The sequence below is a fragment of the Pezoporus wallicus genome, unplaced genomic scaffold, assembly GCF_028554395.1.
Source record: "Pezoporus wallicus isolate ANWC-B61680 ecotype Strahan unplaced genomic scaffold, APGP_CSIRO_Pwel_v1 contig_3486, whole genome shotgun sequence".
In the NCBI taxonomy this organism is placed as follows: Eukaryota; Metazoa; Chordata; class Aves; order Psittaciformes; family Psittacidae; genus Pezoporus; species Pezoporus wallicus.
The window spans coordinates 4924953-4995792 of record NW_026642292.1 but is presented as its reverse complement, the minus strand read 5'-3'; the positions used below and the strand labels follow the sequence as shown (position 1 = coordinate 4995792).

General features: G+C 41.8%; 5 protein-coding genes across 5 annotated transcripts in view; 2 read left to right on the top strand and 3 right to left on the bottom strand.

The window, feature by feature from the left end:
* Positions 1 to 1456, bottom strand: part of FAM161B (FAM161 centrosomal protein B) — a 7779-nt gene extending 6323 nt beyond the window's left edge. The window contains exons 1-2 of the mRNA XM_057428606.1: positions 1297 to 1456; positions 1 to 183 (exon numbers count right to left, since the gene is read on the bottom strand). The exon at positions 1 to 183 is cut by the window's left edge and continues 380 nt beyond it. Coding sequence (XP_057284589.1) covers positions 1 to 183; positions 1297 to 1445 — 332 coding nt within the window. The 5' untranslated portion in view covers positions 1446 to 1456. The remainder of the gene's footprint in view (positions 184 to 1296) is intronic.
* A 427-nt stretch (positions 1457 to 1883) lies between these two features.
* COQ6 (coenzyme Q6, monooxygenase) lies at positions 1884 to 11097 on the top strand. The gene is made up of 12 exons (XM_057428622.1): positions 1884 to 2055; positions 3656 to 3790; positions 4473 to 4531; positions 5689 to 5812; positions 6256 to 6386; positions 6729 to 6836; positions 6951 to 7013; positions 7353 to 7460; positions 7853 to 8055; positions 9165 to 9280; positions 9692 to 9858; positions 10965 to 11097. The coding sequence occupies exons 1-12, from the start codon at positions 1884 to 1886 to the stop codon at positions 10992 to 10994; spliced, it is 1416 nt and encodes a 471-aa protein (XP_057284605.1). The 3' UTR covers positions 10995 to 11097.
* A 3126-nt stretch (positions 11098 to 14223) lies between these two features.
* Positions 14224 to 31587, bottom strand: ENTPD5 (ectonucleoside triphosphate diphosphohydrolase 5 (inactive)). Its single transcript, XM_057428621.1, is given in 16 exon segments — positions 14224 to 15233; positions 15426 to 15541; positions 17011 to 17067; positions 17419 to 17559; positions 18360 to 18461; positions 19866 to 19927; positions 21453 to 21532; positions 24244 to 24332; positions 25115 to 25150; positions 26714 to 26789; positions 27173 to 27316; positions 29331 to 29410; positions 30552 to 30785; positions 30788 to 30828; positions 31318 to 31381; positions 31384 to 31587. Coding segments are annotated over 16 exon segments (1455 nt in total). The 5' UTR covers positions 31430 to 31587; the 3' UTR covers positions 14224 to 15146.
* A 5093-nt stretch (positions 31588 to 36680) lies between these two features.
* BBOF1 (basal body orientation factor 1) lies at positions 36681 to 46447 on the top strand. The gene is given in 7 exon segments (XM_057428629.1): positions 36681 to 36737; positions 37846 to 37934; positions 39392 to 39539; positions 41606 to 41797; positions 42152 to 42666; positions 45013 to 45117; positions 46375 to 46447. Coding segments are annotated over 7 exon segments (1164 nt in total). The 5' UTR covers positions 36681 to 36695.
* Positions 46448 to 49231: 2784 nt separating this feature from the next.
* ALDH6A1 (aldehyde dehydrogenase 6 family member A1) lies at positions 49232 to 60915 on the bottom strand. Its single transcript, XM_057428534.1, has 12 exons — positions 60889 to 60915; positions 60596 to 60661; positions 58263 to 58337; positions 56745 to 56906; positions 56087 to 56165; positions 55226 to 55528; positions 54394 to 54515; positions 53962 to 54151; positions 53079 to 53260; positions 51424 to 51603; positions 51128 to 51226; positions 49232 to 50736 (listed from the first exon to the last, which is right to left on the bottom strand). The coding sequence occupies exons 4-12, from the start codon at positions 56856 to 56858 to the stop codon at positions 50632 to 50634; spliced, it is 1374 nt and encodes a 457-aa protein (XP_057284517.1). The 5' UTR covers positions 56859 to 56906; positions 58263 to 58337; positions 60596 to 60661; positions 60889 to 60915; the 3' UTR covers positions 49232 to 50631.
* Between the last annotated feature and the right edge of the window lie 9925 nt (positions 60916 to 70840).

Sequence of the window (70840 nt, the reverse complement as noted above, 5' to 3'; positions counted from 1 at the left end):
TGAGCTTCCCGCAGAGTCATTTTGAAAGGCTGAGGGATGGTGATGGAAGGAATCCAGGGAGAGGAAGCACTTTTTGGCCTCAAGCGGGATTTACGAATCAAGGGAGGCTTTTGCTGATCCCAGGTACTGTCCAAGGTGAGGTCAGTCAAAGAACTGGGCTGCCTTTTGTTACCAGATGTACGACTAAGACAAAGACATCATGAAGGGGAAATAAGTGAAATTATTTAAAAAAATAGATATATTTTATAGGAGACACTGTTGATTAGAAGAAAGACACTGCAGGTGATCTGGTAGTTAAGACAAGCTTAAGGTTTATCATTTTTAGGCTCTATATTTTGCTTTGCTACCAAAGGTGGTGAGCAGAGCTTTGCCTGCTTCTGTTTTCCATGTATGAAATGGTGGTTATGCCTACTTAGCTTTGTAATGCAGTTTACTTTGCTGCTAGCACTTCATTGCCAGAAAAAACTACAAGTAATCCCTAAAATTGGAACTTTCTGGTTATCTGGCTGATAGCTACTTAACATTAAAGACAAACTTAGGCAATAAATTAGGCACACAAATCCTAACAAAGTGCACCAAACACTAGCATTCCCAAGATTCTCATGAAAGAGCCATTGCAATGAACTGTGTTAGTGCAACTCTTAAGAGGTTCAGCTGGAAACTTTGTAACTAGGATGACCATATAATTGATTGCAAGAGAAAAAACAAACCAGGACTGTCCTGGGTCTCATTGAAATAGCAAACTTCTATGGGCATGTTTGAGAGTGATTATGAAACAGAATAAACCAAGGTATTTAGGGAAGGAATAAATGCAGGTAAAATGAAGGATTGAGATGGATAAGGGTGGGATAAGTACAGGAAAAGGGGGGAAGCAGAAGGTGCCAATCATGTATAAATGTGCTCCTGGTCCATACACTTGACTGGCGATTGCTGCACGCTGTTCTTCATACATTATTTCCTTTGTAAGAGTGTGTGTGACCTGCTAGTGAACTTCACTGAGAAAGACAAGAAGTCTGAAAACTCCGTGTTGGAGACACTACAGCTCTGAATGGTGGATGCTGTGAAATGTGTGTGAACTGCTAGCAAATTTTAAGCATGATTAGGTGATGAGCAGGAACAGGATTTGTGCTGTTCACATTTTATGTGAACGCTGCTTATCTGGGCACCTATTGGCCCCATCCTCTCGTGTGTGAATATGCTTGTGGTTAGTGTTTTGGTACTATATATGTGCATCTTGGGACTTCATGCTCCACTTCAGCAGCAGTAGGAATCCCACATGCCATTCTGCCATCCTACCTTAGAGCCTCCCGCAACTTGTCACGCAGGACTGCTGTCTCCTGCCTGAAACCCTCCAACTCCTCATCCTCTTCGAATACCCCGAGATCATTCCATAACTTTGCCTGGTGCAGTAAGCCCGGCTCTAGCGGTGACTGCTGGCCCCCCATCCCGACAGGCCGTTCCCGGCTCCTCACCGGTGGCAGGAGGCACAGCAGTCGGTCCGTTACAGCCTGAGGGGATACCGTGTCACCTGCAAGGAAAATAACGAACTGGAGACATACCCGTTTCGAGGGCGCAACCCCAACCTCCGCCCTCCCGGCGCTACCTGAACCCCACCACCAAGATCGAGCCTCATCCGCAGGTCACCGCCTCAGTCCTCCAACAGCACTTATTCCGCTTCTCACCAATCAGCGAAGCCGGCAGCGCCCTAGGCCCGCCTTTTTGGCCTCAGCAGCCAATCAGACTCCAAGATGGAAAGCACACTCTGATCGCTCATTGGCCCTCGGGAAGAGGTGTTTTGTGTGGCTCTGGTCCCTAGGTATGTTGCGTTGTCATGGTTTCCCGGAGCTACTTCCGTTCAACGTTGTGTGGTCACTTCCGGAGCCATGGCGGTTGTGTGCGGGTGGGGGCTGATGGCTCCTCTCGGTGGGCGGTTGCTGGCCGGCCAGCGGGCTCCCTTATTGTCCCGGTCTGTTGCTGCTGCTGCTGCCGCGCCGCTCTACGATGTGGTGGTGTCTGGTGGGGGCATGGTCGGGAGCGCCATGGCCGCCGTGCTCGGTAAGCAGGTGACCTTTTCGCCCTCCGCGGTCGGTGTTGTCTGTGCTATCGGCCCGGCCCGGTGCCGGCCCCGCGGGGCTGCAATCGCGGCCGCGTCTCCTCCCGCCCCTGCTGCAGAGGTCGCGGAGGTGTTCGGATCTCCTGCACCGCGCTGTGAGAGTTCAGCGAGTCGTGGGGTTTGTGTGCGAAACTTCAAACTGGGGCTTTTCCAAAACCCACACGGCTGCTTTTATAATTCGACCTTAATTAATGTGTTGATGGTAGTGTAACTATGTAGTTATCACTTAGGATCTTAATGTTCAAGATCCTTTTGTAGAGTTTCGTTATTCCTGCATCTTTTTGTGACATCACTCTAAAGAAGACTTGGAGCTGTTTGGTTAGCTGATCGTTGTGATGAGCCATGTCTTATTTATACGTGTGTGTATGTATTTATACGTTAATGCAGCCATTACTTTAAATTCTGTATGCTACTTGTGATTCTGTCAAACACAGTCACCCCTAAATTGCTAATGCGTAATTTCAGACATTGCTGAAAATATTTTTCTGATCCTAGGTTTGATTCGGAGAAATCAATTATTCTCTAACTCTGTAATTTAGACACTGGAATACTGCATTCAGTGGATTTGTGTTTGCTCTGTATCACTAAAGATCCTGAGAGTAGTGTCAGTTTATTTGTAACATTGTTTCAGAAGGTGTAATAGTGACAGAAACTTAAAGAAAAGAGTGCAAAGTAGAGGGGGAGCAAAGGTCTTGAGCAGTAAGTGCTTTGGAAGCGTAAGGGTTTGCCTTGCACACTTACTGTGCTTGTGTTGTTGACCACAGTGGAAATGAAACAGCATAAGGATTTCCCACCCCCAGCAGCGATTCCTGAGGCTAACATGCAGGTTTGAGACCTTTGAAGAGTTGAGGTTATGTTATGCATAATCTGGGAAACGCTCAGGATACTGCCATTATTAGGCTGCAGTAGCAGCAAACTCTGCATGTTCTAAGGACACCGCTCTGTTGCCATAGCAGTCAGATGCAGTAAGAATGGCTCAGTCAGGTAGTGTGATTTACTCTACTTGAGTCATCTCTTTATTCTTTTTCAATTCTCTTTAACTGAAAGTAAAAGTCTAAACTGCTAGTACTATCCCACTATCAGCATATAAGGATAAAGAAAACATTAATGTAGTTGCTAAGGAGCGCAGAAGTTTTATTTTGATCTCCTGTTCTAAGTGGTGAGTTTATGTTTAAGCTCTGAAAAATGTGTTCTGAGTATGGAGTTGCATTGCAGACTTTGCCTATTAATACTTAAATAACGAACTTGCATAAGAAGCTAGGCACAAATTTGTAAAAAAATGTGAACTTTGTACAAAAAGAAAACTTTTAATCTGTGCTTTAACTACAAAAGGTTTGTCTGTCTCAGTGACAGGATTGTAGTCAGGAAGTTTTAAAATACGGAAGTTTACTTGCCTGGTCAAAACCTGTATCATAAATGCATTTCTTTATTGAGTTTTGCAACTACTCTTGTGTTATTACAGAAACATATAGCTGTTACAGGAATAAGGAATGAGATTTTTGGCAGGAATGTTGTAGCAAAGCATGTATTTGCTTATTTTAGGGCACGATATCCACTTCCATGATAAGAAGATCGCTTTGCTGGAGGCTGGTCCTCGGAAAGAATACAACTATGTGCCAGACACCTACAGTAACAGGGTCAGTTCTATCTCCCCAGGATCAGCAACCCTTCTAAGCAGTAAGTATGTTTGCTACTGTTTGTGTTTTTAACAGTATGTTTGAGCTGCTTTCAATTTGACAAACCCCCTTTGAACATGTGCTGCCGTCATCCTAAACTCAACAGAATTGTGTGCCTTTGTCTTTCAGTATTCTGTATGCCGAGTTGTGGTGATTAATTAAATTAAATTGGTAACAGGGATCTGTTTTCTGGTATCGTAGTCTGATCTGTTATATAATTATTTGTGACGCTAGCCCAGCAAGATGATGTGAGGTGCTATCTACAGCATCTGGAATGCTGTGTTCACAAAAGATGCACATACTTAGTGCTCTGTAGTCTGGTAACTCACTTCTGACTAATTTTCATTTTAAAGATTTGAGCCTTGATTCCTTATGGAGAAAGAAATGTTTTAAACAATGATGGCCATGCATTTTGTGTGTGTTTTATTACTCAGTGATGGGGCAGAAAGAGTTGACTATTAAATCACATTGTCCATGGAAAGCACTTGATTCTTTTCTGCTGGCCTGTGTTAACAGTAAAACAATGTGATGCTGGAGCTGTGACAGTATTGAGGCAGACCTGGCCCTGTCTAGGGATGGCGCAGGCAGAGTCTGGGCATTGATAGACAGGGAGGGAGAAGTTTTGTTTGGGTCTCAGTGTCAGATGTGAACCTGTATTTCCATGCATTTGTGTCCTTTTTCAGGTTTTGGTGCCTGGGATCACGTCTGCAGCCTGAGATTGAAACCATTCCAGCGAATGCAGGTGCCTTCCTTAGGGCTGCAAATACACTATGTCTGTCTCTTGTAACTTCTTAGAAGTACTTACATTAATGATCCAAAGTGTTTTTTTTTTACTTTGGCAAAGGGCAGGTTATGCTTATGATGATTCTTGTTACTTTTTTTGGGGGTAGCAGTCTAATTGCAAGTTCCCATCCTCAGAGTCTTGATGTTACAAGATGAAACATTTATTCTTAATGGAAGCTGTAGATATTGAGGCAGAGGTACTTGCCAGGAAATAAAAGTAAAGGTGTGTGTTGCTTTTGGTCGGGATAGAGTTAATTATTTTCATATCAGCTTGTACGGTGCTATGTTTTGGGTTTGTGATGAAAACTGTTGATATCACAGGCAATTGCTGAGCAGTGCTGACATAGAGTCAAGGCCTTTTCTGGCTCTCCCACCACCTCACCAGTGAGCAGGCTGGGGGTGCTCAAGTAGTTGGGAGGGGACACAGCAGGGACAGCTGATCCCAACTGACCAGAGGGATACCCCACACCACATGGCATCATGCTCAGCAATAAAAGCTGGTGAAAGGAAGAAAGGACACAGACACACAAACACATGCACACACACATACATACATACATTTGAAGTAATGGCATTTGTCCTCTCAAGTAACTGTTATGTGTGATGGAGCCCTGCTTTCCTGGAGATGGCTGAGCACCTGCCCGACAATGGGAAGTAGTGAATGAATTCCTTGTTTTGCTTTGCTTCCACATACAACTTTGGCTTTACCTATTAAATCGTCTTTATTTTAACCCACGAGTTACCTCACTTTTCAATTCCTTTGCCCATCCCACTGTGGGGGAGTGAGAGAGGCGCTGCATGAGGCTGAGCTGTGTGCTGGGGTATCCCACAGCAAGGTGGTAGGGGAGCTTTATGTACTAATTATGTAGAAAAAAAGTAGCGATAAAAAACTTTTGTTGCAATTAGTTTTTGAGATGCAGCTAGACCATTGTATGAAAAGAATTCTGTGAGGTACTTCAGTTGCTGGGAACAGACAGTAATCCTGGATGTTTCCTCTAGTTCTGTATTTCTAGATTGCCATGTTCCTTTCCGGTTAAGATGGATACGTTCATAGTCCCTGAAAGGAGAAACACTTCTTCATCGTGTAGCTTCGTGTAATGTATTTTTCCTTTGTAGGTGTGGGATGCTTGTTCAGAAGCCATGATCGTTTTTGAGAAAGATGACTTAGATGACATGGGTTATATAGTGGAGAACGATGTCATTATGTCTGCTCTCACAAAACAGTTAGATGTAGTAGCAGGTACTGGTCAACTTCTTTAATATTTTATTTTCTGCAGAGAGCTTTCAGTTACTTGTCTTCCGTTATGTGCCCTAAGTTAGAGGAGTGAAAAATCTAATGAGTAGCCCTGATAACTCTGAGACATAAGCAGTTTCTTGAATTAAGGGGGGAGGGAGGAATCTGTATTCCAAAGGCTACACAGCACAAAGGGAGTTTCATACGTAGTTCTCCAGAACACAGTCTCTCCAAAAATAGATTTAATTAAAAGATTGTAGCTTTCTATCCAGAGCAGGCCTTGCAGTGACAAAGGGTTGGCCAGGTTTGGTCTTTTAGGGTGCCTTGAGAATTGTAGCGCCAGGTCTTACAATGCCAGTAAGGCACACGTGGCCTTTGCTTTTGTAGTTATGTTTCCTTTTTTCATACCTGTATCATGCTATGACTGTGGTACTTTGTGTTCCCATCAGACCGGGTGGAGGTTTTCTACGGGAGCAGAGCAGTGGGGTATACGTGGCCCCTCCCCTCTCACAGCTGTGGCACAAGCCCTTGGGTCCAAATTGAGTTAGCTGATGGACGCAGACTTCAGGCCAAACTGCTGGTAACTAAGCTTTTCATTTCTGTTGATCAGGCGTCATCTCTCTCCCAAGTCCTTTCCCCTGGATTTGGTTCTGATTCCATGTGTGCCACTCCACCCAAGTGGAGGGCTTGAATGAGGTGAGTGGCTAATGCTGTCAGAGATGCTATGGGACACGGTGCCTGAAGCAAGAAGTCTGTGATGAATTGGACAAAAGCAGAAGGGGCCACCTCTTCTGTTTTTTGGGGTAACCTTTTTTTCTGAATAAACATAAAATAACTTTGTGCAGGCTGAGGTTTATAGACTGGAATATTGGCTTTCTTAGGACTTGCTGAAGAAGTTGCTTTTTATCTCTTTGTTTTGTAGATCGGTGCAGATGGTCATAACTCTGTAGTCCGGAAGGAAGCTGAAATTAAGAACATTGAGCATCAGTATGACCAGTCAGCTGTGGTGGCAACTCTTCATTTGTCTGAGGTGAAATTCTGCTAATTGACTCTTCCATAAGCAGGTGAACACCTTAAGCAGGTGATCCAGGTCTCTAATTGATGAGTGTCCGCTTGGGTTTTTTCTTTTTTTTTTCCATTTTAGGCCACAAACAATAACGTAGCATGGCAGAGGTTCCTTCCTACAGGGCCAATAGCACTTCTTCCGGTAAGATGACTTCTGGTCTCTGTATTTATTTATTACTTTTTAATTTTTATGTTTAGTCTGTTCTTTTCTAGTAATTCTGTTCCTGTCTGGGCCTTTCTGTGGTATTGCTGTCTCTTAAGAATTTATCCCCCTACACTTTACTTTTCAGTTACAGCATTTTTTTTTCCTTGCTGCCCTCTCAGTTTATCCTTAGTATTTCCCACTTGCAGCAAGTTGGACTGGGGGAGTATATGCAGAGGGACTGGTGTGGGGCAGGGCAGTGGGAGATCTCTGCACTGATAATTTATTTTTGCTTCTTTTTTTCTTAATACTTACTCTTGACATTCTCTGGAACTCTAGTTGTCTGACACTGCCAGCTCTCTGGTCTGGTCTACGTCTCATGAACACGCATCAGAACTTCTTGCTATGGATGAGGAAAGTTTTGTGGATAGCATCAACTCTGCCTTTGTGAGTATCAGCCTTGTGGCATGTATGAGGCTTTGTTGTAATCATGAGAAATATAATGGAACCCTACAGCTTAAGGGATAGTAATGGGAGAGGTGGATTCTTAAGTTCCTTCCCCTGGTGAGGATGATACTCAAAGGCACTTAGCAAAGAAGGAATGAACCCCTGGGACAGAGTTAGGTTAGTTGAACTAAATTTCCAGAAGGTGGGAAAGGTAAACTCATCCTAGTTGGAAGCCTCTGTTCTAAAATTATGAAGATAGTTTCTTTTACTGTATAGTTTTGTCCAGGTTGTTAAAATTCAGTATTTGGAGCTCATCTAGATTTTTTTTCAATTGGATTCTTTTGTATTTCTGGTTTGGATTAACATGTAAAGGTTGGTGTGTTTTTTTTCAGTGGAGCAATGTAAACCACTCTGACTTCATTGACACTGCTGGGGCCATGTTCCGATCTGCTCTTTCATTCTTGAGGCCCTCAGGGAGTGCAGTCCGTCAGCTACCCCCAAGCATTGCTAAAGTGGATCCAGAGAGCCGAGCCATGTTCCCTCTTGGAATGGGGCATGCAACAGAGTATGTCCAGCACCGCGTGGCCCTGATTGGGTAAGGTCCTGAGCAGCAGCCCTCATGTGAGTCAGGTGAATGCGATTAGAAATGATGTGAGTGCAGCATCAACAAATTAGATAGTTAGAAATAATCTGTGGTTTAAGTTTGACACTATTGAGGCTCATGTGCTCCTGTGCCAACAAAGTCCTTTTGTGTGAGAAGCAGTCTGTCCATTGTGTGAGCTTTCGATGTAAGTTGCAAGATAATTATTTCCCTTTCCTGGTTTGAGTAGTCCAGTAAAACAATCCAGTATCTTGTGCTGACCCTGTACTTGCCCAAACATTTTAGCATCCATTCTGTGTACCAGTTTGAGATTTTAAACTTGCCTTTTTTGAAACAAATTACAAAACTTACAAATTATTCCAGATGGGATGTCATAGGCTTTTGTACAGTGGCCTATAGAAACATGAGAATATCTCATCTTCTGCATTCTGAGGTTACATTTACTTCTTCTCTGCCACAGCTGCAATACACTGGTCGCTTACAGTAGTTCTAGGATGCTGGATTATACTTTGGATGCTTTTCATCTTTCCAACTTGTGAGCCACTTTGTGACTGGGAGCACACTGTGCTTTATAGCTTGTTAAATGATATTAAATTTCATACCCAAACTTTATTTCATTTCTCTAAGACTCCCTTATCAATATGTCTGGCTTTGTCCTTTATAAGTAAGTCTGATCATAAAAGGACTTTGATTTTGTTTCTATTCGATGATATCCCACTTCTGTGTGTTCATGATGTCCCTCTACTCTGTGAAATGTGGCAACGATATAATATACCTCCTGTTGTGCTCAGGTCACTTACAAAACCACCAAGGCCTGTTCCACACATAGGCTGAGAGGACTTTGGCTAGTCACCTCTTTATATAAAATTTTTCCTTTCAGAACTGCCTTTTTTTTATCTTTCTTTTGTTTTGCTTCTTACAACTGGAGAGGCAGTCAGGTTGTTCAGCGTAGCATGCAGAGAGGTACTGGATAAATCATGTGTGCTGCTGTAAGGTGTTCATTGTGAGGAGGTGAGGAGTGCTACACTGACCCTTCTGGGGTTTGTCTGCCATTATGGCTTTCTTCAAGAAGGGATATAAATTTCTGCCTTCTCTTGCTCCAGGGATGCAGCACACAGAGTCCACCCACTTGCAGGACAAGGTGTAAACCTGGGCTTTGGTGATATTGCATGTTTAGCTCATCACCTCAGTGCCGCAGCCTTCAATGGGAACGATCTGGGTAAGGACCCAAGACACTGATAGGGCAGTGAGATGATTGGTCTTACAGGCCTTTGCTGCTAACACCAGGACAAGCATTACCTCTACTGCAGGTTAAGCATGCTGCTGTCTTGTGTTTGAAAGGCACGAGCATCTTAGAAGCAAAACTGTTCTGATGTCCATTGGCTGTGGAGCAGTTAGAGAGTCTTGGATGCACTTTTCATCCCACAAACCTCAAATCTGCTTTAAAAAAAATCTGCAGGATGATAGCTAAAGAAGTGGTGATGAAGAGCACTGGCTGATAGAAGGAGGCCTTTATTAAGATGGACCGTTTCTCTGCTCTCTGTGTTTTCAGTTGCCAGTGAAGACTGCTATAAGACTGTAGATAAGACCCACAATTGTTTAAATAGGAGCATTCGATTCTCTCTTCCAGGGTCCTTAAAACATCTCTTAAAGTTTGAGACAGAGCGTCAGAGGCACAATGTCTCCTTGATAGCTGCTACTGATGTCCTAAAGAGGCTTTACTCCACGAAGCTGGCTCCCTTGGTATTGCTGAGGACGTGGGGATTGCAAGCAACAAATGCCCTGCCTCCTGTCAAAGTAAGAACCTCCCTTTTGTGAAGGCTGTAGGAAGAGTCTAGAATATTCATGAAACATATGGAAGCTGTAAAGATTTTTTTGTTTGTTTCATTTTTCTTTTAAATGAAGCATTTTTGGTGGGAAAATGAATCACGCTCAAACTGAGGTTGTGTGTCCCAGTTGAACCAGAGGAGTTCCTAAATAACCAATGGCTCAGTTGCAACTGTTTGCTCTTGCAGCACAAGAGAAGATAAGGGATCTAAGTGTCTATACTCTGTATCAGTAGTTAGGGGTTAGAAGTCATTCATAGTCTTTGGCTTTATTTTGCTATGGCATGAAAATGTGGAACTTGAGCTGCATTCCAGAAATGCCCTATGAAACCCAGTGCTATGAAGACTCATCTTCACTAAGAATATCAGGTCACTTGACAGATGTGGTGTGCAGCTCAAATGAGTTACCCATTTCTGTGCTGTTTTGTGCCTTGTGAAATTGTTCCCACATGGCAGAAGTGCAAGTCTCTCTAATGGAAATTACCTGAGGAAGGCAGTGGTGAGGAGGTTCAGTCTTAAACACAGACCCTCTATTTGCAGCCTGTCTGCCTAAGTTCTGATTTCCTTCACTGAATTTTCATGAGGTTCAAACCCTCATTTCTGGGTTTGAATGTTTTATTCCACAAATCAAGTCATCTTCTTCGTATTAAATACAGGTGGCCTGTTTCCTTTGTGTTACAGTCACTGTTGAACCATGATAGTGCTCTTAGAGGAGCAAATCCTAAGGTGTAGCAGCTGCCACTGGCAAGATGTCTTTAGTAGTTGCACTGAAAGGCTATGCTGCTGCTTCAGTGCTCAGAGGTGGTTTTTTTTTGTTACTCTGTTTAAAGCAGAAAACTAAATGAAGACCTCTTCCCTGAGCACAGAACCTGTGGTAACACCTCTGTTTTCTGCTGCTTCAAAAGGAATGTTGCAACTTCCTTAATTTGGTAGCATATAGGAAGAGTGCTTTGCACTTGTCTGGAAAGGCTGACAAAACTTGCCTATATACGTAAAAGGGAAAGAGACTGTAGCTGGTTTCTAGAATGTCTGTTTCTTACTAGTTTACAAATGAGTTATATTTTTCTTCTCTTTTAGGAGCAAATCATGGCTATTGCCAGCAAGTGACATGCTGTCAGTTTGGAACAGCATCTTACCTGTGAACACGTTGCCCTTACAAGGCGAATGACTGACTCGAATCCTTGAATTGTGTTATTTTAATTTGACAATAAAACTGTTATCCATGGGTTTATGCAAAAGTTGTGTCTCATCTGCTCTCCTCAAGAGGATTTAGGGTCTCTTCCTGTAGTACCATGATGTCTTCAGCCCAGAACAATCTGTACAATGTGCTTTCAATTTGGGCCTCTTGGGTTGAAGACTGAGGTGGAAACAGTTGCAAACCCAGTGCTGAACTGTGCCAGCTACAATTTTTACTGCTTAATTACTTTTGGTTTTCTCTGACTTGATTTCTAGAGCTGCACCATCACTCCAGGGCTCTTAGCACTGCCTGGACTCAGAAAGGAGGGGTAGTGTTTAGCACAGGGAGACAACTCATGGTGGCAGATGTTTAAAGCTTTAATCTGTCTCTCACCTTTTTCCCTGCTCTTCTCTTAGTGTATTATTTAATAATGAGGTTTCTTGTTGAACAGCCTTAAGGGCTGCATGGAAAAGAGATGCAAACTAACAATAATATCTAGGAAAGAAAAGTGTACCACAACATGTTGAATATTGTTAAAAATGCTTTAATTACTAAAATAGACTTTCAAAATATTCTGTTTTAGGTTCTAAACACCAGCCTCCTGGATTAGGCATTTGACACTCATAAAATTAAGTGAGTACTGCCCATGGGCAAGATTTTCGCATCTGGTTGACCAGTATCAGGAATTAACAGCAGAAAGAATGAAACTTATGTTTTGAACTGAAAGCCATTACTTGTGCTTGCTCAGTCACTCATATTAGGCAGTTCCTGTTAGTAACTGGCTAAAAGGCATTATGAAGGAGGAGAGAAAAAACAGGGCTGAAAGTATAACTCTTCTCTTAAAAGGCTGCTTAAGTCTTTAGTTAAGCTAATAAATAATCTCATTGCACAACGGTGTGAGGAACTGACTGGCTTCTATAGTTCCCCCACCCACATTGAGTAGTTCAGATGTAAACAGCAGGGGCTCAATGCTGCCATTTCTGGCAAGAAAAATCTTTGAGCAGAGCTCCTGTTTCTCTCATGACTGCAAGATCAGGCCCCTGATAGAAAGCAGCAGTTTTGTTTCTGTTAATGAATAGTGCCACTGACAAAGGAAGGCCCTGAGCATTCAGATTTAATGCAACTTTGGTACTGGGAAGCTGATGCTCCCACCTAGCATCTGTAGTAGCAAAGTCTGAGGCAAAGAACACAGAAAAGAAACTTGGTACCTGTCCTGTTCTAGACCATCCTCCCTTCAGACAAAATCAAACCCATAAGTACGCCTCAGGGCTAATGTCTCTTCAGTTGGCGGAAATGCTGCTGCTGCTTGTCCCTTTCCCTTCCTGTTTCAAATACAGACTCACTGCTTACAGCTTTTAGCCCCAGGATGTAGTAAGAGTGTGTCATAGTACTGGCTCAGACGGGAAGAAGACTCTGTGATTATTAAATTAGCTAGTTCTCAGGAGTAATGCATCCCTGCTGGCAACCACTGCATCCTGTTTTGTGTTCTGTGAGAATACAAAAGTGAACACAGTTGTTCACTGAAGACAAAATGAATGCACCTGCAGTCACCTTGTGCAGACCAGATGATAAACTAAGTTTTGCTGAGCAGTAGGAAGGGGCTTAAGAAATGTTTGTGGTTGAGAAGAGGACACAACTACTTTCTTCAAACAGAACCTCCCAGTGAGGAAGTAATAGAAGATTGGTGTGACACTGAGGAATTTCCCACCATGGATTTCAAAACACATTCTGGTAAGGGGGAGTACAGGTAGGATGAGCATTTCGTGTTTCAAAGAAACAGCCTGAATTTGCAGCAAAGTGTTAGGGGTGGGGCAAATACAGGTAGCTCCATCCCCAGCCCTTGGACTCCTGCTGCTGACTGAGCTTGTTCAATCAAAAGGAGGCCTTGCACCCTAGTGCCGTCAAACCTGAGATAGAAGGAGAAAGCTAGATCAGCTACAGTCAAACCTGTCCTGCTAATTAGAGGAAGGTACATGGTGTTCACGGTAAGGCAAATTCCCAAGTCTCCAAACTGCTTGGCAAGATCAGGAAGGGCACGAGTGCACTACTTCCTTCCATTGCTGGGAATTACCAATTACTCTCAAATCCAGTCTGCAGAAAAGGTATCTTGAGGGCAGTCTTTGGTTTTACAGAAGAGGGAAAGGTGTGTTACGGCAAACAGGTAACTGCAAATGCCTGACTGGGAGGTGTTCATCCCAAGAGATCAGTGGATAAAAGCTTCCCTGAGTCACATGAATAATACCTCTCTGTTCTTATGACTGGGGGAAATTAATCTTTACCTTACACATTCCATGGTGAGTAGAAGATACTAATTTTTGAAGAGCCAGCTTCAAAAGTTGTCTCCACAGCCATTTCTACTTAGGACAATGCAAGGTCTGCACTTGGAGCCTCAAGGTATCTGAGCAATCTTGATGTTCTCTACAGCCAAGGAAACAAGAAACCCAGGATCCTACAGACCAGCTTTCTAGGTTATAGGACAAGATGTGATCTTTCATTGCTTCTATGTGTTTGGTGTGAAGGTGATGGCAAGGTTCACTTCAAATTGTTACTCAAATAGCTGCATGCTATCCTGGCAGAAGTCTTGGGATTCCTCAACAGCTGCAACCCCTGCACTGAGCACACTGTTCCTAAAGACCTACTGTGTATTAAAAATAACTCCAGAGCAATGCAGGGCTGCATACACAATTTCATGGGTCCAACTATGCTACATTAAATTCAACAGAAATGAAGTTTAAACCAACTTCGAATGGACAAGGGATAAGAAAGTTAAGCTACTTCTGCTCTCGTTCTCCCTCTGTTTCTGATGCTAATTCCGCTCTCTTCCTATATTGGTCTATTAAACAACTACATAAACAGTTTCCCCACAGCTCTGCATTCAGAGCAGGTTTCTAAGGACAGCACAGGAAGTGATAAGCTCAAACTTTCAGATGGGAAACCACACCTTAGAGCTCACTGTACAAAGTGGGCTGTGGCCTTCTAATAGCTCCCTGGCCCAGCAGGTCTCTCCAGGCTTTGCAATGCCTCCTTCCCTCGTGCTAGCCCTAGACTTGACCCTTTAGGGATCTGATTTAACTTACATTTGGTGTTGGGAATCCAGTCCTCGAGGAACTGGAGGAGCACCAGCATCAGAGGAAAGAAAGCTGTGGGAGTGCCTCGATGAGAGCAGAGAAGCAGAACTGCCTCTCACTGCAAAGTGAGCTATCAATCAGATAAGCCCTTTCATCTGACTGCACCCTTCGTTTCCTTGTGGGTGTAATGTGACAAGTACTTCTTTTGACAGGAGAATTTAAATAGCTGGCACTGCTGCCTGGTTGTGCCAGTACAAGTCTGTGTTATGACTACACCCTAAGTGAATTATCAGGTCTGGTAGCCAGATGCACAGTACAGCTGCACAGGCTTGCAAAAGGCAGCAAAAAGGGACTCAGACATGCATTCTGCTCAGGAAATGATTACTGTCTAAAGAAATACACAGTACGTTACAACATATGCTTTAGCCCACACCTTTCCCAAAACCATGCCCAAAGTGCACTTAGAGCAGAGCCCTTCTTGAAAGACTGGACTCTTCTTGCAACATATTATCTAAGCTAACAGCCAGGTACTTGGAACAGGGAGGTTGGCAGCACTCAGTTACCTTTCTCTGAATGCCTGTTGATGTCACCTGTAATTTATGTATTTAAAATCTCACAAGCAAACTTAAGTTATGCATGTTTAAAATAAAAGGGGGATGGGAAGCCAAGTGTCTGTGGTCTGCCACCACATGCCAGGTACCCTGTGCTTCTAGCAATGGGAGGCTATACGAAGGTGCTGGTGAAAGCTGGCTTTGAGCCCCTTGCAATACTCTGCTTGTGTTTAGGCCTGCTGGCTTTCAGAAGGTAGATTCTGGATCACTGGGGGCAATCACAATTATAAATCATACTGTAGCAACTCTCATTATGCACGATGCTGGTCTGGGGTGAAGGTCTCTTCTATAGCTTTGGTCCATGTTCTGCTCTGTGACCAGCTCCAGCTGAACAATGTACCTGGAGGTCTCAATTGCTTTCTCAGCCTTTCAGAAATGCTGTAGTCCACAGGAATGTCACAGCTCAGTAAGTGATTCCCAGAGACTGCAGCAGGTGAAAGGTAGCACCCAAAGTCCAGCTTGTCTCTATGTTGTTCACTTTCTTTGTTAACTGTAAAGGAAGAAAAAGAAGTTGTTCCTGACAGTTCTCTAGTTTTGTATGTTTCACAGATGAGAGCAACTACGTATAACAACCTTGGAAAGACTCAGTAGATAATGAGCCAGAGACATCAGCTAATGCATGTTGATTGATACAGAGACTGGGAAGCTGGGCTTTGCAATTTAACTTTTCTGGTTTTCTCACCTGTAAGAGTGTGTTGTCCCTAAATCCAAATCCTTCCTTTAGCAAAGCAGTGATGTACACGAGATCCATGCAGAGGAAAGGACTGGCTGAGTTGTACTTCTCCATGTTATCACAGACTGGAGAAGGGAAAAAGAAGGGGGGATCTCAGATCTCAGCAAAATAAGAGCTTTTACCCACATTGTACACTTGAACTGACCTCAAGCCAAAACCAACTCAAACAAGCCCCCCACTTCTGTTAACAGGTACATAGGACAGCTGGTGCTGCTACACAGCTGCTCTGTAATGTTAGGGAATAAAGCAGACAGTACTTCTAGTTTCTCTTAACAGCAACATTATCCACATAGCTCTTTCGAAGTCTGAATCTCTGCTCAATTGATAACTGGCAGGGAGCTGGTAGTTTATCAATCAAGAACACAGGATCATGTGTTTGCCTTGCCTAGTCTCCAAGGATGGCTCCAGTAACAGATTCTGTCTTCCAGGATGGCAGCTTCGTTCATTTTTTTCCAACCATATATGTCCAAGGACACAGACTAAGCTATTGCCCAGCCAACCACTGCCTCGCTATAGCTAAGTCAAGATTCCCTAGCAAGGGTGACTATGACTGGGAAATGGATTTGCACTAGGAGTTGCCTTCTAGACCTACTGTTATTGCTCTGTTCTACAAGCATCAAAAGCAGAGTTTCCTTCTTTTTAGCAATTAATAAGAAGCATCCTCCTACTATTGAGATGAGAAAGAAGAACACTGATTTAGGATCACAGAACTGATCTGATATTCTAGAGCTAAATAAATGGTTTGATGGTGTTAGATAAAAGCCACATCTCTGGAAATAAGCTCTCTCAATATATAGGGAGGAAAAAACAACCAACACATGTTCAAGCTTTAGAGCCTGATCTCCATATTCAAAACCATCTTGAGTTTCCAGGGAGATTAACTGAAAAAAAACCCCAAACCTGTTTTAGAGAAATGTCAGTCCTGAACTACGTAATTAAGCACCTTCTAATGGAAAATACAGTATAGTAATCATCATGAGGATGATCCCAACTCAGAGGTAATGTCTTGTTCTTAGCCACCAGTTGCATGGCAAGGTGGCAGCTCTTTTCTCACAGGAGGAGGTACAAAACTAGAACAAGCATTCAGGAAAAAAGCCGGGGGGGAAGGAACGCAGAAGAGGCTGTCAGACTCAAACAACCCTTACTTTCTCCCTTCATTCTGTTAGAGATTAAAAAGGGTTTAAGGTGACAGACTTACAGAAGTCCACACTCTCCTAAACTCACATTGTTGCAGTTTGTCAGGAGCTCTTGATACAGCAAATTTACTTTACTGACATCTCCTCCCCTCCTGAACAGAACTGCAAAGCTGCCAATACTTTGTTTCCCCTCACTGCTCTATCAGTACTTTCTTCTGCAACAGTTGCAGGTGTTGGCTAATAAAAGGTAAGGGACGTAAGTAACATAACATGGAAGGTGTAAGTGGAATGAAAGTTAAATAGACCTTTTTTTATCAAACTCACACATGTACTGCCTATACGTTCATGCTTTTGTTATTCCTCATCCACACCAGTTTCCCAAGTCTTGTGACAATTACCTTCTTCGGCTTTTCTTTCAAAATCTCTCACTTCCAAAACACCTCCCTGTTCATAATCTGAAAAGGAAGAGATAAGAAAACATCATCATAGACATGAAAGCATTTGTGTTCTACACCTAAATTTACCCTAGATTGGAACTCAGTAGTGCTGGACAAGGAGTGAGATCTGTTAGTAACGGAAGGTAGAGCTGCAAGTACAAGTGGAGCTAAGAGCACAAGCCTCATCTGCTGAATTCTGAACATTAAACTGCATTGATGGATGTATGTTCATTCCCTCAAGGCATTTTGTGTGTTTCCTTTCTCTACACCATTCCCTTTCCCTGCTCCCCAAGGCTCCAGCCTCCAGGGTTCCTGTCTAGACTCTGATGCACATGCTCACAAGTAGTAGATTATCCCAAACCAATTTACCAATTAGGTTGGTGTCAACTGCTCGATCATAGTAATAGGAGAAAGCATAGAAGGAACGTCCACGAATCTCATCTGGTTGGTGCAGTTTCCCTTTGACGACCTTGAGTACTTCCAAGTAGCAAGGCTTGAATCCTGTTTCTCCTGTCAGGAAAGACATAGATGGGGTAAGCCAAAGAGGCATATCCAGGAGATGGGAAAAATCGGTAGCAACAGGATGAAAAAGGGAAGAAACAGAGATTAAAGCATCAGCGGAATTAAGAAGAGCTTAGATATCCCTCTGTAATCCAGCATGGCACCAGCATGTAGGCAAGGACCCTAAATCACCAGCATCAAGAGGAACTGGTTATAGCAGATCACAGCAATATACACAAACTAGTGTAGGTGCATGAAAAGCTTCCTCCATATCAGGCAAAACTCCCATTGTTCTGTGGTCATAGAACAGTAGAATGGTTTGGGTTAGAAGGGACCTTAAAGATAAACTAGTTCCAAGCCCCCTGCAATGAACAGGGGGGGACATCTTCAATTAGATCAGGTTGCCCAGAACCACATCCAGCCTAGCCATGAATGTATCTAGGGATGGTGCCTCTACCACTTCTCTGGTCAACCTGATGACCTTTAGAGGTCCCTTCCAACCCAAGCTATTCTACGATTCTATGATACACTTAGGCCTACCAATTTTTGTACCCTAACGCAGCCAGGGTACACTTAGCTCAAAGCCTCAGAAAAACCTCTCTCCTTTGCACAAGTAACTCTTAACAGTTCCTATAAAGGTAGCATTTGTACTAAGAGATTCTTACAGCTTCAGAGTTTTTTTTGTCTCTGTCGAATTCCACATCTATGACTGGACAGGTATCCTTCATGACCCAAAGTAACTGATGGGGTATTAGCCAAGGAAAAACTCAGATTCTGCAGACAAGAAGCAACAAGTCTCCTTAATTTACCTTCTTTGTTGCCACCATACCGGTATTTCACTCCCCCGAAGTGCCACTCTGCCTCCAACTGCTTTGGTAAACACGAACTGTGAAACATTTGTCCGTCCACAGCTGGAATGAAACCAAAGAGGAGACTCGGGATAAAATTTAACAGTTATCAAGCAGTACAGAACCAGAAAAGGCTGAAAGATCTTCATTAAGGTCTTAAAGCAAAAGTACGGAAATCTGAATTGATGGATGCTGCACAAACTGATTATGAATTAAGGTCCAGTCTCAGTCCGGAAAAGTTGTGTCCATTTTGTCCTGCAAAGCAGCTGGGCTTATCATTTGTTAATGAGGTAAATGGTGCAAGGATAACTGGATAATGGTGGTTCACCACGTAAGACAAGAAATCAGAGGTAATAAATTAAACACACAGATACACAACCCCTAACAAAGAGCAGATAACCAAAACAAACAAAACAACTGAGCAGTGAAGACAAAAACAAAAGTCAATGATCAGTGGCCACTATATACGACCCACTGACTGTACTCTTGAAGGGTTCATCCAGAAATAGTGTTAACTGGAAAGCAGCATTATTATGGCCAGTACAGGTCTCTCAGAAAAAAAAAAACCTACTTACAGAATGGTTGAGGGAGATTGTAGGACTGCAAAATTCACTATGGGATGTTTAAAGGAAGGTTAAAAAAAGGGGGAATCAAGGGATCAGGAAAGTGCAAGTGCGGGAAAATAGAGGGGACAACAGGCAATCACATGTAAGAAGGCAGCTGGTCAGTATGCTTTTCTAGCTGAGCCTTGTGGCCAGTCACTGCAGCCTGTCCTATCTTTTTCTTAAACCCTATTCCCAACTATTTTTGAGTACATTCCAGCAATTAGCACAAGTCTCTCTGCTGGCAAGTAAGGATCCAGAAGGTGGCGAGACCTGAGGTCCTAGCCAGAGACTGGACAAAAGGCCCAAGATCTGGGCATGAAGACTGGAAGGACTTAAAATCTGGGGCAAAGCCTGGAAAGACTCAGGACTGCAAGTATGCACTGAGGTTAGTGAGTGTGATATGCCTGTGGACTTCAAGCTAGACTAATCAGTGAATACAGCAGGCAGTCTGGGGGAACATGGTGGGCCAGAAGGATACCAGAGAGATCTATGAAGTGGGTTTGGCCTAAGCAGCAGTCCTTAGGAAAAGGATCCGTTCCTGCTGTTTGTTTTTCTTTGGATGCTTGTAAAGCTGTGCGTTTGTGGCTGGCCATGCCTATATGGTCCTTGTATGTCCCCACATGTGCATTTCTGGAATTTGTACTTGGTCTCACTGCTGGATGAACCTGGAAACAGGGAAAAGCACCTGTCTCACAAGACAACTCCTTATCAAGCAGTAGCCTGTTTCTGGACAGACCTATACCAGTGAAAGCATAGAAAAGCACCCGATACAGAAAGCAAGACACAAGAAACGGGCTACTGAGACAAGACTAAGTCTAACCATCTCTTCAAAAATCTTGGATATCTTATCACATGAACATACCTTCCACATTCAAAGCTCCAAGAATTGCTAGTCTGGCAGCTTTTAGTCCAAAGCCCAAATAGCTGCAAACAACAAAGACATTACAGTTTTAATTCTTGTACATCTGGCATGCTTCACCCACAGTCTCCTCCTAAATCCTAGAACACCCAAAACACATTTCTTTCAGCTGCTTCCCACAAGTCTCCTCTCTCTAAAACAGAGAGATCCCTTCACTAGAAACATTCCAAGTACCAAAAGAGTGACACAAACCCAAGAATTACAAAGAGCTGTAAAATGGGTAAATCTAAAACTCCAGAAAGTGGTTACAGTTGGTGTGACATTTCTACAAGACATTAATGAAAAGCAAAAATGCACAATCTTAAAAATGAGGGAGAAAGAAGGGTACGTGAGGAGTGCATGGGAAATAGGATGGTGATTCTTATGTCACACACATAAGACATACTGTGTGCTCTTAGGGCAGAACTAACAGAACTGTAGAACCTCCTACTAAATGGGAGATATTCCTTTGTGTGAAATTCACCTCTGTTTGACTCCACAAATTACTGGTGCATTCATTACAAGCTAGGATGTGAACAGCATTCATGAGAATGTCATTACACATTACTGGCTTCAGCAACACAGCTAGATTAAAACCCCCTGGCCTTTCATTCCCACCTCTGTGTTTGGCCACCCATCCCTTTAGTCATGTCAATATAAACATTTACAGAATAATCAGAGTTAAACTAACCTCCAGCTCCCTCATTTTTCAGGAGATGATTTTCAATCCCAATTATTTTAAATGATCTAGTGGGTTGTATTGGTGAATACAGCAATCAGCTATATCAGTAAATGTAAGCGGAAGGAGAGGAGGACTATTAAACCAGCTCTGCTGTCAAGTAAGCATATTCTGTACCTGACTGAGATCATAATCTGTACCACACTAGTAATGGGCTGAGATCTCTATTATACATGGTCGAGTTCTCATTGGACTGCAAGTCATGCAGATAAACTGGATTTCACTGCAGACATCTCACAAACTTGTCAGCTTAATGTAGTAAGCAGAATTATATTATTCCAGGTCAAGTATCCCCTCCAGTTGGTTCAAGAATCTGTCGTGCTCCGTGGTCTCTAACAGCTGCCTGTGGTTGTCTCTTTGGTTTACATCACTCTAGATTTTACTTTCTGTCCAGTTGCCAATGAGATGTGCCATTATGAACTAAGAACTAGGAAGAAAGGAACCTCCGGAATGTCCTCTTTCCAAATCTCTGACCAAATTTAGTTCCAACATGCTATCCACCTTTTTGCTTGTAATAAGAACTTGCTTTTGTAAAAAGTATTCTTCTCCTTAAATACAGTGACCCATAATGCTTCCTCTTCATTTGACAGGCTAATATTCCTTTGCAGTGGTATTAACCATGAACCTGGAATGCTTCCAGTCAACTAATGTCATGTTCCACTTCTGCCAACATTTCAAACAGGTAAGAAAACTAGTAAAAAAGTCATGTTTCCAACAGCTGGTAACGAGATGACATGGCCATTTGTGTTCAGCTCAGGGGCTGCAGAAAGACTGATTTCCCCAGTGGAGACAGCAGCCTTTTTGCTCCTCACCTGTGGGTATAGAGCTTGTAGGTGCTATTAAACATTTCAAATGAGGTAAGAAAATCCCCAGGGGTTTCCTTCAAAGTTTCCTAAAAGTTAAGTGAGAGAAGAAATCTTTTAGTTTCTATTATGCAATAAAGAATAACCAACTTTGATGTTGTATCGGAGTTACATCCATAGGGTTTACTGCACACTCATCTCATCTGCTCTGAAAACAAAGAACAGTTTTCCAATAGTGCACACTGCTGTAGTATTTGCAGCTTTTAACACAGAGTTCATTTATAAGCATCTTTGTGTTACTTTTATGTGTAATAGGGACACGCAACTGATCAGGATGAAAATACTTCCTAATTCAAGATACCTGAATTTTTCAGAGTAGTTACATGCTAAGCTACATACAGAGAGTTCACATAGAAATCAGCTGCACTAGAAGTGCTCTAACTTCTGCAAGTCAGAGTAGGGACCTCAATTCAGGAACTCAGAAGAAACAAAAATGCAAAGTAAGTATAGGCCACATTTTCATCATGTTAAATGTCTTGCTGATAGCTCAAGAAAACACTGTGACCACTCACTCCCACTCTTAGGGCTGCTTTACTTCCTGTCTGAAGTGCTGTCCTCTAAATTACCACCTCCTGTTTTCCTCCTCTCACAGTCTTCCCTCAGTGTGCACCTCAACCCCACTGGTACCCAGTCCCTACCTTTTTCCCAGACTAACTTTCACATTCTTGAAAATCTGAACCACTTCAGAGGTCATTTACTTTGTTCCTTTGTTTTCAGTCCCAGAGATCTCAATCCCAGTTTCTGTCTTTCCTCTGCTAGTGACCTTATTTTCCCAACCCTTCTTGGCCCTATTTATTCATATCAGACACCCTGTTACTCTGGGCCAAGCAGCAGAATCTCAGAGAGGACTGAAGCTGCAGAGTCCCTGTAGTCACCAGTAAACTGACAACTACAGTAAGCAGATCCAGTAATTGCACTGTCCTACACAGAAGCCTGCTCAAAGCTGGAAGAGATTTAATAGTCTCAACTTGAGTTTCCACTGAACAAACACAAACAGAAACTTTTTTTGTACCTCAGATAGATTTCCATTGGAATGGCAGTCACATCTTTGGCCCAACACACCCAGACTCTGCCATATTTTGAGCTCTGTTCCTAAACCTCACATAAAAAAAAAAAATACTAAAAAAATGAGAGATCCTGAAGAAAAAAAATAATAATTAAAAAAAAATGTTTGGAGAAAACAACCAGCTTTTTTCCTGCCTCACTTTCACAAAAATGTAGAAATCCACACTTCTTCCTAAATGAGGCAGGCACCAGACTGACAATTTTGTAATGATTATGATCGGTTTTCAGTGGCTTATGCCTTTGGCAATAATACCACCAAAAGCACGGTAAATACTCAAAACCAGTTCCATGCAGCTATCATTGTTTGTCCTGTATTTGCCTGTAACCTCTATTTCATTAATGAATCTTTAACTACTACAGTATTTCGTTTAAAATTAATACAAGAGCAAACATGTGGCTGCCTCAGACTGCAGGAAGGGGAGAAAAATCCTCTGGAAATCAAAGGGGGAAATCCCTGCTAATTGAGCCAGATGGGAAACCTCTTCAGAGACATACTGAGCGATGTATGAGCTTTTTTGTATGAACTTGACAATACAGGCGAGAAGCAGACACAGCGTACAAGCAGGCAACATGAACCTTGACTCTACACTGCCCTATGGATTCGCACCATTGGTCCTGGTCAGTAGCAAACCCTCAAGGCCTTTTCCTGCAAGGCTCTAAGGAGTTATTTGAATCCTGAGCTGCAGCCCAGCCTACTTCACAGCTCTATCTATTCTCCAGAACCCTGACACACGACGCCCTTTCCTCTTGGTCCAGTGCCCACTTCAGCAGGTGTTATCAACACAAAACAGAGGGCAAGCCTGGAGTACTTGAGGCTTTGCTGGGCAGGATAAGGTTGCACGTCATGTTTCAACTACTGCAGAACTAAAATATCCTGATACGTAAACCACGTGGTTTGTGGTTGCCAAACACCCTTCGAGAACCTTAATTTTTGTAAAAAACAAAAATAAAAGTCAAACAAAGGACTCCTCTACAAAAGAGTGACAAAAACCAACTTCACAATACCAGGTTACAGAATGCTACAGTGCCCTTCCAGTAATGTCATTTTCCCATGCAAATTTTAGACGTGGGTCCCAGTTCAGTCTGTTTCTAAAGAGCCATAGAATTTCTGACAAATACAGGAGATACGGACTGAGAGATAGAGAGGAATTCTCAAAGGAAATGAGAAGAAACTGGTAAGAAAACAGGACTGACTGTGCTATTGTAAGATGTTTACCCCATGAGACACTCCCCCTCCACCCTGCTACCCCCCCTTCCAAAATCTAGCGAGGATGTTATTAGACTGGAATGAAAAAAATTAAAAATAAAAAGATAACTCAGAGCAGACCCTAGATTTCTTCTAATATGTAAGAATACTCCCAGGAAATGTTCTACACTTACTGAATACAAAGTAATATCTGCTTTCCAAGCCTGGGTCTAGAAAACAATGGCTGTTTCTCTTTGGGTTTACCCATTTACTTGCTTTCTTTTTATTTCCTTGCAATCTATGCTCCTTTGTTTGCAAGTGCCTATCAGCCAACTGCTGATGTCAAAGGGAACAGAAATATAGATGTTCTGTACACCACAGATGTTCTGCTTGTGCCACTGGTGACAAAGCAATATAAGAGAGCACAGCAGTGCTCAGGGCTCTCCAATTCATGCAGTCCCAACCCACATGCTCTGAACCACTGCTCACCTCAAACCGTGGCAGGAATGTGATCTGGGTTGAGGCTCCTCCCAAGTCCAGAGTCCCAACAGTATGCTGGTTCTGGCCTGACAGCTGCCCTGCAAACAACATCATGCTCAGAGCAGCCCCAAGTGCTGCAGAAATGCTGAAATGTGGGTACTGCATGTATATTCAGGCAGTCACCAAGTCATCACAGTATGACAGCAATACAGGAGGGCTGAGCTGGCCTTCAAAGACAAAAAAAAGTAGAGAAAAGGTAGGCAAGCAGAAGGTACTACAAAAAGATTCATAGGACTTTTTTCCTTGATTCCAATTTCACATACAAAGAGAAGATAAATCTCAAGGTATCCAGCAAAAGCTGAAAAGTAAGAGACAAAGTTTATAACTTTTCTTCACCCAGAGCAGCTTTTTTGCTTGTTCATGTACCTACCAGAGTACTGATTTTCTTTTCTCTTCACTAGACTGCATTCCCAGAACTTCTTAGAGCCATTAGGACTAAAGCAGCAGGGCATTCCCTGTTGTACCATTTTAGCTGCATAGTTCAGGCTGAGATGAAGAACATTGTAAAACCTTGTTTCCCACCTTCCAACAGATTAGCAGTACCAGCCCCCTATGTACATGAGAGAAACCCGCTTGCCAGTGCCTCCCAGTCCTGAGCAAATCCTGGCACCTTCTGGATTAAGATGTCTCTTTCTTACTACAGGTGTGGCTCACCCTCTGGAACACAATCTGCCCAGGACAATTCACCGCTTTAGCTCTGGTGCCACAGTGGGAAGGAAAAACAGGACACAGCAACCAAAGCTGAGCAACTTAAGGGCCATCACCTCCACAGAAAAGAATTAAATTCATATTCAGAGAGAAGTTATACAGAATTAAGTACCTGTCAGAAAGTTCACAGTGATCCAGGCTAAAATTCCTGCAAAGAGTGAAGAAAAAAGGAAAAAAAGTCACCACCGAATACTCCCACAATCTCCTGCCCGCTATTACCACCCCTCCATGTTATTTATGTACCTGGAAATTATGACTGACTTAATGTAACCACCCCATACTTCAGAGATTAATTCAAACTTATAATTGATACGATGCATTACTGATTCATTAAAGTCTCCTAAGATGGGATAGGTAAAATGTTTGTAATATCCATGTAACTGAAGTATGCAAATGTCTATTATCCAAACAACATCCAAAGAACGAGCTGACAGAATGCCTGGGTTTTCTTGGGCACTTCCTCCCCTCCAGTATTTCAATTTCTAATCCAGTAACTGCATACACACTACTCTGTGTTTTACTCTTGTGGTTTCTGTAAATACACTACAGACAGAATAGCAACCAGTAAAACACAAACAACTCCTCTGACTCCAGCAGCTTGCTTGACACTGGCATGATTGTCACCCAAACACAGGCAAACATGTGACAGTCAAGAGGTGGGATTTTTAAATAAACCTTGGCATGCTACACTGTGCTCTGTTATGCCTGTTCCCTGTCAATACAACACTTCTCCCTGCTATAAAATATACCTGTTACCCCTAATGAAAAACTATGCATTGCACTGCATTTCACCAAACACTTGCAGACTTTATGTTACTTCTCCTTTTCTCTTGGCTCATATGAAGGGATATTAAAGAGTAAAATCTGACCATTTACTAGTTGCTTAAGAGTTACGATAATTCTTTCTGCTTTCCTTGAACTGGCAATATATCTGCCACAATGAAACGTTCAAAACTGAATAATGTCACAGATGGCTCTTTTCAGGCATCCACACAGAGGGATTATTACCTGCCTATTCCCCAAGGTAATACATCTGGATATGTAGCCAAAATGTTACAGTGTTATCATCACTCACTCCAAACCTTTCCCTGTATTTTATGTTACTTCCTTTCCTAATTTACTAGCTGCAATTTTCCCATCAAAATATTTATAAAATTTATTATTTTATTATGTTAATTATTTTTTAGTACTTGACAATTATCCTTTATTCTTCTCTATAGTCAAAATGCTTCCAACTTTAACCTGAAAATTGATGATCTAATTATAATAATTATTTTTAATGCTAATGTTGCAGAATTTATGAGGCACCTTTCATAAGCTTCCCTGCTTACTATATATTGTCACAAAGCCTTTCAGAGCTGGCCACCATCTTTCTTCCATCAGTTCGCAAGAGTAGGCTTCAGCTACTTAGCCTGCATACTTATTTCTGAGATAACGTTCTGTTTTGAAACCTCAGAAGGTTTCAGATGAACCTTTATCTAGCTAACTTATGCATCTGCATTTGTAGCTTAAAAGATGACTAAGTAATCAACACTTTTTAGGAGGAGCAGGATTGCATTGTTTCAAACAGGGATAGAAACCTTTTATTTTTTCCCTCAGTTTAGTGGCCATTTTTCTGTCCCTCTCACACATATAAGATCCTGCCCCCCTCTCTCTTCCCTCCCCCTCCATTTCTCTTTGCTTCTGCTTTTTCCTCCTTCTAAAATGTTACCTTCATAAGACCCATCCATGATGCTAACACTGTCCTCTGGAACAAGAAATGGTGATTCCTCAAAGACTTCTCTCACCTGAAGAAAGAAATAAGAAGTAAGATTCCTTGGTCTTAAGAGTCTTGTTCTGCTCTCAGGGGGACAGAGAAAGTTTTCTTTTTTACAGCAGTACAAAATAAGACAAGCGTGTGGAGTAGACATTATTCTTTCTCTTTCAAGGGCCAGGAAAAAAAAAGAAATAAGTATTGTAGGTTTCTCGCCCCATGTCTTGTATCCACATCAAGACAGAGGATTTCAGGACCAGACAAGGAAGTTTGTAAAGTCTGAGTTTCATGCCATCATGGTATTACAGTCACTTTTCACAGCTGAAATTCTCTTATGCTAAATAGAATGGAGAACTGAGTCATAAAAGATGAAACAGGGAGAGCAGTACTAGTGCATTCAAAAAACCTTAATATTACCTCTAAAAGCAAAGACTGAGCTTTCTCCTCTGACAGCAAACGCAGACCGGCTGTGGCTTTTAACACTACTGGGGTCTTCTTCCAGAGATGAGGTGGCACAGCATCTATGGCCATGTCCAGCAATCTTTTGACAGTTTCAGCTCCCTAAAAAACCAAAGATATTTTTCTTAGTTTCCTCCTACAGGATATCAGAAAATAGGCCTCCTAATTCCCTCTCAATGCCAGTGAAATCGGTATTCAATAGCTGAAAATACCTCACCCACACTCAAGATAAGTATAAAAACTGTGCTAGATATATTACAACCTTAAAGATAATGCCTGCATTGGAAAGAAAAGTGTATTCAAAGATATATCTTAGGTGATAGAAACGTTATTGTTTGTGGAAAGTATTTTTTGGAAAGGATGGAGGGAGGTGAGGGAACTGATTACCTGACAAACCTGAACATCTCGCAGTATGATGAAACTAAGTGGTGCAATTACAGACTGAAATTACCAAGGTCACGGGAATGTCTGGAGACTTCAGTAAATGCAATATATGAATTCCAAGTGTGCCCATAGTAAGCATTGTAATTAAAATGACAGCTCTAAATGGCTACCACATAAGGTACAGGCATCACTGCTGGGCCCTCAACTACTTACACTGCTCTAACAATTACAATTTGGCATTAGCGATAAACAGTGTGAAATGTCAACAAATTTATTCTGGGATAAATTCTTCTCCTCTCCTACCCAACAAAGAAGATGATTTAGTGAAATCATGGGAGATATCATTGAAATTAAAAAAAAAAAACCAAACAAACACAAAGCCATTCACTCTTCCATAAATTTACACACTCAAATTCCCGTAGCACTGAATACAACTGAGCAAAATGAGAAACCTGAAGCTCCCCCTGTGCTAGCCCCCAACTTCAAGACTGCTAAAGCACACAAGATAGAGTACCTAATCTGTCATTTCTCTGGCACCTCCTTTAGCTTGTGAAACAGCTTACTGTCAGCACAGGGGATGTGGAAAATGGCAGATTACTTCAGGACTAGCCCTCTGTATCACAACAACGGGACTATTTTAGGTCTCTCCGCTCTGTTGCTCATTTCTGACTCATGATTCAACAGACAGGCATGGAACGAGGGTATTGGGCATGAATTCACAACCACTCCCATTTGAAAATAAAGAAGGTGGCACCTAACTTCAATTTCTTATTAAAATTATAAATTTATATGTTAATTAATACACCTGATTACGGAAGATGGAACTGTCCAAATGTGTTTTGAAAATACCCATATATAAACAAAACAACAAAAGTCCTGAGGCAGTAGAAGAGTACATAAATTACCTGTACATAAATTACTATTCAGTTAAAACTGTAATCAGGTGTTTGAACTGATCATAACTGAAATGAGTCCTACACTGAGCACTGGCTTCTATACCATGGTACCAAAGATAACAGCAGAGAATCAAATTATTAAAAGTCTGATGAGAGAAACAGAGAATACACCTGAATAAATATTAAGGCCTGACTTAACCTGCTAAGTGCATGTTTATTGTTCCCCTTCTCCATAACTTATTAACAAAAAATAACATAAACAAAAAATATACACACCAAAAAATTTAATATTTTTAGCAGTCAGAGAAACAAGCCCTCAATGTAACACGAATAAAAAAGAACCCCTGCAGTCTTAACCCCTTACTTTGAACTAAACATATCAAAACAAAATATGCCCATTTTGAGCTGTGACCAGCACTGAAGATTTCAACCCAAAGGAAAACCTGAGAAAACTATCAGTAAATGAGACAGAAGTATATATTTACTAATATCTGCGGAAGCTTTAGGGGAAATAAACACTGAATATGGATGCTGCTATAACCCCCAAATCACTTTGTCTCTGAAATTCTCAAAGGCATACAGTGTAGTTATATATAGTATTTAAGCAATTAAGTCGTTGTTCCATGGATGAAACACGTGAAAGAACAGCTCCTGTTTCACTGTGTAGAAATTAGCTCACAAAAGTAGAGCAACAGGTTTAGAGAACCAGCAGTAGAACATCCATATTTTTTTCTTGACTCTGTAATTACAACAGGTAATACCTGAACTGCTTGGTAGCATCCAACTGATATTAGTAGAAGCAAGACCAACTGACAGGAAATGAAGGAGAGCCTTACCTTTTCAGGCTGATCAGCATATGCAGAGAGACCGGGCTTGACAGACTCAAAGATTTCCCCTTCCAGTTCTGGAAGGTTTTCTGCAGAAATGAAACATTACATGGAACAGTCAACAACTTCAATCTTTTTCTTTAGTTTCAAACAAGTTGTTTGCAATCCCTGCAAAGTGACTGTCCTTGATTTCCCCTGTCAAAAGTTCTATTTGCCTCCTAAAACAAGCACTGCTCCTTAACTTCAAAAACATATTTAATAGAATGTTGTCCTTGTATCCTCCAAGTTCACAGTTTATTAAGAACACGTTGTTAGAACTAGAAGTATGTTCATTTTGCATTTGTGAACTACAATGAGGTATAGCAATGTATCATGACTGTTGCCTTCATAAAATTTCTTTCCCTTTCTGTCCCCATTCTAATTGGGCAATACTAATTCATATCAAAACACACACAATCAACTCCTGATAATCATTAGGTGGTTCATTAAATTCACAAACACAGAACAGAACTGACTGAGCTCAAGTGTGACCATTGCTCCTAGAGCAGCTTTGGTCAGGAAGCTACCCTGGAGTATTGCATATTACAAGCCAGGCTGAGTCCATCAGATCTGGACATTGTACCAGTCCTTAGAAACTATGGTTGAAATCACATGAAGCCGCACAGGCACTATGTGTGACCCTGAAGAGTTTATTAGCTTAGTCCATCAACCAGCCTTCAACCTTTGCCAATTTGCTGACTCACTGTACCCAAGCAAATTCACCCTCTTGAATCCTGTTGCATGTGCAGCCAACTTGGGTACCTCTGCACCATGTAAGAAGCAGACATACTGGAGCATGGTGCATCTGCAGACAGTTCTCCTGGAAATGGCTCAAACCTTCAGTGCTCTTGATATAATTCAAGGTAATGCAACATGCAACAGCGTAAGTCTCTTTCCAATTCAGTGAAACATTCCTCTAAAGAGCTACATAGATGAAAATCTTTGTAAATTCAGAACTCTCCAGTATACTCAGAATTAAACTTTGAATTTCAAAAGATCTACAAAAAACACTTTCACAGCAAAACACCACCACAAACATACAATAATCATCTGCCAAAGGACCATTTATAGGACAAACCGTAGAAATCTCCAATTTTTCCCAAATGCTGTGTTAGGAAAAAATAACCTCTTTTTGGAAGTTGGAACCTAACTCAACATACTCCAAGTGCACAGACTCACACAGGGTCTTACCTGGGCTCTTCTGCACAAAGGTGTAAATGTGAATCCTGGTTCCAGTGCTTCCTGCGTCAAACATTATGCCATAAAAAGTGTTGTCTTTGGCATTTATAGGGCACATGTTGGGTGGAAAGAAATCCTGAAACCACATCTCTCTGTTCAAATGGGAAAGAACGAAGGAAAGAGAGGAAAATGACAGTGCTAGAAGGATGGGAAGTCTGGAAAATGCCATCTTGCCAGGACTCCTTAGGCAGTTAAGCATGGATCAGCAACCACAGAGCTGCAGTGGGTCCTGTAGAGAGGGAAAAAAAGCAGGAATAGAAATTACCAAGAACCCTCTCCTTTGAAAGTCTCTAGGAAAAAAGTAAAAACAAAAACACAGAAAAAAAAACAAACCAATAAAACAAAAAACCTGAAACCCAAACAAAACCCCACAATCAAAACAAATTAAAAAAAACCAAACACACACACACACAAAAATCCAAATCTCCCCCCCAAAAAATCCCAACCCCCACAATAGTCTGTACACATATATTCTGTTCTTTAGATGCTTTTCAATGCTTCATCCAAAAGATGTGATTTACTGCACTTAGTGTTACAACTACATCCAAGTGTTCTAACAGAGTAAAGGTTTCTCCATTTCCCAAAGGCAGAAGAGTTAGTTTGTTTCCCAGTACTTCTGGTTTTGCCTTTATTTAGACAATATTTTTCTCTGATTCGGCTTAAAGGATCTCAGCATCTGGAGTACCTCCAAACAACCTCCAAAAAACCCAAATGTTACCTGAAAAGAAGCATCACCAAAGGGGAGCTCAGAGCAAACCACACCACCCTAACATTTACATACATGGCAGAACACAAGTGTTATTCAGAGTCACAAACAAAGAGAATTTCATCTTGGGCTAAGAACAGCTGCTGGGAGAGATTAGCACACAAGAGGATGTGAAGGCATATCCTTCCAGCAGCATCCTCATCCCCAAGAAAAGCCTATGCTACACAAGAGGGACTGAACTGTACAGTGCACTTGGCCTCTGCGTTTTGGTGTTTTTCATACTTTCCCTTTCCGTTTTCATTTCAGTTTTTCATCATTTTTTCCTGACACAGTTTTCATTTGCAGAATTAGAAAAAAAACAACAGCAAAACCCCACCACAGTCTCACACCCAAACCTGTTGCCCTGAGCACTCAGGTTGCTTACACAACTTCTAACAATAGATTCAAAAGGCCAAGGGCCAAAGTTCTGTGACGCAGTATTGGATATCAAGACACAAGCACACCTCCCCTCTGTTAACACTTAACTCTTTGCATATATTTTTCCTAAGAAATGCTAATAAAGAAAAGATATGGGCACAGAAATTATAGGGTTCATCAGGTGCCCAAGTATAAGGGAGGAGAACATATAGCTATCTTTGTTATTTGCATTTTAACAGCAAAAAAGAGCATGTGGCCAGATGTCCCACCATATGCGGTATCGCCTGTGCTGACATACACACAGAGCACTCAGCATACAGAAGGAGCAAACAGCTCCTTATCACTCTCCAGACACTTGGTAACACATTCGTCCACCCACAGCACTTAACATTTCACATCATATGCCTGTCTAACTGCTCCGCCCGAGACCCTCACCCACTTCTAGTCCTCACATTTGACTGTATTTTGGTGATCTGCTCAGCCCCACTACATTCATTCTCTCAGAATCTTTGCTTGCTATCTCTATCCCACATTTGGTCATTCCTAATTCCAAACCTCTCCTTTCTTTTCTATGTGAATCAGACATAGCCTCTATTTCCACACACCTTCTCCCACACCCAAAGAATTCACTTATCCTCCACTACCTTTTATCCCAGATTTTGCCTTTGCACGACTTGTTGTTTCCATCCTTCACCTTTGTCCCCAGTTACAGCAAAGTTTGATTAACTTTTATCCATACCCCATAAACAACATCACGTTGGGTCATTCCTCAAATGTCTCACTAACTCACTCAAGTGTTCAGCTATCTCTAGAGCACAAAACACACAGCCCCCTGTAGAAGGGTAACCTTGCTTGTCTTCTGTGACCTGTATTTGTACCCTCTTGCTCCTACTAAATGCAGAGTGCTGCAGGCAGAAGCACAAGCTCTTGATCCACTCTGCCCTTGAAGCACACTCTGAGAAGAGGAAGAAGTGACTTTATGATTCCACATAAAGAGGTGATACCCCTGGCCACCCTTCTGTAACACATCAACTCCAACTGTAGTAGTTTCTAAAGTATCCGCATTTTATGTGGAAATGAGTAAAAACTTAATTCTAATGTGCAACAACTTCCTATCCTGAACAGAGTTAATGAAAAGTGCTAAGCCATTTGACAGCTTCATAGCTATGGATCTGTACTAAGACTTGGCTGACATTACCCATGTTTGCTTCATCACAGTAAGGAGGTCTACTGAAAATCTAAGAACCCGTGCTGTTTTTAACAGAACATAAGCCACAGTAATGAGTACTACCTTCTGTCAGTGTTGTTATTCTCATGCAGTGTGAGGATTTTGCTTACTGATCCATCACAAATACAACCCAAGCACCTGCCTTAAGAACAAACTGCAGGGTCCTATTACAAACCTCACATGTGACACTTGCGCAAGCCTCAGCATCTCTGATGATCCGAAAATATCCGAGCAACTGCCATCATTAACGCATACTTTTCTTGCGAGATCTACTAGTGGATAAGCCTTAGCCTTCCAGGAAGCACTCCCTCACTAAGCTTCTCTCCTCTATCCCTTCTCTGACATCTACCACCATTTCACACTTTCCATTCTCAGCTTCTTCCTTTTTTAACTTTCCACCCCTATGCTCATAAGGACAAAATAACCCCAACCCTAAACAACCTTGGGATTTTATTTTTCTCCATCCCCATTAAGCATGAGAAAAGCACAAGGAGCCTCTTTTATGAGTGCTGAAGACCTTTTAGTCAAGCACACTAGCAAAACTGTCCACAAGAAGCATAAAAATAGATTATGACAGTAAGAAATCACACACAAGAGAAAGAAATTGGCAGAATGTAACAGAAATGGCAATAGAAAATTAATTTGGAAAGATAGGGTCAGAAGCAAGAATGGAAGAAAAAAAATAGGGTAGAAATAGACAAGAGACTAGTTACCAAGAAGGAAAAACGTTTCCAAGAGAGTTCCTCTCAAACAACTTAAAATCCTAGCTGTTTTCAGAATACAATAGATGGATAAAATGAACAAACAGAAAGGAAAAAAAAAAACAGGGTAACACAAGTTCATTAATATGAGCAAGCAGTTCAGCAGGTAAAACACACAGACCACCACCCGTACGCTCCAGCTACTGCCTTTATAAATAAGCAGTTATAATTAACATAAATCATGAATACATTAGGCACACACCTGAAACAGGATGGAAGCAAAAGCTATTCCACTCAAGAGATTCCTAATGAAAACCACTTTGGAGCACTGTGACAAGAGACACTGTCTGCACTTCTTCACCTTTACTTTCAGCTAGTAGGAGTGGACTATGTCAGGAAAATGGTAAGTCATGGAGGCACATAAAATATCAGTCGAGCTGCTTTATTCAAGTTTTGAGTTTATCATTGACCAATACAAGCAGTGAAACATGCTCAGATAATTACATGGGACGAACTTAAAGAAGTTGAAAGTTAAACCGAGTTCAACAAGTTAGTAAAACATTTACACAAACACTACATTGACCTCAACAGCACTGGCCTGAGTCCAGTGACACAAGGTAGAACACTTATGTCCCAACACAGAGAAACACACATAAATATCACTGGTACAAGCTAGATTTTCCATACCAAACCAAAATGTTTAAGCCAAGACTGGAAGCATGAATAAGAAAAGGAAGAAGAGAAACAGAAAACCCTCAAACCCGCAACCAAACCCTTCTTAAACACAAAAGCAAAAATAATGACAGAGCAATCATAAAAACCCTTAAGGCAGCAAACCACAACCTTTCTTAGAGCTCAGAACACACAGAGACACTGGTAATTTTCAACACAATAAATCTCACCCACACTCTTGAATATTTCTGACAAAGGAACATGCAAAACCTAAACCACAGCAACAGGAGCATCTCCTGTAAAAAGGAATCTGTCTGATCTGAGGGGAAGATATACAAGAACCTCCCTTCCGTTTCCTAAAATAATACTGGGAAATATTTATTATATATGAATAAAAACATTAGAAAATAATTAGAAATATTTATGATATACAAATATATAGGTAAATATTTTAGAAAAACAAAATAGATGAATGATGTAATTCAACTCATATTGTTACTGCTCAAGCACACCAGAAACCGTTCAGATTGGAAAGCCTATTTTCTGCACTACACCAGTAACAAAATCTATTTTTCAGATGAGCAGCTGTTATAACAAGATGTGTTTTCCAGATGAGCTGCACTCAGGACTAGACAAATACATTTTTCATTTTTTTCCTCAGAAACAAAAAGTCATTTCAGGTTTCCTGGGCTTATTTTTACCTACTAAAAAAAAAAAAAAAAAAAGCTTTCTTTTTTTTTCCCCCAGAAATTTAAGCTTATTAAAAGTACAGAGTTTAAGAATAACAATAGAAAAAAAATCCCTGAGATCACTGACTGAATTGCCCGGCATTTCCGTACAGGTGATGACACAATATTCTTTGCACACATACCTTTTGGGGAAAATTCTGCACCTAGAGCTTCAAAAAAATAGAAACCAACTCACTAACATGAAAAAAACCAAAACCCAAACCAGGCCCAACTCGCCAACATGTGTTATCAGGGTGTTGATCTTTCCCCTCTACTGCGGCTCCAAGTACGCATCACTTATTTATGCTCATTTCTGGCCAAGTGGGTTTTCAGTCTTCCTATTTAATTAGGCCAAAGCAGCTTCTCAAGAGAGCGCTGCGTTTCCCTCATGCAGCGTGTCAGAGCGTCCCTTTACAACCCTGTGACCGTATCTATACGTCCGGGGTTGTCACTAACACCTTCTGTGGGACCAACCGCTGGTCTCGGGAAACAGATTTTGGATGCAGAGGGCTTCAGCTTCAGTCTAAGCGCGGGGAGAATTCCAGCGCTGACTTTAGCACAGCGCTGCTGGTTGCGCGCTTTGAAAGCGTCCCTTAGAGGTTCACCTGAAGTAACCTGGGAGACTGGCTGGGTAACGGCCCTTTCCCAAACCTAACTGCCGTTACCGCACCCCAGCGCCAAAGCATTCCGCCCTTCTCCACGTCCGACAGCCTCAATCTAAGCCCTGACACCGAACTCCCCGACCTTCATTCTCTCCCCAAAGCAAAAGCCCTCGCGGCTCCGGGGGCAGGGAGGGGGGAGCACAGCTCTCGGGATCCCGGCACCGACACCACCGAGCGAGAACACTGGTGGAAACACGGACCGCTGCCCCGTGAGCCACCCGCAGCTGTTACCCGTCCTTCTGCCCGCCCCGGGCGGCCGCCCCGCGCGGAGTAAGGGAAACGCCGCCGACTCCTTCGCTTCCAAGCGTCTCACGCCGTTCCTTGAGGCCGCCTCGGCGGAGCGCCGGGACCCGGCACCGGTCGGGCTGGGGTGTGTGCGTGCGGGGTGTCACCGAGGCTCGGAGCGGCTCGCTGCCCGCCCCTCTGCCGCACCGGGCAGGACGCGGCAGCCCCCAGCTCCCGCTCCCGTCGCGCAGGGCGGCTGTTTCCGTGACAACGCGACTCTGTCACACCCCTCCCCGCTCACCGGGCCCTCGGGTCGCTGGCGCCGCCACATCTCGCCGCTCTTGCGCGCCGCGTCAGCGCTCCCACGTGACGCGCCCGTCGCGCGAGTTGCGCATCGCGGAAGGGCGCCGTCTGGTGTCCATGGGAACGGGCCGCCACGCGCGCTCCTCGCTTCGGCCGCGGAGGGTGCTGGGGGAGGCCCGGGGCGGCCGGTAACCGGGGCACCGGGAAGCACTGCCGGCGGGTGGTCCGCGCTCCGTCGCAGTTGCTCCCGCTCCCGCAGCCTGGCGGTAGGCTGGACGGGCAGCCCAGCTGTCTGAGAAGAAGCGGGTCGAGGTGGAGGCGGCGCTATGGGAGGCTAGGCCGGAGGCCACCGAAGCCTCCCGGGCCGAGTACGCTGAAGCTCGGCCGGCTGGCCAGGAGCAACGCGGAACTGCTGTGACGGCGGCAGGACTAGGGAAGGGAAGCGGCGGCCGCTATGGCCTGCCTCACGAAGCCGGGCCAGGAGAAGGCGGAGGAGGTGTGCGTGCAGCCGGGCAAGCCCCTCTCTATCCCCCCTAGCTACAGCTTCTCGGCGCGCAGCAAAACACCCCGCGGCCGCCCCGGCCGCTCCTGTTCCTGCAGCCGAAGGTGGACGAGCGTGAAACGGCAGCGCGCCCCGGCGGCGGGACTGCTGTTGGCAGACTGGGCTGCGGGTTGGAAGCCTCGCCTCTGGTGCCCGCCTGCTGCCTCACACGAGACCGCGGCGTCCTGTCTGGCTCGGCCTCCGTACAGAAAAGAGAGCAAAACGCTGCAAAGAAGGCAAGGAAGGGGAAATGAGATGGTCGGATGCTTCAGCACAGAGTGTACAAGAAGAGGCTGAAGCGTTCGTCAGCTTGAAAAAAAGAGAAAGTTAAGGGGGAATGCGATAGATTTAGCTGCTTGGAGAAGTTTTTAGAGAAAATAGAGCCAAACTCCACTCGGAACGCAGTGAAGAAAAAGAAGCCCTGCATTGTACCTTCCATTTCCTCTATCAGAGATTATTTCACTTTAGTCCCGTTTCTACTTTTCTAAAGCCAGGTACGAAGCAAAACCCTTTTTCAGTTAGAAAAAAAAACAACAAAAAAACACTGGAAACTGGAATTATTTTAACTTTATATAGATATGCGTGTGTGTGTATATATATGAAAGAAGATTGAAAGCTCTGATCCCCAGGACATTGGTGAGGTCAAATGGTAGGAGACAATTTCCTTGCTCACATGCTACTGTTTTCTTTCAGACTCTCCAGTATAGAAGATATTACTCAGACCTTTTTCCAGCTGCCTCTTTTTGTGTCTTTTGTTCTCCTTTTCTAAACTGTTTCTCTAACACTGCACCACTATCCAAAACAGTAAGGAAGAAAACCTGCTGTCCGCATAGCTTAATTCTTCAGTAGAGTCACAGATCTGTTTGTATTGAATACATGGCAGGGGGGTTATAGTTTAAGCTTTTAAATTTCCTGTCATTAACACAAATCAAAGTTTTAAACATGGTTTAATTGACCTGAACATTGCAAATGAGGCATCTTTCTCCTATTTCTGTCAGAGAAGAACACAGCAAGGATGTTTTTTCTCCTCACAGTTACTGTTTCTTGATTTCTGTTGCCATAGATTGAAAAACAGAAGCAGGAGCTGACTGATTTGAAACAGCAAGTGCAAAATGACAAGAAGATGGCGAATGAACTTTTTTCTTTGTCCTTGTAACAGTGGAGTCTTCTGAGCAGGCTGAAGAGTACTTCTGATTTTAGTATGAGGAATGAGCTTGTGCAATTAACGGTCTGTCGTGGTTTAAACCCAGTCAGGTAATTCGTTCGCTCACTTCCCCCCCTTTCTTGCCCTCCCCCTGCTCCCGGAGGGACGGAGAGGAGAATTGAAAAGAATGCAACTCCCACGGGTTGAGATAAGAACAGTTTAGTAACTAAGGTATAACACAAATCACTACTGCTACCACCAATGATAATAATGATAAAGGAAATAACAAGGGAATACAATACCTCACCACCAGCCGACTGATAACTCCCCCCCCCCAGCCCGACCAAGCTCTGACCGATACCTCCTCCAACCCTGCAGTCTCCCAGCCCTTCCGGCTAACTCCCAGTTACATCCTGGGCATGACATGCTGTGGTATGGAATACCTCTTTGGTCAGTTTGGGTCAGGTGTCCTGTCTCTGCTTCCTCCTGGCTTCCCCTCCTCCCTGGCAGAGCATGAGGCTCACAAAGTCCTTGGCCAAACCAAAACATCTCTATCAGCTCTGTTCCCGAGCCGAAAGTCAAAACACTGCACTGCACCAGCTACCAAGGAGGAGAAACATGACTGCTACTGCTGAACCCAGGACACGGTCACAGGTTTTGATTTAAAAATACTGCATGAAGAATTTGAAAAAAAAAACAAACAACAACAACAAGGGTGATGTGGGAGTTATCCCATGACTCTGCAGTACTGTATCAGGTAGTAGTAGGACTATTATATATATTCTGAAATAGTATTAGCAACTAGCTGGGTAACCGTAAGACCTGAGGCAAAAACATGTTTCATTTTTAATGAGCTGAACTATAACTACTTTGAATTGCTTTATAGTTCTTCACTCATTACTGTTGAATCAAGACTTCTTAAAAAGAACTGAGAAAATTACTATTTGTTAATCTGGCTCAAATAAACAACACAGAACTGATCTTGATGTCTGCAGAGTTGGTTCTGTCACATACTCTCACTCCTCTCTTCCCAGTGCTGTGCAACAGCCGTTTTCCCCTCTTAAACACATTATTCCAGAGGTGCTACCACTATTGTTGATGGGCTCAGCTTTCAGCAGTGGTGGGACCATCTTGGAGCTGGCTTTGGCTTTGTTAGACACCTGGGAAGCTTCTGGCAGCTTCTCACAGAAGCCTCTCTTGTAGTCTCCCCACCCCTCCACTACCAAAACCGTGCCATGTTAACCCAATACAATTATATTATGGATGTTGCTTTAAACTTAATTTCTATACTTGTTATTTCACTGGAGTGTAGCTTCTGCTGAGTTTGCAGCATTTCTTCTAATGATGGATTCTTTGTAGTTTTTTAAAACGACATGGCATAGAATTTTAGACATTCAGTTCCGTATGCTCTGTGTTTTATGTTATAATATGATGACGATTGGTTTATCTCCATTTCTGATTGCAGGCAGACTATTATGCCTAACAGAAAAACAACTGGAAATGTCAGAAAAAAAACAAGAGAAATTGGGCAAATTAAATTAGAACTGAAATTAATAAGGGAGTTCTATAGGGGACAAGTGGCTATTGAGGAAGAGCTGGAAGATATAAGTTTGTAATAAATATGCATTTGTAATGTAAGTTTTCTGTCTGCAAGACAGTATGGAAATTGGGAGTGGAGGATATGGCCAATCTACTGCATTGTTTTCCTTACAGAGAGTGAAGAAAAGCACTAGGTTGATAAAATGCAAGTTCTGTAGCCAGAACTCACTTCTGTAATGGTTCAGTGCTGTAGGTTTGTTTGGTTTTTTACAGACTAACATGGAATCATACAAACGTGGGTAGACTCAGCATCTAGTACTCCCTTTAAAGACATGTATGAAGGAGCTAGCAATTGACTACGAATCAATTGCTACAAGTCAATCTAAGTCTGACCGCTTTCTCACTAGTTAGCTCAGTTAGGATGTGAATGCTGGTATGGTATCATCTTTTCAACCACATAAGCTATTTAGTATATAAAACTAGGGACTGTTTTTCACTGAGAACTTACACAGCACATGACCTAATCAGAAATACTTTGGAGCTATAATACAAATATTAAATAGTAGTATTGACTGTAAAATATAAAGAAGTATCCCAGTTGACATGAAAAAAGGGCCGTGAACAATTCAAGTGCTTTACTGACTCAGCTGGATCTTTTTTTTTTTCAACCACAAGAAGGGACTTAGAAACAATGCTTTCCATGGAGACAAATGACTGGTCAACAGCATCTGGATTCTTAATGTATAGAATCATAGAATGGTTTGGGTTGGAACGGACCTTAAAGATCATCTAGTACCACCCCCCTGCCGTAGGCAGGGATAGCTGCTTTTACGCTATTAAATGCATGTTAGTCAGACATTTTTCAAGGAACACTCGAGGCATTGGACTTTGAATGATCTTGGTGACTGAATGAATAGATAAAGTAAAGCAGATTTCTGAACCTGATCACAAAACAGAGCAATAGATTGTAAATTACAGTCAGTGATGTGAAATTATGGACACAAGTGAACTGCAAAGGGGACAAAAAGCAATAATACAAGTCAGAAGTTTATGTGAATTTTATAGATTATGTAAAACATCGATGAAGACTATTGGTAGTGGCAGGTAGTAATTTGGTAGAATTATAGAATTCTGTGGTAGTGCCAAATTCCTTCTTGAGAGTGCTTATATGTGTCAGTTATATGGCTGACATAAAACACCATTATTAAAGAAATTCTGGTTTTTATCATAGTTAAAAGAAAGTATAGCGGTTTCAGACATGGACATCAGGAAGTGTTTGTGAGATTGGAGAGGAGGTTGCTTGAAGAAAAGGCAGTTTTATTTATAAAAAAAGGCAGGTATATTTTATAAGAAAAGGCAGTTTTAACTTTTATTAGAACAAAATGATTTCTTCCATTGACTACTCTGGTTTATACAGTTTTCACAGTTCTTTGATGAGTATTTGAACAATTTCCCATGTTACTACAAGTATGATGAATGAGTTGGAGGCTAAATGCAGCTTTCTAAGAAAGACCATGGGATGTCAGAATCCCAGAAAGACAGTATTCCTCGTTTCCATCAGAAACTTCAGTGTCCTTGTTGGTTTATTCTTTCTCTAACAAGAGGTGGGTGAGATGAAAAGTGTGGGTGTGATTTTAGAATTTACACTGTTTCAGATTTTAGCTTTGGTACCACAAGTCTCATGCAAAATTTAAACATTTCTTTTCTCCCTTTTAGAAAAGACTGGAAGAAAAAGTTGAGAAAAAGCAAACAATGATGGCAGAGACTGCCCAGCGTGATACTTATTCATAAGAAATACTTGCTTTTCCTGTTTTCTACTTTACAAAACCTACTTAGTGCTGTGTTCTAAGTAAGTTGTTCATGTTATTACATGGGCTTTGAAGGGCAAAATCAGTGATGACCGAGGCAGCGCTTACATTTATATGGTAAGGCTCTAGAGGAGTAATATTACCATGATAATACTGCTGTTTCCTTCATTCTTCTAGTCCAGATACAGGAGTAGAAGCAAAGCTGTGAAAACTTGGTAGAGACCTGTAAGAATTTTACAGCTTAGCTCTTAAATTAAGACACTGAAATGTTGATTTTATTAAGAAAAAAAAAACAAACAAACAACAAACAAAACAAACAAGAAAGGTTGTGATTAAAGCTTTTGGATTTTGTTTCCCTCTGTCCAGGCACCAGACCAATGCTTGAGAGAGAGGTATTTAAGGTGGATGTTTGTCTTCACAGTGGATTTGCTTACCAGCTGAAAGGAACAGTGGAATTGGAGAAAAGCAAACAGAAGTTAGAAGAGGACAAAAGTCTTCTGTTACGGGAGAAGATTTCTGCTCTGGTTTTAGTTCTGTTCCATTCTCCTTCAGGAAGGGGTCAGATGCTTCTGCAGTTGCTGAATTTAGAGGTGTCTGAAGGACAGTTCTTATTCCATCTTCATCATGGAGGAGAAAGAATGATTTCCTATGCTAGCCCATTAAGAATAAGTCTCTCTGTAATGTATACTATTTACCAAGTCTTCTTTATCTGGCTTTTCTTGTAAACAAAAATCTGATCCCAGAGAAGTATTCACTCTCCAGTATGAAGGTGCCTGCATGTTTACTGTCAGTGTTGGAGGAAAAAAGACTGTAAAACCACACCTCCAGATTTGGCGCAAATGAAATAAAACCCCAAGCAATTTATTTTCATCTTTTAGGAAACCACTGAGGCTTTGATTCAAAAAACGATCCTACAGATCAATTGTCAGAAAGCACAGATTGGAGATCTGCAGAGTAAAGTAGAAAAGCTGGAGATGGACTTATGTCATGTGACCACAGAATCTGAGGTAGAGACTCAGAAAATACAGCATCAGGCACTGATACAAAACCAGGCAAGCATGGTCGAGATCAAGAAGCTGCAGCAACTACTAGAAATGAAGGATCAGGAGATGAACCAAGTGAAGGAACTAGCCCAGAATATCTTAAATGAGAGGACCACTGTGGAAAGGTTCTTCCTAGATGCTCTGGAACATGTGAAGCAGGAGATCATATCCAGTATAAGAAATATATATATCCAGCAGTATAAGAAAAAGGCCCAAAGTGCCTATTACAGAAAAATGATGGAGGCATGTGCAGGGAAGGAAGAATTTCCCAAAATCAAAACATTCAAAAGCAACATAAATAGCACAAACTGTGTGTACAGAGACCTAGAAGAAGAAAATAAATGGTATTGGTATTGAAATACAAAAAATTACTATCTTCCCACTATACCTGAAAAAAACCTTTGCATGATAGTACTGTCTAGGTTTGGAATGCTTGTGGAGGCTTCTGTAGTGAGAATAACTGTATGAGGTACAATATCCTATCAATTAGTAACGACTTAGTGGGCAACTAATTTCAACCAGGCTGTCACTTTTTGGACATTATGCGTCAAATTAAAGCTCAAAAGATTTGTTGCATATTCTGCCATGTGCTGTGGAATTTGATATGAAATTTCCAGTATAGGTGTGCATTTGCACATTATGTTTAATAATTATTGTTGCTTCTCTAAGTTTTGAGGTTTTTTTGTTTATAGGCATTGCTCTTCCAGTATTGCTCTTTCGCTTTTTTACTCACTCCAGTGAGCTAACAACACTGAAGCCTAAAAGTTGCAATTAAGATGCTAACAGATCTTTACTACGTTGCTGATCATTTTAACAGAAACATCCAGTAGATGTCAAATCTGGTCTTTTTTCAATTGGTCTTCAGTGTCAGAAGCCCCTACTTCGTGTTGTGCTTTCAGAGGCTGTTTTCCTCAAGCTTCATAATAATCTAAAAATTAAGCCATTACATGAAATAGACACATATCAAAACCAAGATCATAGGCAATACATGTGATTGACAGGATTCCATTTTATAATGTATAAAACAAAATCTCAGATGTGAGTATCTCCGAATGCAGCTTGGTTGAAATTAGGGCTACACATGCCACAGGGGCCAGGATTACAGGTCTCCAACCTCCCACTAGAAATCTGTGCCTACAGACTGCAGCAGTGTCCAGGCACTTACATTTTAAGCCATAGAGTTAAGCTCCCCCATAGGTGAACCTTTGCATACATTCTTGGTGAGAGAGAAAAATAATCATACTCCCATGTAAAAAGTTTGCTTAGTGTGCATTGGCTATTGAATAACATGGTGACACACAGTCAGTTGGAATGCTTTGTTCAGGTTATCTTATCTCAAAAATGTTACAACAGAAACCCTTCATGAAGAATCAGAGGTGAAAGTAGTTATTAGGATCTAAGGATGCTTCTCCTTTGAGCAAGAGAAGAGGGAGACTGAAACTGAGAATGAAAATTGTTGTATGTATTGACCCATTTAAGTATGAAGGAGAAGCAAAAGAAGGACAATGTACTTGAAACTAAATATATGTTAGTACTAACATGGACAGTGGGATTGAGTGTGCCCTCAGCAAGTTTGCCGATGACACCAAGCTGTGTGGTTTGATTGATACACTGGAGGGAAGGAATGCCATCCTGAGGGATGACATGCTTGTGAGATGGGCTGATGCCAGCCTTAGGAAGTTTAACCATGACAAGTGCAAGGTCCTACACCTGGGTCGGAGCAATCCCAGGCACAGCTACAGGTTGGGCAGAGAAGAGATTCAGAGCAGCCCTGCGGAGAAGGAATTGGGGGTGTTAATCGATGAGAAACTTAACATGAGCCGGCTTCAGTGTGCACTCACAGCCTGGAAAGCCAACTGTATCCTGGGCTGCATCAAAAGGAGCGTGACCAGCAGTTTGAAGGAGGTGATCCTGCCCCTCTACTCCGCTCTCATGAGACCTCACTTGGAGTATTGTGTGCAGTTCTGGTGTCCTCAACATAAAAAGGACATGGAACTGTTGGAACAAGTCCAGAGAAGGGCCACGAGGATGATCAGGGGACTGGAGCACCTCCCGTATGAAGACAGGCTGAGAAAGTTGGGGCTGTTCAGCCTGGAGAAGAAAAGGCTGCGTGGAGACCTCATAGCAGCCTTCCAGTATCTGAAGGGGGCCTACAAGGATGCTGGGGAGGGACTCTTCATTAGGGACTGTAGTGATAGGACAAGGGGTAATGGGTTAAAACTTAAACAGGGGAAATTTATATTGGATATAAGGAGGAAGTTCTTTACTGTGAGGGTGGTGAGGCACTGGAATGGGTTGCCCAGGGAAGTTGTGAATGCTCCATCCCTGGCAGTGTTCAATGCCAGGTTGGACAGAACCTTGGGTGACATGGTTTAGTATGACGTCTCCCTGCCCATGGCAGGGGGGCTGAAACTAGATGATCTTAAGGTCCTTTCCAACCCTAACTATTCTATGATTCTATGATGCTATTTATAACTACTACATGTGTAACAGAAATCCTTGGGTTTGTTTCACTTAGTTTCAACAACTATAGATTTAGAAGTCACAGCACTGAGTGGTCAGATTTATTTTTTGAATTTGCGTGCTGTAAGTAGCTGAACAAGAGCAATGAAGAGACAGAATTTAAAACCTGTTTCATACATACAGAATCCATTTGAAATTTTCTTCTAATACGTTGATATTTCTGTGTTTTTCAGGGAAAAAATGCAGTTTGAAAAAGTGGATATCAGTGAGTTGACATGGGAGCAAAAAGAACATGTTCTATGATTGCTTTTTGCCAAAATGAATGGCACAAATCCATGGTAATATTCTGTTTCTTGAGTAGGTGAATGCTGATCTTTCTCTGTTAGAGGAGCTGAGCTAGTATCTCCAGGTCAGGGATTCCCAGAAACTCTGAATCTAGCATAAGAATCTAGTTAACTGTGAGGTGTGGTGTGAGACACATTAAGTTTTTTAAAAAGGTGATTTAACCTTTTGAAAAAGGTGATATACCATATAATAATTTTGGACATGCACCAGGCAACACTGTTAGACCTTTGTGTGTAATAGCAAAAGAAAAGCAAGCAGAAGCTAATTTTGGTAGTGCTGAGGAAGAGAGAAGTAAGGAGAATTAACTTTGCTTGCTGCAGTGGGGTTAATTTTGTTCAGACATTAATGAAACCCAGTCCATCTTTACCAAACAAGTACATAATGTATATTGTGACACTAGCACTCCTCCACATATATTTCCTTTTAGTAGGTTGTAAAGCAAACTGTGCAGTATTAATAAGAGCAAATACCCTCAATCAGTGTATTAAAGGTGTATCTATTCTATAGCTCATTGCTCTCTGCATAAGAAACTTCAGGGTATAACTTTAGAGATCCCTAAAATATGGCTTACACTGGAAATCCAAAGTTCAAACAACATTAAATATAAGCTGTGAACTGAGGCATAACAGGGCCCAAATAGAAATCTAAAATGCTATGATTTTTAATGTCATTTGGGGAGACCTAATGCTTAGGGTGCAATATCAGCTTCTCTGTGTTAAAAGAGTTTATTTAGTTTTTAAAAAATTAAGTTAAATTTTGTTTGTAAAAGTTACATTAATGGAACTTTCTCAGATTTTAATGTCATTACAATGGAAGTAAGAAACATGTAATTAAATGCTCTTAAGGTTCCAATTTATGCATGGATTTAACTCCTATGAGTATTTGCCAACATACAAGCACTCACAAAGCTGTAGAGTGTGAAAGCTTGAGAAATTGAATACAGACACAACATTTTAAGTTGATTTATAACTAAACTTTTTTTTCTATTAAAACACACTCTTTTGTTTATTTCACCTCGTTCCCTTTTAATTGTAATGATTTTGCCAGAAAATATGGAATTCCATACTGAACTGAACTCATGTTTGAACCACGGTGCTGGGTTTGGAGAGTGTACTGCAATAGCTCAGGTGCCCTAGCATTTCTTGCTTGCTGTTTGTTTTAGAAAACAAGTTTGGTGCGGGATTATAAACCTGTCTGAGTACAGATTGCCATTAGATGAGGATTACTTTGCTCTTGTGTCTTCCCCATAGGCACTACAGCTGAGTTTTGGCTACTTCAGCTCCAGCTGCTGCTGATACTAAAGAAGAAAGCAAAACTGGGTAAGATACTAAATTATTCCACACTAACATCACCTCAGTCTTGGTTATATATAAATGGATGCAATTGTCTCTGTCATTCTTCCCACTTTAGAGTACTTTGGTTTGTCTGAAGATACACGTTAGTGTATCTATATACACGTAAATATGTGTGTGACAAGAAAAAGGAATTTTTTATTTAGTTTGAACTTTCTGGTCATACTCATCTTTTAGCAGCAGGCATTTAGCCTAAGCTGTCATAAAAAAAAAAGGTCTTTGCCTCCTTAAAGCCTCCTCTTACTGAAAAGCAGCTTTATTATTTTTGGAGGGTTCTCTTGTGAAATGCCATGATCATACAAAGAAACACATTTTCAGCTAACACAGTTTTGATTAAAAGGCAAAATCTATTAAGCTGATGGGGGGGTTCAGCATAGCATCACTTAGAATAGACCAGGATGAAGATTCATATGCCTGATTTTCCAATACAGACTCAGATACAAATATAAGGCAAGCAATATTAACTGGAGGAGTTAGCAAGGAGGAGTTCTGGCATGCTGTCATGTCAGATGTGGGGTAGTCAAGCACACAAAACAAAATGTGATACTCGGGCATCAAATGACCAGCTAACTGTTCATGAGCAGGAGCCCTAGAGGGATGTGTATGGAAAGATGAGACACCTCTTTGGAGAGGCAGACCGCCACCTCCAGAAACAGGAGTGGAAGTGAGTTGTAGCCTTTTTTGCAGAAACAGGTTAAAAAAAAACAGAAGTGGATGTCACAGGGCCCAATTCTGAAACATGGTGTCATGGTTTAAATAAAGTCAGCCATAAATCACGCAGTCGCTCTCTCACTCCCCCCCCCCCCTTTTTGCCTTCCCCCTGCTCCCAGAGGGATGGGAAGGAGAATCAAAAGAATGCAACTCCCACGGGTTGAGACAAGAACAGTTTAGTAACTAAGGTATAACACAAATCACTGCTGCTACCACCAATTATAATAATGATAAAAGAAATAACAAGGGAAGAGAATACATCACCTCACCACTCGCCGACCGGTAACTCGCTCCACCCTGCCTGACCAAGCACCGACTGATACCTCGTCTAACCGCGCAGTGCCCTAGCCCTTCTGGGTAACTGCCCCCAGTTTATATACTGGGCATGATGTGCTGTGGTATGGAATACCTCTTTGGTCAGTTTGGGTCAGGTGTCCTGTCTCTGCTTCCTCCCGGCTTTCCCTCCTCCCTGGCAGAGCATGAGGCTCACAAAGTCCTTGATCAGTCTAAACATTTGAGCAGTAACTAAAAACATCGGTGTTATCAGCTCTGTTCCCAGGCCGAAAATCAAAACCACAGTGCTGCACCAGCTACTAAGAAGGAGAAAAATGACTGCTACTGCTGAACACCTGGACAGGTGGTTAAACATCATTTCTGGATGTAATACTATTGAATAACTTTGAGAATCTCTACTGTAGTGCCTTCTAGGCAAGAACCAACTGTTCATAGGAGACAAAGGGTTGACTATAAAGGGTTGTATTTTAATGGAGTCTAAAGAAATTTATTATAAGATACTTTATACCTGGATTATACTTTAGTATAATATAGAAGATACATTCTTTGTTATTTTTTTATAGTAAATGTTGAAATAAAAAGGAGAATAAACAGGTGACCAAAAAGCAGTAACAGTGAGATGAAGCAGGTATGTCATCATCAGTCAGCATCTGCAGGTTCATCGAAAAAGGCATTTCATCAACTAAAAAAGGCAGATGCAAGATCTGTATGTCTAGTACAATTACTCAAACCCAGCTTTTTAAAAAAATACTGTTGGAAATGCAGATAATCAGAAAGCATATTTATACAAATTAAAAGATTATAGAAGTACCTCAAACAGGTCCAGAGAAAGTGCAGAGATCTTCCTGCAATGCTTCAGGGAACAGGTAAACTTTGATAATAAAGACTGCTTTTGCAGTCCAGGAGAAACTGGATTTTAGAATTTCTAAAGGAAAGGTGTAATAGGTTTTAATAGGATGACATAAAAGTCAGAATAGCAATACAGATTAGGAAGAAAATAAGGGTGTTTTGAAAGTGAATGACTGTAGATAATAGTATAGAGCCTGTTAACTAGTACTCTTTTCCCAGGTGTTTGAGTGAATGCCTATGTCTTAATTGTGATTTATCTAGAAGATTTCACTTTTGCAGCACAGAAAATAATTCTCCCAACCTAATATTCATTACACAGCAGGCTGAATTACCAGATTCTTCATCATCATTATCCTGTGCAATAATCTTTCTGCATATTCAGTTGTTGACACCATGACCAGCAGCCACAGCAGTTACTGACTCATCTGCACTTTTCATTTGGGAAGTTATCTTGTGACCAAAACTGTAAATTCTAAATCCTGTCTGCTGCACCACTGTTTTGACTATGTGTTTGAAATCCACCTGAAATACAGTTACTTTCCTCCTCCTTAAAGATTTTATTCTTTCCAAGCCAGAAGCTCAGATCACCCTGTACTAAGCACTAGGATTTGGACTAGTGGTTAGAACTCTCTCTATATGAGTTGATATAATTTGATGAAGATCTAGTTTCAGTTTGCAATAAAGTAATTTACATGAAGCTTAAGAGTGTAATCAAATGATGTGTATGTGGAAACAGAAACAAGGCATTCTTTTAAATGCTCTATGAGGAAATTGGTCCAGAGGTTCTTGAAATACTGTAAAAAGAGAATGTATCCATGGGTTACAGGAGTCACAGACCAGCCTCTGCAAAGAGGGGAATAAAGTCAGCATCACACCTAGATAATGTCTTACCACACAAGAGTCATATTCTACATAAATTTATTAGCATGTTTTTAATTTGTAATCAGACTCAAGGTGAGGATTTTCCTCTAGGGTATATGAGAGGAAAAAACACGATACAAACATTAGTGAGTGTAGAGCAACTGCACTAATACATAACTGTTACTAGGCATCTTCACCAGAAGGCAGGATACAAAGTGTTCACATTCAGGTTGTTTAATCAGAACAAGTAATGGTTACAGTCATTAGAATAATATTATTTTACATGGGTGCTTGAATGAGTTCTCTGCAGATCCCTCATGGCTGCATCATCTTCCAGGAACCAGGAATAAAAATATAAGCTCTCCAGCTCCAAATGCAGAGATCTTTAAAAACGGGGCATGCCAAGTCTTACCTTTCTCCAGTAATGGGACCTGCATTCCGCAGAAAACGTGACTGTATTTGAGCAAATGTGACAAGCAGTCAACCAATCAACACAAGAAATACAGCTACAGTCAGGAAAAAAAAACAACAGAAGAGGTTCGTGATTAAAAAAAGAGTTCTTTCTTGCTACTGACCTGTCTACTATCCACCCAGACCCACATGATGTGACCTGAAGATACATACACATTCTTACATTTCTGCTTCCACAGTTTAATTATGTTACAGGATCTGTAGGCACATATCTGTTAGCACAGTGAAAAAGGCACTGAACAGTTTCCAGGTGTAATGGAACTGGCAGCAGGCTGGAGAATACAAGCCACTTGCACAACACGAAGAGAAGTTTTCAAGCTATCAGAGGCACAGTGAAGGTCACTGTAACATACAGGAATTTCTTCCATCCTCAGACAAGCAATCAAATATGCTTCCCTGAGAAATCCTTAGAAAGCTATTTCCCAAGTGTTCTGAAGACTGACATTTTCAACTCCCAAACTTACTGTCCTCATTGTGTGTAAAGTCACTTGTATGGGACACCCAAAGTATCCCAGATACGTCATTCAAAATGAGTACTCTGATTTAAGGTGAACTCAAAATCTTAACATGTAAGATAAAGAGCTGAAAGAAAATTGCTACAAGATGTAACCAGGAGTGAGTCACTAAGGCTAAAGAAACTGAAGTGAAAACCAGAGGAATGTTCAAGTTCAGAGGGTCTGGAAAAACGCAAATCAAGACCTATCCCACTGTTTGCCTTTTCAGTTATATAGCGGTTTTGTCTGCTGTAGGTTGTAGGTAAAAAGTTGCATTCCGCTAGCCAAAGGACACCGACAGCAACAGAAAACCCAGACTGTGCATTATATGAGCCTGCCTGATGTGCTCAGAAACAGAGGTCCTTGAGAAAACAGAGCTTTCTATTCATTCCCAAGAAAATTATGATAATTGGGACAAAGCTGGGAAGAGCAGCATAGAAGAAGGGCACCAGGAACACCATCTGCAAAGGCCGATTTAGTTTCCCATAGTTGGCATAACCACAGCAGGCTTGGTAACAGTGGCATCTTCCTCTTTCCATTGTGAAATGACAGTTTTCAGCTGCGTGTAGAAGTGCACTCCCTGGAGGAAAGTACAGACACGTGAAGCAGATATCTGGCCTTATGAATTTTTCAGGTCTGTTTTAGCGGTGTATCAAACAGCTTTTGCTTTATCTACAAAAAGGTGACTGGGGACAATTCCTGTCAGCCTGTTCTTTTTACTAGTTCCCCAAAGATTCTGGTTCTGTGAGAGTTTGCTACTTAGTTCTTGCTCCCTTCTCAAGCTCCTAAAAAAAGGCTTGATAGAATTGGCTGTTGTAACATGCATTATGGTGGCTGCACTTCAGTTTCCTGATTGAGAGGGCTTCAAAGTCTCCTTACTAATGAGGTCTGACAACCATCTCGCCATTGTCATTTGTAATGTGATTTAGCAAAAGTTCAACCCAATAGCGCACTCTGAATCAGCAAGTTACCTGCTTGCCATAGAAATTGGCGTCACCTCTGAAAGAAGCACGGGAACCAGTGAAAGAGAACATGGGCAGAGGTACTGGGATTGGAACATTGACACCCACCTATAAGAAAGGAAAGCTACCATATTAATCACAAGAAGGAACAGATTGCAGAACATTCTCTGAAAGCTACCACATTTTGTTTCCTTAAATCTGAGGCTGAGTACTGTTGCCTGACTAGTCTTATCAGTCACTATAGCTGGATGGCTACCCATGGTAAACAGTGAATACTAACAGCAACAATTTTAGCTTGCGCATACCTGCCCTACATCTACTAAGTGAGAGTATTTCCGGGCTGTGGCTCCATTGGTGGTGAAGATTGCAGTTCCATTTCCGTAGGGGTTGCTGTTTACCATCTCAATGGCATCATCCAAAGTATCTGCTTCCAGAACCACTAAGACAGGTCCAAAGATTTCTTCCTTGTAGCAAGTCATGTTTGGCTGCCAAGACGAACAGCAGAAAAGGCAGCTTGCATATAGAATATAATAAATAGAGTAAAATAAAAATATCCTAGTAGATTGGATACAATGAACACGCATACTGCTAATGCTCGGGGCATTCCTTGGATCACCCATCATACTGCATTGTCAAAGGCCATCCTTCAGTCCTCCTTGCTTTTTCACTGTTTCCCATGCCCTGGCATCTATATAATCCACTAAAAAGGGTACTGCTTTTCATCTCAACAGCTCTTTCTGCTTTCACCACCTGCCTAACCTCACTTACAGGTCTACTTTGACCAAGGCTGATTGAGACTGGGGTAGTTTAATTCAGTTAATCCTATTAATTCAGGATAGTTTACTTCAGTTCTTGTTGACAAAGTGACTAGAACCTGCTGTCCAACTCAGTGTCCAGGATTTATGTCTGATAATTAGCACATCTGACACATACAAAACCATCAGCTGGAGAGTACTTGAATCACTAATAGCTAGTACAGCAAACTACAAAACACTCACTTGACAAGTTTAAGTTTTACATAGCTTACTATGTTATTAACTACTCTGTAAGAAAACTAGGACTCATAAAACCCCAGTGAAACATTTGCTTTTGAATACCTAACCGTATTTATGACACACCACAGGAAAGTGAAGCATTTTAAGATGTTTAATGAAAATGAGACAAGAAAATGCTGAGCTGTATTAAAAGCCTGAGTTATGTCATACCATAAAATTAATAATAGCATAAAACTAATAAAGTACAATAGCAGAATTATTAAAATTGGTTTGATCTCATGGAATCACTCACCAAAAGGCCCATGAAGAACTGATTACTTAAATAGTAAGGAACCATACCAGCTAATTGCATAAACACAGAAGAATGAATTTAGGTATAAAAATTCACGTGGATGTACCTGGTAAAGAATATTTGCTCACAGTAATGTCCATCTCTTGCACAATGTGCATTATATTGAGAGGCTCACTCAACAAAGTTATGGATATATTCAACAACCAAGAGATTTTTGTACATTGTATTATTCCCATGAAGATTTCCATGTATTTAACTTTTGCTTCTGCAAGTCCTTAAACTGCAAACTGCAGGAATGTATAACAGAGGAAGGAAAATTGCAGGTTTGGCTGTTCATACTCCTCCTTAGGCATCAGCTGCTAGCCACTACTACAGATAGTACACTATGCTCCATGGACAGTTAGTTTAACATGGTACAAACTGCCCATATCTTCTTTTAGTTGGCTGCAATCCATTCAATTTAAGATTAACCTCATTCAGAGTATGTTGCAAATTCTTCTATCACCTCCACAACGGTATGACAATGAGTACTTCGTTGGAATTGTGCAAGGGAAGGCTGTGCTGTTTAGGGGCTTTCTATGTGGTGATTATTGACACTGACTGATTTGAGTAACCCATTTTTTCAGTTGTGCCTGCAATATACACTATCAAGCATTTGTTTTGGTCATCTTACCTTGACTTTGGCAAGGATTGTTGGCCCAACAAAATTGCCATTTTCATAACCCTTCACTTTGACATTACGTCCATCCAGAAGAAGGCTGGCACCTTCCTGTACTCCTTTCTCAATCAGATGGCAAACCCGCTCCTTAGCCTGGGGACTGATTAGAGGCCCTAGGTCTGCTCCAGGCTGGTCTCCTGTGAAGAGGCAAAGATGCCAAGTTTTTAACCCTGACAGCTTTGTCCTCACAAGCATCAAGGAGCTAACCACACTGGCAGGAAAAATGTGAAATTCCTGATGTTTCTGAGACACATAACAAAGATTGGAGACATTAATGAATAAGAGTAATAGCCTGCAACTCTCATAATCAACAAGTAAGAGAAGCATAATTTTAGATCACTGGGAAGCCAAAATTCGACAATGGATTCTACTCCGAAAGGAAACTTTTCCACTTTGAAGGACTTTATTGAACATAAACAAAAGATCATTATCCTAGTATTAACAAGCCTGGTTTTTCCAAAGTACTTGTTTCTATTTTTTGCTTTTTATCGCAGCTTACTAAAAATGGGAAGGATCTCCCAAGCGTGTGCATATATATATATATAAAAATAAATAAATATAAATGGTAGGTTTGAGTTAACCATAACCTCAAAGCTCTAGTTAAAACAAGACCTATCCTGTAAGCCTTGCATCAGAGTCATACTACCAAGCCTTCCTACATATTCCTAACTCCTGAGTCTAGGGCTGTGTTTCCCAATCCAGACAATTTGCTAGCTCCTATCTCTCTACACATTAAATCTATAGTGCAAATAGCTTCAAGAGGCACACTGCAACTGACCTAAAAACCTACAGTTGTACAGAAGTGAAGTACCTCATAAGAAATTATCACAGTCTGTACCTGCATTTACACGTAGATTTTTGGCTCTATCCACAAGCTCCGGCAGCCATTTCTGAGCTCCTCCCACTAGAATTGCTGTAGACAGGGCCATGCAGCGTTGTCCAGCTGCTCCAAAAGCAGCTCCAACTAGCTGGTTCAAGGTGTTCTCTTTGTTGGCATCAGGCATTACCACACCATGGTTCTTGGCTCCCTGAAATATAACACGTCCGCAGTCTCCCATTATTAATCACCCCAGCCCATTTCTCTAGCTCTCTGGCAGTATCCTCATATAGTAGCTATGTCTCTGCTACCAACAGGCTGTCAAGAAGGGCAGCCTCATCACTCAACTACGAGTATCAAACTCAGCTCCTGTGGCTGAGTGGCATGGTCTTTCTTAACATTCACAGGAGACAGAGGAAGTCTACATGCTGAAGTGTGCTCTACATTCATTACCATGTTGGCCTGGACTCTCTTGCCATTCCGGGATCCTCTCTCATAGATGTACTCGCCAGCTTGGTTAGATCCCACAAAGCTGATTGCTCTGATATCCGGATGGTCACAAATGAAATTCACAGCTTCAAACAGGAAATAATACATTATAGCTGTGGTGCACAAATGATTCCCTCAGTTCCCATCCCCACAGTGCTAAATCTATGTATCTTTCTTCTCAGAATTCCGTATTTCTTACACCTGCGTTCCCCCCCATTGCCTATTTAATGCCCCTTTCCATTAATTTTTCAGCATGTGTACTCCTGCCCCTGTCCTCAGGCACTTGACTCTCTGCCATCTCTTCATGCTTTGAGCATCTCTCAAGGTGCCTGAGTGATGCCAAAGCAAAGTAACTGTTGTCTATTTGTACCCTCATGTTCTGAAGCTACTTGGGTGCTGTCAAAAATACCATCTTAGGAGGCAAGAATACTGGCATCCACTGCATATTTAATGAGGCATTAAATTCTAGGCTAGGCTTCCTTGTGAAACCAAGATGATTTATCTATGTATTTCAGTTGGAGCTTAGGTTGCTAAATACCATTGAGCACTTAACATCCTTTGGGAACTCTGATCCCAGCTCCCAAAATTTTGTCCACTCTATATATCTCCTGAAGATTTGGTACAAGATGGCAGAGAATCTCCTAGTCACCTCCTTTCACCTCCATCAAGAAGGCTGAAGCATTTGTTCAAACCTATCTAACAGCTTCAGTATCAAACTCTCCAAATGGTACCTCCATTGATCACACACCACAACACTTACACACTCCAGCCATCTCCCAGGAAGGGCTATTATTACCTTCATGTTGTCCATGGATGATATTCAGGGTCCCATCAGGGGCACCAGCATCCTGAAACAGCTTGGCAAGGAACATGAGTGCTCCTGGCACACGCTCAGATGGTTTCATTAAGAAGGTGTTTCCACAAACCATGGCCATAGGGAACATCCAAAGAGGAATCATGGCTGGGAAATTGAACGGTGCAATTCCAGCACACACACCCAGAGGCAGGCGGTAGGTATAAGTGTCCATGTCTTTAGTGATGGAGGGCATGGTCTCTCCCAGTATGAGGGATGTCACACTGCAAGCATGTTCAACCACCTCTGCAGCAGAAAGGGCAATATGCCACTAGATGATCTGTTACCCATTAGTCCCCAAACTCCCTTCTTACCACTGCCTTGATCCAAGTTTGTTTTGCAGTCTCCTTCCCACAACTTAAAACTCATTGTGCTCCAGAAAATCCCTTTGCTCTGCAAGCACTGTGAGCTCACTGTAAATGGATTATCTCTCAAGTGCATTATATGCCCATGTGATAGGAACAAAGACACACAGCCCCAGTAAAAGCAGCACAGGGACATTATTTCTGTACCATCTGCAATGAAACCTTAGTCATCTGAGTATAAGCAAGAAGTTCTTACCCTTTCAGAGCAATCTGTAGTCACTCCTATGAAAAGGAATGAATTCATAACTTGGAAGTGATTTTAGGAAACTCTGAGGGAACTTTTCAGGTTAGAGTTACAATTGCCCCTTCTCTTTCAGTAGGAGGCTATGAAGGGAGCTACATGTACAGAACCCCAGAGCAATGAGTTGCTCAGAAGACCTCCTTCCCTTCCTACAGGTTCTCAAAGCCCCTTTCTTAAGAGGAACAGCCAGCAGCTTACGGAGGCCTCGGAACACATCTCCCTCAGCATCAGCCAGGGTCTTCCCTTGCTCAAAGGTGATGAGTTTTGATATTTCTTTCTGAAAATGGAAATCAGAAAGTTTATGAATATTAGAAAAGTGCCTGCCCATGAATTAGGGTGCAGGGATAAGGTAATTCAAGAGAGTTGAAGATCACAATGAACAGACTGAGTACAACCCAGAAGAGCCACACTGACTGATTAGCTCTTTATAGACAAGGAGCCAGTAAACCACACACGTGACAAAAAAAAAAAAGTGGGTTGGCCTGTAATGCACAGCTTTCAGATGTCACACCACAGACACACTGGAAAAGAAATCAGGGAAACCCAAAGACATAGTAACATACTTCTCCCACTTCTTTACCGGCTGGCACACTCTCCATCAAGACTGAAAGTTTGTTCCTCTTGTGGTCTGGTACAGGGAGGAATGCAGAATAATATTTCCTGAGAAGCACTGCCTCTCTGTCCCCATTTGATGGAGAGTGCTTTGCTACACCTCTCGGTGCCAGTGTCTCAGTTGGCTTCTCAATTGTGGCAACTATGCCTCATCAAGAACTATGTAAACCCCAAGTCTCCCAATTCCTAAAGTCAACTGCAACTCATTCAGCAACAGCCATCACACAAAGCCATGCTGTCTCACCAGATTGTCCTTGATGAGTTGTTGATAACGCAAGAAGATTTGCTGGCGACTCAAAACAGAAGTTTCTGACCAGTTCCAAAATGCCTTTTTGCAAGAAGCCACAGCTGCCTCCATCTCACTGGCTGTGGCTTTTGGTACACGGCTAACCACTTCATTTGTGGCCTGAAGGAAAAATCAAACTGCAGCAAACCTCAATTTTTCCACCTGTTCTTGCCAACCAGTCAACAGTCCTTTCACACCACACACCTAATTTCCTTGTTCTAAAAGGATCTGAGGGGGGAGCACAAAAGAGACTCCTTCCTTGGTGCACACAAAATGCCTGGGCTACAATTGGAAGAGTTCTGAAAACCTGCACTCTACACATCTCAAATTTGGCACCCAGAAAACTGCAAATGCAATGCTGATTTTCAAGTTGGGAGTTGAAGTGACTTCTCTATTTGGAAGCTTCCATAAGTGTAGACTTCTGTGGACTGTGGTCTTTTCCTTCTGCATCATTTCGACTCATCTGCTGTCCCTCTTGCACATTAAAAGAGGCAAAGTTCCTTATGAAAAAGCAGTATCTGACTGTGCACTAGCACTGATGTTAGTTTATCTAGATCACTAGGCGAAAGTAAGATTTTTACCAGCAACCTTAGTTCTAGAGTATTTTAACTTTAAAAGCTTGTCTTTGCCAGTTTAACTTCCTTGTAATGCACTCTTAAAAATTAAGCCTGCTTTGACATGACAAAAAAAAAACAGGGACATCACTAAGAGAGAAAGTACTCAAAATGAAAGAAAATTAAACAAGAACAGTGGTTGCCACATACAGATGAAATGAGCTTCACAAACACAGCTCACTGCTCTCATCACCTCCACACAGCAAAACAAAATAGGGCTTTACAGAGAAAAGTTTTAGATATCACTGTCTAAGTGCTTACCAGGGGTGTCAGAAGGGTAGGAGTTATGAGTGCAGCCTTATTTGTCTTTGGTGGAGGACTCTGACAAGTACAAGTGCTACTAGTCTAGATTATTTTGCACTGCATAGCATCTAACCTACAAATTCACAGGGAGTATTGTGTCTCACATCTAGAAACTCTCTGAAAGGAGAGGAGCTTCAGTTGTCAACATTTTTTACCTTGGTCTGAGAGTGAAATCAGTATCAGGACTCAGATGGCACCAAATCACACCTGGTTGATTTCACATACAGGGTGAAATAAACCCTTCAGAAATTTGACATACTGATCACAGAGCCTGTCTATGAGCAAAAAACCCATAAGCAGAGTTCAAGCTTGCTTTCCAGAGATCAGGGGTTTACTACACAGGGGAGATAAAGGAGGTCATCACTTTCCTAAGACTGACATTTCATGTGAAATGGAAATTAAGAAGCAATTACACAGTGTAAAATCCATCTTAAGCTCCAAGTATAAACCTTTCCCAAAAAACGTATATACTTTCTCCTTTTGCCAAATGCTTGAACAGAGGCACAGACCCCTGCTGCACAGTGATCACTAATATATAAGCTGAGACCCTTTCACTTACCGGGTTATGGATATCAATCCATTCAGTAGTTTTGGACTCAACAAACTTCCCATCAATGAAGAGTTTGGTTGTTGGCTGTGGGGGACAAAATACTGGACAGTAAGTGTTCTTCATCTCAAGGTGCCTAAACACCAGTGTGCCTTCATCATCTACCACTACACTGCCTGCTAAAGAGTCTAGATCCAGTATTTACAGCAAGACTCAGCTAACTGCTTAGGCTGAAATTTTTCATGCTCTCTGCCCCATTTTTTTCCTCACTTCACACCAAAATGGCCAAAATTCTCTCCACAAAAAGTTATAGCAAAAATACATTGCTATGCTTATGTTCAGAACTATTTAAATCTACTTAATCACCTATTTACTAAGTTAGAAAACTGAAAAATCCTACAGTAAGTGGTCAGAAAAAACCTTATGAGAATTCCATATACCCAGTGCACACTGTCGTATGTGTTTCCTTCCATCAAGCCACTAAGTAGGTTCATCTCTCCAGCTAATGGCTACAGGCATAAAACAGGACTTTCCCTGCTCCCCACTTGGTCCTGCAACTGAGAGCAAGGAACCTGCATCCACAGGTTTCACAGTGACTCTCTGGGCACGCAGCACAGAAAACAGAACTTTCCAACTCAGATGCAGAGAAGATGAAAGTTTGGAAGAAGGAGTTCTGGTAAATGTAGAACAGAAGGAAAAGCAGAGGTAGAAGCTGCAACTAGCGCTGGATAGGCAATAGAACTGTATCATGCAGGAAAACAGATTGGGACTCTATAAATGAAGAAACCAGAAACTAGGAGTTGATAATGGGAGGCAAGGAGAAAGCAAGAACCAGTTAATCATGCCACAGAACAGTGGCTTGGGGAGAATGGATAAGAGGATGGGGAAAGAGATCTGCTGCATGAAGACAGAAATGCTGCATGAAGAATAAAGATGGGACAGATCAAAAGAACTGGGATATAAACCCAAACATATAACGAAACTCTGTGAAGAAATTAGGATGTGGAATTATGAGAGGGAGATGAGGATTACAATGCTGTCCAAGGTGTAATGAAGGGAAAGAGATCAGAGAAAGAATCAGGAATACAAACAGTGTTGACTGGACAAACAATGATAGTGAAAAGTGGATGAGAGTGAAAAAAGTGAACAGCAATGAGAGATGGACAAGCAGAGAAAGCTAGAATGAGAAGTACAAAGTAAGGCTGTTAACAGATAAGCAAGACCTAGTGATTTAGGATGTCAGACCAGGGGTCAATCAAGAATAAAAAGTTGCGGATGATTATGTAGCTGGAATTACACTTGAGAAAGAGAGGCAGAAGTCCGTGCCTGTGAAAACACAATCCCTCTAGAACCTGGAAGGAAATACAGGATATATGAGTCCCTTGACTGAGTTTCCTGACTGTCAGAAAAGGTCTCTTCAGTGGACCTACAAGATCCAGTAATTTGTGACCCACGTAGACTTCAGTGCAGTGGAATTTAAGGATATATTTGTTTTCACATTGCTTCAAATGGGCATCTAGAAAATCGCACATACAAAGAAAAATATTTTAAGTGAGCCAGAAAATGCTGAATTAAGAGTGATCACACTTTTTCCTCAAGATCACCACCTTTTCCCTGTACAGAATGAGCCTGCTATGCTTACTACAAGGACTGCAGCAAAGCAAACGTTTTGGAGAATCATGATTTAGTTGTTCAGAACCTAGAGAGTGTACAGCCACGGATACTGGAAGAAAAATGACACTATAACAGTTAAAGTTCTTCAATACTGCCCAAACAAAACTAGATTCTCTCTCTGCCACAAATGGATGATATGACACCCATCCACAGCTCAATACCACCTTTTTTCACTTATTACCATTGTCATATATTCTACGTTCACTTTTGCCGATCTTATTGTAGGAATATTACACATAGTAAAAGAAATCTAAAACTCGGCAAAAACCCGGCGTGCTACTTAAGGAACACGGAGAAAACACTGAGCTAACATACAGCCCTTAGGGGTATACCCGCTGGGCCAGGCAGGGCTGGATCGCTACGCGGAGTAACGCGGGGTGATTCCCTGGACGGCTACACCGGGACCCGCGGCGGGAGCGGCCCGAGACGGAGCTCTTCAACCAAACAAATCTGACATTGAACCGTTTCCTTCCCCTCCTGCTGAGCGCGGGGCCCTCCGTGCCCGGTGCACGGGCAGCCCCGAATGTTTGCTCCAGACACACCCACCGGGAGCCTCAGAGAAGGGAGCTGAGCTGGGCTGCCCCACACTACCTCACGAAGGAAGACCCCCCCCCCACGGGTCGCGCAGCCTCCCCTGACCTCCGGCTCCGCTCCGCGGGACGGGCACTCACCACCGAAGTCGAGGAGAAAGAGGCAGCGGCTGAGGTGATCCAGGGGGCACCGGGTCTCCGCGGCAGCTGGACGAGAGGGGAAGCACAGAGCAGCCCGGTTCCTCAGGGCTCCCGACCGTCTCAGACCCCCCAGCCCTGCGCACTAGTCCATCTAACCACCCACCCCCCGCCACCGTCGGCTTCCCACTCGGGACCACCGAACCTACCGGGCCAGGTGGGCCGCGACCCCCCTTCCGCCGCCCGCTCCTTTCCCCTCCCCTGTCCCCTCCTGCCACGCCGAGCCGGAGCCTCACCCTCAGCGCCACCCGCCGCCGCCCGCCCCAAGCTTTGTTCTATGAAGTGTATCTCGAGTATAGCCTCAGTATGTGCTAGCTTAATCCTTGTGTGTTTAATACCTCTTTTGTGTTCTTTTAATACCTTGTGGAGCTGTTAATGAAAATCGCATATTGGAAGAAATAAAAGGTTTTAAACTTTAGGAAATCCCGCTTTCTTCCCCCCCCCCCCCCCTTTTTTGTTTTCCTTCCTTGCAGTGCCTAAAGGGGGCCTACAAGGAAGCTGGAGTGGGAACTTTTACCAGGGCGTGTAGTGACAGGACAAGGGGGAACTGTTTTAAACTGAAAAGGAATTGATTTATATTGGATATAATGAAGAAGTTCTTTACTGAGAGTGTGCTGGGGCACTGGCACAGGTTGCCCCGAGAAGCTGTGGCTGCCCCATCCCTGGAAGGGTTCAAGGCCAGGCTGGACAGGGCTTTGAGCAACCTGGTCTAGTGGAAGGTGTCCCTACCTGTAGCAGGGGGATGAAACTAGATGAGCTTTAAGGTCTCTTCCAGGCCAAACCATTCCATGATTCTGTGTTATGATTTTCATACTGGCTTTGGCTTGTGAGTGATAGTGTGCTTTTTTTAACTCTAAAGAGTCTGAGGAAAGCTAGCAAACACAATTAGACATAAAAATACTTCTACAGAGTATCTGGAGTTTTCCTGTCAGGGACTCCTCTGTATGACTCTAAAAATGCACCTGAGTATGAACTTCTTTTTTCCCCAAAATAGCCTATTACAAGTTCCCCTCCCAAGTGGATGGCTGAATTAGAAAATGACGATATCGACATGTTAAAGGGTGAGTATGGACATTGAAAGTAAGGTCTCCAAGGCAGATGGGAATTCAGTACTTACTTAACAGGCTTAAAATATGTTTGTTAAATGTTTTGGAAGTGGCGCTGTGGCCTCTGATCTCTAGCCTCCCCATTTGCAGAACCTCCAGCTCAGGAGTCTTTCTGTCCCGTTAGTGATATACATTTTTAATGAATCCACTTGTCTCCAAGAGAATATCCAAATGTCAGGCTGACTTTTCAAAACGAGCATAGAGGAACCAGCTGAAACAGTGTAATGTAAAAATATATTTCAGTTACCATGCTTACCAGTCTCTCACTTTGTATGTATAGTGTGTGTCTCTTGTATTTTGAGAGGTGGCATGAATTTTTTAGTGGAGCTTAGCTGATCAAACTTGGTGAGCAGTGTAGACTTATTGATTGACATGTTCAGAGATTTGGTGCCCATGCACCTTCACTCATAGATCTAGAATGTCTAATTGAACAGTAAGTCTGTATGTGCAAGTTACAGAAGGGCTATCTAGCATGTAGATTTGCTGCATGTTACAGCTATTAGTTTGCAGTAAACATCTTTGAGCATGTTCTGCCTCTTTTGTGAATTGCAGATAAACTGTTACAAAGTGGGACAAACTGACTTTCTACAAGAAATGTGCTTAAACACACATTATTAATGTTCATAATATTCATGTACATTCCCTTGCATACTGTTATAGCTTGTTCACATAGCAAAATGAATTTACAAGAACTTCCAAAATATGCGGCAAGTTAGCTCATTGCAATTGTAGCAGATTACAGTATGAAACAGATCAGTGGCTGTCTTTTTCAACAGAAAAAGCTGGTCTTTTCTCAGTATGTTAATATCAGGTGTGCCATCAATCTGAATTTAGAACGTGCTCTGTTCACTGGAAATATATCTTGTCAGAAGTATGACTTGAAAGTGCTCTTTGAAGTATTAAGTAGGTAAACTATTATTAGATAGCTACAGACAGTGTTAAAATTCCCACTTTTCTCTCTTCTAGAGTTGGGGAGCCTCACTACCGCTAACCTGATGGAAAAAGTACGTGGCCTGCAGAACCTGGCTTATCAGCTGGGACTGGATGAATGTAAGTGCTGTACACAGATGTGACTGACTGCATTGCAAGTCTTCCCACGAAAGCATGCGGTCAGGGTATATCTGTTGCTGTAAAAGTGTGTTGACAGATTCGGCAAGTGTCTGACTGTCACAGTGACCTTCCAAAACAGGATGAGAGCATGAGCTTGCATCTCCAGCTTACACCTACTTGCATGGGGGAAACCATGCAGAGATAACAAGTGGTCACATGTCAATCTGGTGTTGTCTAGTGGCACATAAACTTCTGATCCTGACTTAATGTTGCCTGAGATAAATCAGATCACTTTGCTTAATTTCCCACTCAGATACTAAAGCTATTTCTTGGAATACTTGTGGCAGTGCTTCTGTCAAACTTCATGCACAGCGTAGCTTCCACTTGTGTATAGAATTATCCTGTCACTCAATGTTCATACGTTTTTCTGCTTCTGTAGCTGATTTATGTGGGGTTTTTTTTCCTCTTCCCCCCCCCCCCCCCCCCCGCCGCGAGTTGTACTGTGAGGTGTTGAGTACTAAAGTTGACCTTCATCCCTCTTACAAGCTGACAATTTTCATCTTTTTTTCTCACAAAGAAGCTGCTTTCACCATCACGTTTAGGATTCCAGTGTTAACAGTTTGATTCAGCTTTGAGGATGTCAAGAGTACTGCATTTCTTTTAAATCCAACCCGTACATACTGACATGTTTAATCATTTTCTGCTTAATTTTGCTCTAGTGTAGACCTTATTTGCAGTTACTCTTGGGCTACACAAAGCACCAAAAGTTTTAAAACTTAGAGGTTACCCCTTCCAGTGGGTAACAAAAAAGCAGTAACAGACATTTAGAATCTTCCTCACTGTAAACCTAGGATATCCTAATGTTTCCTTATGCACAGGTCGTTAAGCCTATTTTATCATACTCTCTGCAAGTTTGTTTTGCTTTCAGTGCTAACATGTTACAACTGTGTAAAGCATTTAATGGGGTAGATGTTAAACTGTACCAATATAAAACTGAGTCAAATACAGAGGTTGGATGATGGCTTCTTTTCTCAGTTAAGCTATTGGCTTAAGTGTCAGCTAAATGTTCTGCTAAATGGAGTGGAAGCAGAGCCTGAGTTACATTAAGGCTGACACGGTTGTTTCATTAGCAATATTTGTTGCATGCATTTCCATTTATTTTTGCTGAGAACAAATAAATACAGAAAGAAGACAAGAGTGAACAATGAAATATCTTTAGGTCTGGCAGTTATAACCCCTAGTCTATAGTAACTGAAATCTTGGATTTTCAAGCTTTGTGGAACCTCTCCATGTTACTTCTTGTTACTGAAGTCTATTTTCCTTTATGTTCTAATACATTGAATGCTTTGTGTGTCATATATTTATCTTAAAAATGTCACAGAAAATTAGATGCAAAGTTTGAACAGATCTTCTCAGGACTATTTTTCTTAGTACTGTCTTTAAGTTCTTTCTCTTACAGACTTAGATAATTAAGAAAACAAGAAATAAAATCCAGAATACCTTTTTAATAAAGTTAAGGGACTTGTGCTTTTGGTCCAGAGATATTGGATTTGATTATATCTTTGTGTATTGAAATTTAATAGTAGAAATTTAACTTGACTGTTTATTGAAAGTCCTGGCTATCAAAACCAGGATTAAACTCACTACTGACCAGTCTCCTCTAGATGGCAGGATGAGGCTTTTTTTATTTATTTATTTATTAATAAAACTACTGTTTCAGTCATGATTTGAAGTTCTTCTTATCAAGATTGGGTTTTGTGACGTTTCCTGTTCTCAATGTGCAATGTCTTTTTTGTTTGGTTGGTTGGGTTTTTTTTTGTTTATTTTTTTACAGTATCTTTAAACTTTTTACCTGTATCGAGTGTGAGAAACAGTTCTGCTTCACTGTTTTAGAAACTTACTTTTCCTTCCAGCTGTCCTCTCCCACGTCCTTTATATTTCAAAGGCTTCTATTTTCATCCAAGTTATTGGTAAAATGCTGTACAGGACCAGTGTGATTCCTGCAGCACTCCATGACAAATGTAGCTATTGAGTGACTTTGTAATTATGCTGTGAGGTCTGTTATTGAACCAGTTTACAGCACACTTCATGTTAATTTTGCATTAGAATTCATCAGGCAAAGTGACTGGTAGGATTTGGTATCTTTTGAAAAGTTTATTCATCAAGGTACTACTGCAATGATAAAACTGAAATCTGAGCAATTGATTTACCATGGTATAGTTTGATAAATAAATAATTACTGAATTAAATGCCTTGTTTCTTAAATTCTTATGAACTGTCTTATTTTGCCTATATAAATGTCTATCTATATAAATATTCTTGACAAATTTCGAACAAATGTATTGAATGTTTTATCCATCTTCACTTTTGTCTATGAATGGTTGAGTACTATTATCTGGATTCCACACTCATATATATTTTCTGCTGTCCCAGACTTTTTGGCCATGGATTTGCATTTTTTTTTTTTTTTTTTTTGGTTTCTTGCTTCTCGTACATCTCTCTTCTTTACAGCTAACTTCCATTTCCTCATAGGGTTACCTTTACTTCTGTAACTCTCTCTTTCCTATTTTGAATGCCCCATGACTTCTCTTAGTCAAATTAAATTGTTTATGCATAACTTACATGTTCTTTCCTGCTTGTTTGATGCCTGCATTGATTTGCAGTTGGCCTCCACTTCTTAAAAAGTAGCCAATTTTACAGTTGCTGCTGTTTCACCAGTCTGCATTTTAAGCTGCATATTCTCATGTGACTTAAATGGTTATATCTTAATTAGTGCAGAGTTCTGTGAAAGTTCTTCTTTATCAGATGAAACTGAATATGCTTGCCCTGCTTGGCTTGTAACAGTAACTTCAAGAAACAGATGACTAGAAATGTCAGAGGTGACTTTTACATTTAGAGGTCTGAGATACAGTGAATGTCATTCAGCTGGAATAATTCCAGCAAACCTTCCTCTGGTATTTTATATGGGCATCTGAGGAGTTGGGCTTCTTACCTTCTGCTATGATTCCTATTTGGTATAGCGGGTTATCTGTTTAGACTGCAGTAGCCTGATTGGGTAACACAAAAGTCTCTTGAGTGTGGGGGGTGATAATGTCAAAGGAGCCCTTTGACAATTGAAGTGGTAAATGCTATTTTTGATAATGCTGTTTCTCACTTGTCAGGAGGTTCAATTGCTTTCTGAATAAGGTAACTGTTGATCGGTCCAGCTATGTATCTTCTACCTTCAGTAGTACTTAATACATTTAGTTCCAACGCAGGCAACGTAAGTTGCTTATTTTTGATGTTTTACCTTTCATGAGCTGTAATTTCATCTGCCTTTTCTACGATGCAGGCTTTGCACCATTAATTTGCTGATTACTTAAATTGAATATCTTCCTTGTGGATTAGAAAGGATCTCCAGGGTGATCATGGGGAATCTCTTCTTCAGCTCTCCTCCTAGCATGCCAGTAGGTGGATTTTTGCTCACCCATGTCTTTGCCTGGCAGAATATTCTTCCCTTCTGTAGCACAGAACTCATCTGAAGGTCAGCCTTCCTTGAACGAAGCAGGGGTTTTTGTAGTGTAAACCAATGGTTTTAATTCCTTTACTCTCCTCTTAAAGGATAGGCTATCCTTAGGTCTCTGGTTTGTGTATTTATTCTTTGCTACAAGGTGGTTCTGGAGTTCTCCAGGTTCCAGACTCAGGACTTGGTATCACTAATAATAAAATCTTAAAAAAAAAACCAAAACCCCAAAATAAAAAAGATCTCAGTACCTCTCCTGAGGTCTCAGCTTGTGTTTCCTTGCCTCTTTTTTTAAGCCATGTAAAATTCTATCTCGTCTTCTAGCTTGTTACTGCTTTTCTCTTTTTGCATCTGTTCTCTCATTATAGCTTCTGTTTGCCTGCTGTTAAAAAGTTATTGATTAGACTACATGGAAACTATTTTTAGTATTATAAATCCTGCTTTGCGTGCATTTTGCCATCCCTGTTAATGTGGTTATTGTAAGGGTGGGAGGAGGAACTGAGCTCAGTGAACACACCTACTTTTTTAATTGTTCATGTAGTAAGGGTGACTTTGGGAGGAATAGTATTACTGCTGCATGTGAGCTGCAGCCAGTTAGTGGGTCTCATCTCTGCTTTTGGCAGAAATCAGGGGGCAGGAGAAGGTTATAGGCACGTTGCCTTTTTATGGGCTTTTGTTCTCCTCTCTGTCCCTCCAGCTTTGCTTGGAGTAGAGTAGTGAGCACTGCAGAATGAGGAAACCCCAGCTGATGGGGCAAGCAAGAAGGAGGTAGTTCTTACCTGGGACCCCAGTCACAGATCCTGACTCAGTGTTTGTAGACCATAAAGCATCTAGTATCATTTGGTTTGCGTTAGTAACTGCAGCTTAGCTCTGTTTTTCCACTGTAATCGCCCATTACAGCTTTCAGAACAAGTGAGTCAAAGCTGACTTTAGAAGATTTTCAGAGTTTTGGTTTCATGAGCTAGCAGCTCTGGAAGTGCACACACTGCTTTTAAGCAAACCTAACTAGGTGCTAAAGAGATTTTTATTATCATTGATTCAGTTATTTTTAAAGGTCTGCCCTGTCATCCTTTTGAATAGATGTATAGAGAGGTGTATCTGAGCATGCACAGAGAAAAGTACACATTTTTCTTAACAAAATAAAATTTAAAAATGTGTTTTCCCCAAACTTTGGGATAATGCTATGTGTAAAAGTAAATGGGCAGGATGGAGAAACAGGAAAAGTGCCATGTCACTGGAGTGTGGTTGTCCAGGGACTTTCTGAAAGCCTTGATAATGCTTCTCTGTGAATCTCTGATATCTTTCAGATAACACCCGCTATACTGGTTCAGAAGACCTAAAGTGCGTATGTGGTGTCACAGCCATATTTATAAAATGTCACTGATGCCAGAGAGATTATCTGGTTGCTATGCTGTCACAGTATAGCTTCAGTGATGTTGCTGGTGCAAGGATTCCTGTAAAGTTTATGACTTTTTAAGGCCTAATATATTTGTGGAGGTAATGGTGCTTTTGTGCCTTAAATATTAGAAAGGGCTAACTGATCCCACAGATGGGAGTACCATTTATAATTTCCGTGACAGTGATTTTTGCTAGTCTGCTCGCATATGTTAGATTGCTTTTTTATTTGAGGTTAGGCTGTTTTGTGGTTTTCTTTGTGTAAAATTAGGACTTTAAGTGTGACAATCCAATGTCAAATCTTCATGCTCTTTCAAGTGCAAATGAGACAGTTACTGAACATGCTCAACCAAGTCTCCCTGTTTATAGTCCCCCATGGTTTTGTGTGCCCTGGCTTTTGCTGTGCTCTAGCAACTTTGCTTTTATTTTCTGTGTAGCACTGATTTATTTTCCATATACTTTCAAGCAAATTAAATACCGAGGATACTGTGGAAGAGTTATTTGATGCTATCCATCAAGGGCCCAAGAATTAGACCTGGATGACCTGGGAGATGTCAGGTGAACAGCAAAAAGTCAGCCATCTTGTAGCGTCACAGGCTGACAAAGGAAAAGTCAGCCAGGGTTTAGTCAGTCAGTGATAGTTTTTCTTAATATGAAGAATTAGTAAGTGACTAGGAGTTTTTAGCCTGGAAGGAGACAGATAGTGCAGTATGTGAAAAAGATCTGTAAAACTGATTAATGCAGAGAATGTGTGAATAGGAGATGATGTCTCTTCACTGTTTCTCATAGTATGAGAGCCAGAGAAAATAAAATAGTGTGTCAGGACAGACATGAGGAGATACTTGGGCTGTGCATTAAAGTCAGAACTCATTGCCACTGGAGGTTGTGGGCACGAAGTTTATCTCACTCAATAAACAAGACAAATGATTGGAAGATAAATCTATCAAGGGTGTCTGACCACAGAGAAGTCACCAGTGGCTTGGAAATCTTGCAGATGCAGAAAGCTGGAAGAGATTTCTAGGCAGGTACAGCTGCGTGCTTCACTGCTGTTATACTCTACTGTAGGCATTTGCCATCAGCATGTCAGGGTAGTTGGTTGGAAGGATCTTTTGTGTGACAGTGGGGTTGTTTTGTTTATTTTTTGTTTTAGTAGTAGGATAGACTGCATGGTTGTTGAGCGACTGCTACCAGAAATCAATGAGGTGCCCGTGTAATGGAGAAACCCTTCTGGAGACAGCAAGAGATGGATGGGCACATGGTTGAGGAACAGCTAGCTACCTTGCTCCCAAGTTAAGCTGACCTTGGTTGTGAATTGTAGTCCTGTAAAGCCTCTGAAATTTCTGGAAAATCATAAAGGAGTCCTTCTGAACTCCAAGCTATTTACAGATCACCATTCTTTATTAGATTGGTTGTCTTCAGTTTTTCATTTCTCTCAGATAAATGCTGTCTATCGTGATCTCCTGCCTACAAGTTCAGCTTTTTGTGTAGGTTTGGATGGGTAGAGCAGTTCCATCTTTTTTCTTCATCAGGATTTAACTGTAGCATATTTTAAAACATGTATGCTTAGTTCTGCCTGTGATCCTTTCAGGCTACTCTTGACACGGATAATTTCAAAGCTGGCATAGCTCTTTCTTACATGGTTGAATGTGAATTCACTCATTGAGTGTGGAGGTTTTTTTAGTTTTGCTTTTCTTCTTCCTTTTTTGCTGATGGTGGTGGTGGGTAGGATATGTTTAAATCAAAGACTTCATCTTTGGTGAACTGAACTTGTATTATAGAATCATAGAATCATAGAATAGTTAGGGTTGGAAAGGACCTTAAGTTCATCTAGTTCCAACCCCCCTGCCATGGGCAGGGACACCACACACTAAACCATATTACCCAAGGCCTCGTCCAACCTGGTCTTGAACACTGCCAGGGATGGAGCATTCACAACCTCCCTGGGCAACCCATTCCAGTGCCTCACCACCCTAACAGGAAAGAATTTCCTCCTTATATCCAACCTAAACTTCCCCTGTTTAAGTTTTAACCCGTTACCCCTTGTCCTATCACTACAGTCCCTAATGAAGTGTCCCTCCCCACCATCCCTATAGGCCCCCTTCAGATACTGGAAGGCTGCTATGAGGTCTCCATGCAGCCTTCTCTTCTCCAGGCTGAACAGCCCCAGCTTTCTCAACCTGTCTTCATATGGGAGGTGCTCCAGTCCCCTGATCATCCTCGTGGCCCTCCTCTGGACTTGTTCCAACAGTTCCATGTCCTTTTTATGTTGAGGACACCAGAACTGCACACAATACTCCAGGTGAGGTCTCACGAGAGCAGAGTAAAGGGGCAGGATCACCTCCTTTGACCTGCTGGTCATGCTCCTTTTGATGCAGCCCAGGATACGGTTGGCTTTCTGGGCTGCAAGCGCACACTGCCGGCCCATGTTCATTTTCTCATTAAAAAAAAAAAAACAAAAATAAAAAGAAGGGCATGACATTTAATTCTAAAACTTGAACGTTGTGTAAGTTATTGAATTAGAATCAAGGTAAGGAAAGGAGGGAAGATAATACAGTCTCTTACTGAAGCATCTCTTTCCTTTTCTGTAATGGATTATCTTTTCCAAAAGTGTTTACATGTAGTACCAACATGCAGCCTTTAGGCTCCTTGCAAAACACCTGGTCTTCATACCCAAACAGGCTTACATCAGTGATGTAATTGATCAGAAAAAGTATTTCCTGACCATAACCACTTCCTCTTTAGTCCTGAGTCAATTGACATAGAGGCTTTTTAAGCTCAGAAGCACTTGTGAACATACCCCCAGTTCCTGCAGTAGAGTTGCCTAGTGCCTTTTCCTGTCTGTATGTATACTTGTTTGTAAGAAAATGTTTCAGATTCTTACATTGTAGGAAGTGAACGTATCAACAGGTATGTGTAAGTAAAGAGTGTTTTAATATTCAGTGTATCACCAGAGTGCCTGTCTCATGGCATCTTCTGAAATCTCTTGGTGGTCCATTTTAGTAAAAGCTGCATGTTGACTCTCTGCAGTCTGGGAAATTGCATGAAAAAATGAGCTGGATTCTTATGGTTTCTTGTTAGCCAAAATGAGGTTTTGGAATCTCTGTGTAGAGCACTCTTTCCTGAACATGAACTCTT

Bases quoted from the DNA above. Each gene is read 5' to 3' on its own strand.
- COQ6 (XM_057428622.1), top strand. From the start codon at position 1,884: ATGGCGGTTGTGTGCGGGTGGGGGCTGATGGCTCCTCTCGGTGGGCGG. The intron at 7,014-7,352 runs GTAAGATGACTT...CTGGAACTCTAG, and splicing joins GGCCAATAGCACTTCTTCCG to TTGTCTGACACTGCCAGCTC. The intron at 7,461-7,852 runs GTGAGTATCAGC...GTTTTTTTTCAG, and splicing joins ATAGCATCAACTCTGCCTTT to TGGAGCAATGTAAACCACTC.
- ALDH6A1 (XM_057428534.1), bottom strand. From the start codon at position 56,858: ATGGAGGCAGCTGTGGCTTCTTGCAAAAAGGCATTTTGGAACTGGTCA. The intron at 56,166-56,744 runs GTGAGACAGCAT...TTCCATTTTCAG, and splicing joins AACTCATCAAGGACAATCTG to AAAGAAATATCAAAACTCAT. The intron at 51,604-53,078 runs GTAAGATGACCA...TCGTCTTGGCAG, and splicing joins CAATCCTTGCCAAAGTCAAG to CCAAACATGACTTGCTACAA.